This window comes from Ananas comosus, linkage group 19 (assembly GCF_001540865.1).
Source record: "Ananas comosus cultivar F153 linkage group 19, ASM154086v1, whole genome shotgun sequence".
NCBI classification, from domain to species: Eukaryota; Viridiplantae; Streptophyta; class Magnoliopsida; order Poales; family Bromeliaceae; genus Ananas; species Ananas comosus.
Window position 1 is genome coordinate 5,338,322 of NC_033639.1, and position 72,089 is coordinate 5,410,410.

At 38.9% G+C, this 72,089-nt stretch overlaps 2 protein-coding genes and 1 long non-coding RNA gene across 3 annotated transcripts; all 3 read right to left on the minus strand.

Moving 5' to 3' along the window:
- On the minus strand, nt 1,694-4,535 carry LOC109724754. Its single transcript, XM_020253687.1, has 5 exons — nt 4,000-4,535; nt 3,113-3,594; nt 2,572-2,717; nt 2,009-2,139; nt 1,694-1,850 (listed from the first exon to the last, which is right to left on the minus strand). The coding sequence occupies exons 1-5, from the start codon at nt 4,533-4,535 to the stop codon at nt 1,694-1,696; spliced, it is 1,452 nt and encodes a 483-aa protein (XP_020109276.1).
- On the minus strand, nt 29,824-31,304 carry LOC109724639. The gene is made up of 3 exons (XR_002219999.1): nt 31,156-31,304; nt 30,806-30,978; nt 29,824-29,989 (listed from the first exon to the last, which is right to left on the minus strand). It is a non-coding gene; the product is annotated as an uncharacterized LOC109724639 (long non-coding RNA).
- LOC109724755 (EH domain-containing protein 1-like) lies at nt 37,339-57,711 on the minus strand. The gene is made up of 13 exons (XM_020253688.1): nt 57,291-57,711; nt 55,339-55,418; nt 54,274-54,342; nt 54,120-54,177; nt 53,979-54,031; nt 53,845-53,887; nt 53,704-53,765; nt 45,678-45,836; nt 45,005-45,034; nt 44,639-44,718; nt 44,282-44,408; nt 44,058-44,201; nt 37,339-37,801 (listed from the first exon to the last, which is right to left on the minus strand). Exons 1-13 carry the CDS (start codon nt 57,613-57,615, stop codon nt 37,616-37,618), a joined length of 1,416 nt encoding a protein of 471 aa, XP_020109277.1. The 5' UTR covers nt 57,616-57,711; the 3' UTR covers nt 37,339-37,615.

Consider the following 72,089-nt stretch of genomic DNA (forward strand, 5'->3'; position numbering starts at 1 on the left):
TACTCTGGTACCGGTACCAAGTGCCAGTTCTGCACAGTAACAGCAGAATTGCTCCGGGAGTTCGTTTTCGCGCCTGGTTTGCGCCGAAAATATCTAAATACCTCCGGAAAACACTTCTAATCATCCCCACGCCTCGAGAATTGCTCGGGGACAACGCACAACCAGCTAAAGCTTCACTTTAATCAACTGGATCAAAGTTAGCATCGCAACCCAAAGATTCAATATGTTACAATCTCCCCCCGTTAATAAAAGTTTTATCCGTGAAACTTAAACGCATACTTGAGCTCATCTATTCAAACAGATGAGGATAGGATTCCCGCATCATCTCTTCGAGTTCTCAAGTGGCCTCACGAACAGGATGGTTATTCCATTGCACTTTTACATAAGGGATGGTGCGACTCCGCAATTCCCTCACTTCACGAGCCAAGATGCATACCGGGTACTCAACATACGTCATGTCTTCTTTGAGCTCCACTAGATCATACTCAATAACATGTGAAGAATTGTGTATGTATTTTTGGAGATTAGAGACATGGAATACATTATTCACTCCTTCAAACTTCGACGGTAAAGCTAACCTGTAAGCCACCGCACCCATTTTCTCTAAACTCTCATAAGGACCAATATATCAAGGACTAAGCTTCCTTTGAATGCCAAATCACTTTATTCCACGCATCGGTGACACCTTCAAGAAAACACGATCACCAACCGCGAACTGCAGATTCTTCTGGCCTTTATTAGCATAACTTTGTTGCCTCGATTGCGCCGTCAACAACCTTTGGCAAGCAAAGCGAACTTTTTCTTCCGCCTCCCGCAACACATCAGGACCAAGAGCAGTTTTCTCACCAATATCACTCCAATGAATAGGAAATCGACACTTCCTCCTGTAGAGAGCCTCGAATGGTGCCATCGCAATACTTTCTTGATAACTGTTATTGTATGCAAACTCGGCCATCGACAAATGATCGTGCCAACTTCCTTTATAATCCAATACACACGCTCGAAGCATAACCTCCAAAATTTGGATCGTTCTCTCGGATTGCCCATCACTTTGAGGATGAAATGTCGTACTAAAATCGAGCCGTGTGCCAAGAGTGTCTTGCAAACTCTTCCAAAAGTGAGAAGTGAACCGGGGATCTCGATTCGATACAATCAATGTCGGAACCCCATGCAATCTCACAATCTCGTCGAGATAGACTTGTGCCAACTTGTTCCCGGACCAAGTAGTGTGAATCGGCAAGAAATGTGCCGGCTTCGTCAAGTGATCCACCACAACCCATATAGCATCATGTCCGGCCTGTGATCGGGGTAAACCAACCAAAAAGTCCATCGCCACATCTTCCCACTTCCAAACGGGAATAGATAGGCTTTGCAATTTACCCGCTGGAAATCGGCGCTCCGCATTAACCTACTGGCACGTCAAACATTGTGCCACAAACTCCCCAATATCCTTCTTCATCCCCGGCCACCAGCAATGCACTTTTAGATCCTTATACATTTTAGTGCCGCCTGGATGAACACTGGACGGAGATTGATGCGCTTGTTGCAAAATAGCTTTTTGAACCTCTTCGTCTTTTGGCACACACCAATGATTCTGAAATTGAAGTGCGCCATCAGACCCAATACTAAATTCACTGGCACACCCGCTCTCAATATCACGCTGCACCTTTTGGAGATATGGATCCAATACTTGTCAATCTTTAATCTTCTCCAATAAGGTCGGTTGCGCAACTAGCGAAGCAAGCATAGCCAGAACTTCAGGAGCTACAACTTCAAGGTCAAACCGCCACATTTCCTTCCACAACGACGGTTGAAGTGTAATAACCATGGCAAGATTCTCTACCGACTTCCTATAAGTGTGTCGGCCACAACATTAGCTTTGCCTGGATGGTATAGGATAGTGACATCATAATCTTTCAGTAATTCCAACCACCGGCGTTGTCGCGTATTCAACTCCTTTTGAGTGAACAGATTCTTGAGGCTTTTATGATCTGTATAAATCTCACACCGCTCATCGTACAGGTAGTGCCTCCATAACTTTAATGCGAATATCACAGCAGCCAATTCAAGGTCATGGATAGGATAGTTCTTTTCATAACTCTTCAACTTACGAGATGTATACGCAATAACCCGCCCACACTACATAAGAACACATCCAAGACCACTATAGGAAGCATCACTATACACCACAAAACTCTCCCCTAGAGTCGACAAGGCGAGTATCGGGGTCGAAGTTAATCTGTCCTTCAGCTCTCAAAAACTTTTGTCGCATTCATCGCTCCAAATAAACATCGCTTCTTTATGAGCGAGGCACGTTAGTGGAGTAATAATTTTAGCAAACCCCTCTACAAACCGCCGATAATAACCCGCAAGACCCAGAAAACTACGGATCTCCGCAACAGTCGTCGGGCAAGGCCAATCCTTAATCGCTTCCACTTTCCTCGGGTCAACAGAAACTCTACCCTCCAAAATAACATGGCCTAAGAAAGCGACTTCACGGTGCCAAAAATCACACTTCTTAAACTTTGCATAGAGTTTCTTTTCTCGAAGAATTTGCAACATAGTTCTCACATGCTCCTTATGCTCCTCGTCACTTCGAGAATAGATCAATATATCATCAATGAACATCACAACACAATGATCCAAAAACGGCTTAAACACCCAATTCATAAGGTCCATAAATGTAGCAGGGGCATTAGTAAGCCCAAACGGCATCACTGTAAACTCATAATGACCATAACGGGTTTGAAACGCCGTTTTGTGAATATCCTCCGGCTTGATCTTCAATTGATGATAACCCGATTGGAGATCAATCTTCGAGTATACTCGAGACCCTTGTAATTGGTCGAACAAATCATCAATCCGAGGTAATGGGTACCTATTCTTTGTCGTCACTTTATTCAACTCGCGGTAATCAACGCAAAGCCGAAGTGTTCCATCCTTCTTCTTTACAAATAGCACCGGAGCGCCCCAAGGCGACACACTAGGCTTCACAAAGCCCTTATCAAGGAGATCTTGCAATTGAGTTTTTAATTCCTTTAATTCCACTGGTGCCATTCTATATGGTGCCTTCGAGATTGGTGACGTCCTGGAAACCAAGTCAATAACAAACTCGATCTCCCGGTCCGCTGGTAATCCGGCAACTCCGCGGGGAACACATCCGGAAACTCACGAACAACTGGAATATCTCCAAGCGTCGGAAGCTCTCTTTGAGTCTCCACCACCGTCGCCAAATAGGCTATACATCCACTATGAATCAACTTTCTTGCTCTTGACGCCGACACCGTCATAGCAAAATATGAACTCTTACACGCACGATAAGCCACCTCCTCTTGACCCGGCTCACGAAAAGTAATTACTTTGCTTTCACAATCAATAACAATATAATATTTCAAGAGCCAGTCAATCCAAAGGATTATGTCAAAGCTTTTCATAAGGCTCAACACAAGCAAATCTGCTGGCATAATCCAATCACCAACTTGAACTGGACAAGCCGCGCACTCTTCTTTAACACTAAAAGTATGCTCAGGTGCGTACACCCACCAAGCATCCGAACTATCCGAAATCTCGATGCCATAAGTCTTAGCAAACGACCTACTAACAAATAAGTTGGATGCACCAGTGTCGAATAATGCTCTAGCTCGAGTTCCATGAATTAAAACAATACCTGCCACGACGTCGTCGACCACAGCAGGCTCCTTTGTCTAAGCAGCAAAAACTTGACCACTCGGCGCAGCTCGAGATCCCTCTAACTGACGCGGCAAGGGTGGGCGTCCAACTGGCATAGCGGGTGGCAATCCTGCAAGCTGTCTTGGAGACTGAACTGATGCAGTTGACGGGGCAGGCGATGCTCCACTCGGGCACTCCCGACTCAGGTGTCCGGCCTGGCCACAGCTATAGCACCTCCCCTCACGCTGCGAACAACTCGTCGGTCGATGGTCTCTACCGCAGATGACACACCGAACAGATCCCCGACTCCTCGACTGTGATCGTGATTACCCAGGGGCCCGCTTAGAGCTCGACTGACCCCCGGAACCACTAGCTGCCCGCTTCTTGCCTTTGTCTCTTTCCCTCTCAAAGGACTCGCGCTCCTCTCGTGCGATAGCATTTTCCCGCTCTACCCAAAGCGCACGATCAAGAACTTCCTCAAAAATCTTCAACTTGAGGGCATGGATCACTTTAAATATCTCCGGTCTCAACCCTCTCTCAAAACACTCCGCCCGGTCTCGGTCAACATGAATCAACCCCGGGACACAATTCACCAAATGTGAGGACTCTCGTTCGTACTCCCGCACGGTACGACTACCCTGCATTAGTTTATGGAAGTCCTCATTTATTTTCCTTTTATCACTATCGAGGAAGTACTCCATGAATAGCAACCCCCAAAACTCCTCCCAAGTTATTGAAGGAAGATCCAAAGACCGGTTCTCCTTAACTCGCCGCCACCATACTTGAGCAGACTTTTCAAAGAAATGTGCAACCAAGTGAACCTTGTCTTTCTCCAAGGTATAGATGTCCTCAAACAACGCTTCCATGGAGGTAAGCCAAGCTTCCATCAATCAAGAGTTCGCCACTTCTCCGTCAAAAGTATGAGGGTTGAACCGCTTAAAGGCCGTCAACATCGTCAATGACCGCTCCTGCTCAGCCTCTAGCGCGGCCGGATCAAGACCCGAAGAGCCAAAAGCCATCGGAGCAGTCGCCGGAACATTAGGCGTCATCGCCGACGCTGCCGCTACAGTAGGAGCCAGTGCCACAGGTGCAAGCAGATCCTAACTCGCAGGTGCAGCCGCCGCCGCTTGTCGAGACACTAACTCCTGGAGTCTCCCGATCTGCTCCTCCTGATGCTGCATAGCTCCAACCAATGCAGCCACCTGAGCACAGAGCTCCTAAACATCATCAGATCCAGATTGCTCGGGCACCTCAGTAGGCGATGCTGGAGTGGACCTCGTCGTCGGACGTCGAATTGGTGCCATATCTTCTTAAACGTAGCATGCACATCAGTACTCGACTCGACACTCGTTGCCATCACATGCCCCAACGGAAACCAAATCAGGCGAAAGCAATCGAGTGTACATGTTCTCATCTTTCGGTGTTATGTTGCCAGTCGCCAACATAATCTCTTAAGGTGAAAACAAATAACAACTTGGATTAGTCCCTAATTACCATTAAAGACACACTACCAACTAACCCAATCTACTTCGCTTTCGCTATAACAAGTTCATTTTACTCGTGTCCTAAGTCCTTAAGGTCTCCAATCCTAAGGTCCCTAGGTCCATCCTAGACTTTCACTTTTGCTGCTCTGATACCATTTTATCTGTCACGCCTCGTGACCGCCAATTTGATCGGTTCGGGCACGTCAAACAGACGCCGAACGGACAGAACCTTCTCTGTCCGCCCAAGGCTCAACAACCACTACAACATGTATAATAAATTCGCCCAGGATAAATTTTATTATACATAGCTTGCACGAGGGCAAGCAATACAACAACAAAAGTGAAAGTAATACTATCTAAGTATTCATCATACTTTGCAAGATTGAAACAAATACAAGTTTCACTTATATTACCTCCATTAACCAAAATTTACATCACATTTTTCCAAATACATACACCATTCTCTTACATAGTTCTTTTCATCATGATACAAATGGATGAAAATATGAAGGGTATATGCTAAACTCAATGGAGGCCCGCTATCGAGGGCCCGATACCCTCGCCCCGATCCTGGATCGCCCCGCTCGCGCTAGGATCTGCAGGGTTAATGGTGTGAGAACTAATGAAAGTTCCAAGTGGGTTCGGCTACCGACCTAGCCGACTCACCCACTAGGTCTACTCAAGCATATGTAGGCAAGAAGAAATAGATAGTAACCAATCTATAACTGCTATAATGCATGTACAAAGTTGAAAGGAAACATTATATATACTCATGAAGTTTATGCATGCATGCCATTATTACCATTACCCAATTAACTTGGTTAACCATTTGGTTAACATCAACTCACCAACCAAATCCCTTTTGTTGGGGAGGATACCGCTACAATCCGACGAGACCGTCTACTAAGGAGAATTCCACTACCAACTCAGTTGATGACACTCTGGAGCTCACCGCCCAAGGTGGAGCGACTTGCCTCGAGCATTAGACTACTTATGAGTACGATCTAATCCTCATTTAGATGATACAATGCCATAATTCTATGTTTAGCATAACCAATATAGATGCTAATCAATCCAGCTCATGATAATGTCACAAATTCGTTTTCCTTGTTTATCATTTACACTACTTAGTGTTTCCTAAGTTGTCTAGTCACAATGCCACTTGTTCACTAGTGTCATAATTCCAAGTTTCATACATCTATAGGGTTCAAAGTTTGTCATGTATTATCCACATGTACTAAGCATACAAGTATGCTATTATTGATCCACATATCACACTCACCCTATAATGCATGATTTCACTATACATATACAATATACTCAAGAAAAGGAACTAGACATAGCAAGTCATTCGATGACTTCGGATAGCACCACCCACCTTCAAGTGATGCCGGAATGCGAGGAAACCACTTTCCACAATTTATGGACAATCACTCCTCTCGTCCCGCGACAAACGAAGCTGAAATGAGATTTTTCCTCAATAACTCGGCATAGACTTGTCGGAATCTCGATCCGAGTCTCCCAACGCGTCGATTTACACTCCAATTGGGGCTACAAGAGATCAAACCTAGGTTAACTCTCATAGATTACAAAATCCCAATTTTACATAGGGTTCATACAAGACACCCAAGATATCAACTTCTCTAGGTTTCATAGCAAGAAAGAAGCTCTAGAAATCCAAGAAACTCAAAACCAACTCAATTAATGAGTTTAAACCAAACCCTAACAAGAAATCACAAGAAACCTACCTTAGGTTCTTGCTCTAAGAACTCCTTCCTCAAGAGCTCCTTCTCCACCAAAATCCTCAAATTCCAAGCTTCAAATCTCCTTCCAATCCACCATGAAGAGGTTTCTAGAGAGAGAATGAGAAGGATGAGAGGTTTGGAGGAGAATACGAAGTGTTCTTGCATGGGAGATAACAAGTGGAGGGTTGGGGCATTATATAGGCGTGCACAATTGCAATTAAGCCCCCCAACAACTCACTTTCAAACCTGTTACAAAACAGTCCAATTCTGCCTGGGTACCGATACTTAGGATTTAGTACCGATACCAGCCGTACGAACCTGAGAGTTACGTTGCTTCGCTGGCTACGTAGTACCGGTATTCCAACTCAATACCGGTACCAAGCTTGTCCAGTTCCGGTACCCAACTTTAGTACTGGTACACAGCCTCGTACGATTCGGACCCCGTACGCTCTACAAACACGCATTGGCAGGGTACCGATACTGCATTGCTCTAGTACCGGTACCAAGTGCCAATTCTACACTTTAACAGCAGAATTGCTCCGGGAGTTCGTTTTTGTGCCTGGTTTGCGCCGAAAACATCTAATGTCACGCCCCAAGACCGCTACCCATTTGGTCCGATTCGGGCGTGTTGAACAGACGCTGAACGGACAGCACCTCCCATGTCCTCCCAAGGCTCAAGCACGGGATCATGTACAAGAATTCACCCAAGAATTATTCAATACATACATGATCCATACAATGATGATAGAAGCACCACCAGTGCTTAATAACAAGAGCAAGCAACACATGTATACATACAAATGCAAAAAGAGAGAGTTCTATCTATTACATCACAATTCGTCCATTTATACAATTGATTTACATTTTGCTCATCCAAAATATAGATACAAGTTCATTCACATTTCTCCAAAATGCACCTCACAACCTATACATCATTTTCTCTCATATAGGTAGGTATCTCTAATGCAGTAGGAGAGCCACTATGCTAGGGCGCTAAGCCCTTACTGCGATCCTCGCCTGGGGCGCTCGTACTCGGCCCTGCAACAAAGTGGGGTGAGAACTATCGTCCATAGTTCCCAGTGGGTTCGGCCGCCGACTCCGCCGATCTCCCCATTACCAAGTGGGCACAAGCAGATAGATAGATAGATAAATATGCGAAAGCAGTAACAACATAGTAAGAAAGCTATGCTACTGTGCCCGAATCATATACAATGTATGCATGCTCAACGTGATAGGTAATCAACTAACATGCCACTATGTCCAAGAAGTAATGTTATTTACTTGTCTATTTGTTCATCAATTTTCTTGACTTATCCAATCCTTGGCCAACCCTGAGGTTCGCCCATGACTCACATGCATCTCATGGTAAGGAAACTCAACTCGTTCACAAACCCGAGATCGTCTACGGGACCCCATAAGGCTATCCCAGGGACTCCATAAGGCTATCCCTCATGTGACAAAACTCCGGAGCGCACACTTGTGAGGAGGGACCAACACAAGTTCTGAACAGACAGCGAGTATGATCCAATCCTCTCAACTCAAGGATACCCTATCCAGTAGGGCTAACAATCACACGGGAATCCACCTATCCCAAAGTCCATATGCAAGTGTTTAACTACACTAGGTTCTTGTTCAATGACTCATCTCTAGGGAATCCGCCTATCCCTAAGTTCACATGTCAAGTGTCATTTATACACTAAGTTACATGCCACTCGTTCTGTTGTCATTGTTATTTACATGCCACTCGTTATGTCTTTTGTCAACCATCGAGTCCATCTCTTATCTCAACATTATAGGATTTAATGTCTCGACCGAATCCTTATCTATCCACTATATCAAGCATTCAACTCACACTACGATATCTTCTAGGAAAGCATAAAGAAATGGAAATGCACATTTATCCTACAATGCATATATGCAAGAGATGCAAGATTTAAAATGCACTAAGACATAAAGAGAAGCCCGGTTGCTTCGGGATGACACCACCCACCTTCTGGCGTTGTCACGACTCTAAGAACGAAGTTTGCCGATTTTATGACGTCGTTTCGGCCTCCTAGGCAGAAACGAAGCTCGGAAGGTCCTTTTTGCCTGTAACTTTGCACCCGCTCGACGAATCGTCGAACCGTCTTCGTCTACGCGTTTAAACACCTAGCAATTAGGTTTACACTTGATCAATTTAGATCAATACCCAACAAATCACAAAACGCCCATTTTGGAGCCCTAGGTTTGCAACTACGGCAAAATACTCCGATAAAACTCTAGGTTCATGCAATTAGGATACCACTAGCATCCTAGGGTTTAACTAAAACCAATTCTAGAGTATTTAAACTTAACCCTAGAAATCCACCATTAATAGGGTTTCGGAGCTGACCTCCAAAAGCTTCTCCAACAAGAGAAAGAAGATGAAGAAGACGATCCTCTTCTCCTTTGTCTTCTTCTCCTACTTCTCCTTCTTCTTCTTTCTCCTTCCTTGAGAGAGAGCAAGAGCTTGAGAGAGAGAGAGCTAGGTTTGTGTTTGGGGAAGAAAATGAGAAGAGAGAGAGAGAGAGCTTACTCTCATATAGCCCCAACTCATGCTATAATAGCATAAAAGCCCCTCACCTTTGCCTTTGCCTCTTTGCAACAGCCCAAAATGGGCAATTTTGTGGTACGGGGTCCGGACCCTGCAGCTAGGGTCCGAACCCCGAGAGTTGGAAAACTCCAAAAATTGCAATCCTCAAACCCGAATGGGTTTTCGCAGCTACGGGGTTCGGACCTTACTATTAGGGTCCGGACCCCGAGAGTCACCAAAGTGTGCAAACTGCATACTTGCAATTTCAACAGCCCAAGTGGGCTTTTCGTAACTACGGGGTCCGAACCCTGCAGCTAGTGTCCGGACCTCGAGAGTGGAAAACATGTAGAAATACAGATTTGCAAACTCCAACTCTCTAAGGTCCTCCCTCAATGCACTTTTCATATTTTTGCTGCATTCGGACCTTCCGAAGCGCGGCCAATCGACAATAAGTCGATTCTAAACGAAGTTCAACTCTCAGATTTCGAGAATTCACTTCCTTACATCTAAATACCTCCGGAAAACACTTCTAATCATCCCCACGCCTCCAGAATTGCTCGGGGACAACGCACAACCAACTCAAGCTTCACTTTGATCAATTGGATCAAAGTTAGCATCGCAACCCGGAGATTCGATATGTCACATTAGCCGTTGATTTTGAGCCATTTCGATCACTAAGAAAATGATATCAAAAAATTGTGAAATTTATTTTCTAGGTACTTCAAATACTCTATATCAAGTCTAACGGAGCTGATCGTCGATTCGAAAGTCCTAACGTCGAAAATCACTTGGAAGCGCGGAGGACTTCGTGCTTCCAGAAGCATACCAGCCTCACTCTCTCTCTCTCTCTCTCTCTCTCTCTCTCTCTCTCTCTCTCTCTCTATATATATATATATATATATATATATATAGAACTAGATTGGAATACTATCAATAGCACCAAGTTATTGGTGCCATTAGTTTTTTAGATCTTAGATTGAGAAATATGTGGTTAGGATGATGTGGGCCCCCTATGATGGAGTGAATGGTTGGTTGAATAGTATAATCTAACAGGTAAAAATAATCAAAGAGTTAAATCTAACGGTGGAAAACTCGATAGCACCAAATCCTTGGTGCTATCGATAGTATCCGAGCTGGACTCTCTCTCTCTCCCTCTCTATATATATATATATAAAGCTTTACTAGAATATTATTGATAGTAAATGATCCGGTTTACTACCAATTTGTTTTTGATGATAGAGCGTCCAAATCGACGATCGACACGTTGAACATGATTTAGACCGCCTAAACTATTCGAAAATTAAATTTTATACTTTTTCAATATTATTCTATTATCCATCAAGTGGACATAAAATGAATGACTCAAAATGAATATCCTTCAAAAAAGTGATGATACAATTTTTATACTCATAATCTAGAGTTTCGATCTTATTTTAAATAGTTTAAAGAATTTTCTAATAAAAGTATAGTTTATTTGAACTCTTCTATACTGTTAAACAAGAAAACACATCGTACAAGCAATTAAATATGCAAATTTTGTATATATATATATATATAGTCCGGCTACTATACTCTTATGAGTATGATCGCCTTCATACTCATAAGTTGTTTTCGATAATAGAATTTCCGAATCGACAATCCATACCGTTAAACATTATTTAGAGCATTTAAAACTTCTAAAAATTAATTTTTATAATTTTTTGATATTATTTACCTTACGATCAAAAGATCTTAAAGTTGACAATTTTTAACGGCCGGTGTGTGAGATAGTTGTTAGTTTAACGGTGTGAAAGTATCGGAATCGGTTGAATTTCTGATAAAAAAAAAAAATTTATACACTGAAAATTTGCAAATAGTTAGTCAGCTTCTCGGATTTACATAATTTAAAATTATATATATATATATATATATATAGAGAGAGAGAGAGAGAGAGAGAGAGAGAGAGAGAGAGAGTCCGGCTACTATACTATTGATAGTACAAAGCCCTTGGTACTATTGAGTTTTCTACCACACTACAACAAAAACGGTCTATAGCGACACTTTTAAATGTAGGTACATATCAAAAAAGTGTTGCTAGCTAAAATTACCGACACTTTTAAAAAGTGTTGCTATATGTGGGCTCGCTAGGATATATAGTGACAGTTAAGAAAGTGTCGTATAACCTAAAATAGTGGCTGCTAAATTTAAACACATTATTTAGATTAGCAAATACGCTGAAACTCATATCTCGTTGGCCTGCGGTGGAGGGAGGACGACAGTAAAGCTCTTCGTCTAGAATTTCAGTGGGATTGCAGTGAAGAGAGAAGAAAAGATTAGAGCAATTGATTTTTTTTTTCTTTCTGTTTGTAATCGGACAAATGGACAGGGTGTAGTGGGTTGGAGTAGAGTAATCTTTTATTTTTTGGTTGGATTTGGGGCTTTACTATTTAGCATTAGTAGATGGTGTTTTGTAAGTTTTATCATAAAAATGGACACATTAACTTCAAAAAGTGTCCCAAACGTATCCTATACCTAATTCTGTTGTAGGCCATTAGATACTACCCTTTGATCATTCTCACCGTAGATTATACTATTTAGAACCAACCACGCCACTCAACCCTAGGGACCCTATCATCCTAACCGCACATCTTTCATCCAACTGCGAAAACTCAACAGTACAAGGTTTGGTACTATTGATTCAAGTAGCATATTCATATATATATATATAGAGAGAGAGAGAGAGAGAGAGAGAGAGAGAGAGAGAGAGAGAGAGCGCTAGGCTGGTATGTTATCGGCCTCTGTGCTACCAAGTTGTTTTCAATGATGCGGCTTTCAAATCGACGATCGGCTCCGTTAGACTTGATCTACACTATTGAAAGTATTTGGAAGCTAAATTTCATAATTTTTCGGCATCATTTACCTATCAAACAAGTAGTCTAAAAATGAACGGCTGAAAATAAAAATCTCCTAAAAAATGATGATAAAAGACTTGAATTTAAGATCAGAGGTACTGATCTTACTCTAAATAGTGAAAAAAAAAAATTTATAAAAAATTCATCAGAGTTGGAATGTTTTATACCGTTAAATTCACAAACGCATCAAATCTACCATTAAAATTATCAATTTTGAGACCTTTTGATCACTAGATAAATGATGTCGAAAAATTATGAAATTTAGTTTCCAAATACTTTTAATAGTGGAGATCAAGTCAAACTGAGCCGATCGTCGGTTTGGAAGCTGCATCATTAAAGACAACTTGGTAGCACGGAGTCCTCTGTGCTACCGGTAGTATACCAGTCTAGCTCTCTCTTTCTTTATATATATATATATATAGAGAGAGAGAGAGAGAGAGAGAGAGAGAGAGTCCGCTACTATATACATAATTGAAAGACAAATTTATTTAACTATTAAACATTCTCTGGAACTTTAACTTTAGTTATAAATTTTATTTATAGAATAGTTATCAAAGCTATTTTTAAATTTGAATTTGAAACAAATTCTCTAACTTTAACTTTTAGTTAAGATATTTATTTATAAAATAGTTATAAAAACTATTAAGTTTAATTGAATTTTTAAATAAGGTTATTAGAATAATTTAACTCTATAAATATTGAAAGCTGCAAAATTATTAATAAAAAAGTTATTTTTTATAATCTACCTAAGATTACTTTATTATTTTTTAAAAATTTCTTTAGACTAAGATTAATTTTATAATCTGCCTAAGATTACTTTATTATTGTTTTCAATGATGCGGCTTTCAAATCGATGATCGGCTCCATTAGACTTGATCTACACTATTAAAAGTATTTGAAAACTAAATTTCATAATTTTTTGACATTATTTCGCTAGTGATCAAAAGGTCTCAAAATTGACAATTTTAATGGTAGATGTGATGCGTTTGTAAATTTAACGGTGTAAAATAATTCAAATCTAATGAAATTTTTATAGAATTTTTTTTTACTATTTAGAGTAAGATTGGTACCTCTAATCTTAAATTCAAGTCTTTTATCATCATTTTTTAGGAAATTTTTATTTTCAGCCGTTCAATTNTTAGACTTGATCTACACTATTGAAAGTATTTGGAAACTAAATTTTATAATTTTTCGACATCATTTGGCTAGTGATCAAAAGGTCTCAAACTTGATAATTTTAATGGTAGATGCGATGCATTTGTGAATTTAACAGCGTAAAACAATCTAAATTTGATAAAATTTTTATAGAAATTTTTTTTCACTATTTAGAGTAAGATTGGTACCTCTTATTTTAAATTCAAGTCTTTTATCATCATTTTTTAGGAAATTTTTATTTTCAGCCGTTCAATTTTAGACTATTCGTTTGATAGGTAAATGATGTCGAAAAATTATGAAATTTAGCTTCTAAATACTTTCAATAGTGTAGATCAAGTCTAACGGAGCCAATCGTCGATTTAAAAGCCACATAATTGAAAACAACTTGGTAGCACGGAGGCCTCCGTGCTACCGATAATATACCAGCCTAGCGCTCTCTCTCTCTCTCTCTCTCTCTCTCTCTCTCTCTATATATATATATATTACTTAGCTGAAATATTTCCTATCTGCCGTGAAGCTCGGGGCTCTGCACTAGTGTCTAATTAATTCTAAATTAGTTGAATAGTTTCTAATCATATGGTGGACATATATAATGAGGGCCGGCCCTTGATTACAAGTACCAACTCACATATAGCTGAAATATTTCCTATCTGCCGTGAAGCTCGGGGCTCTGCACTAGCGTCTAATTAATTCTGAATTAGTTGAATAGTTTCTAATCATATGGTGGACATATATAATAAGGGCCCTTGATTACAAGTACCAACTCACATGCATCATAAATGGAGGACGAAATCCAAACTGACCGCCAAATCTAAAAACATGTTGTTTTCATAACTGGCTAATCTAAACTATACATAGGATAAATTCCACTTGTAATTTGTGTAACTTTTAGCCTAGCCTTAATTATTTAGTCCTCAAGCCTCTTACGGTGCGCTTGGTAAGAATTATCCTGGCAGAATTACAAGCAATCCTACAAGAATTACTGCGTTTGGTTCATTCAATATGTAATTTGTTCGGTATTGCAGCATTACAAAAAATGTAAGATTACATTGAAAATATCACTGGGAGGAGGTGTAGCTTGGATTACTGAAGGTGGCAAATCTTGCATAATATATAAAATTTCAAGTTTACCCCTTCAACCCCCGAAACCCTTTCAATACATCATTTTAAAAATTTTAATTTAAAATTTTTAATTGTCAAATTTGAAATTTGAAATTTGAAATTTTAATTTTTCATTTTTAAATTTTGAATTTTAATTTTTTTTTGCCATCAAGTGGCGTGGTTATTAGTTCAGGATGTGGTGTTTTGTGGTTTCTGCAAATGTGTCTGCAAATCTATTTTTCCTATTTATGCCGAACTCCTTTAGATTTGGATTCGGCTCCTCAGTTTGACACTTTTGGTTTAGTTCTGGTTGTCCTGAGCCTTTAACCCTTGGACAACCAGCCGATTTTTCTCATTACTTCAAAGTGTTTTATGAGAAGGATTTCCGCCTTCACGTCATCTGATCCGCGTTTGGGGAACGCACTACCGGTCCCTCTTGAGTCCTGACTCGATTCGAGGCCATTAAAGATCAGTTAGCCTCTTCTCGAGCTAGTGAGTATGCCGACGTGTGGTTTTCTATTTTGGCCACTAGAGATTTACATGTCGGCTTAAAGATCCGTTCTATGTTGACGCCAAGCACAAAGGTGAATTCCCCTCACTATGTGGCGAGTCAATTTGGTTTGGTTCAATGACTTTCGGCTCCATCCAAGTTCTTTACAGCCAACACTGCTCGCGGCCGTCCTCCTACGAAGAGTAATGCTGAAGCTGATCGCATTTCAGCACTGAAAAATTGTCTTCACCGATTTTTCAAACTGGTGAGCTTTCGGCCCAATCATGCAGGAGTGCTAGACTTCCGTTTTACTCGGAGTTGGAGCGCTTTTTGTCAGCAACATTTTTATAACAATATGACCCCTGTTTTTGCCAAGATTTTCCATATAGAAGATACATTATCTTTTGATTAGTCTAATTCTTTTTCTTGTACATTTTCTTTTTTTTTTAAACTCTCTGCATTTAATCCTGGTATTTCAGGCAATGAACCTTTACCCATTCCTCCAGAAGATGTATCAAACAAAGACCCTATGAGTTCGCCTCGCCCATCTACGGTAAGCTTTACTTTTATTACACTTTCTTTTTCTATGTAACTATGTCATCTGATATATGTTGTTTCAGCCGATTCCTACTTCAACCTCATCGGCCCCACAATCCGACAAACGGCCAATGAACTCTGAACAATCGGCTTAGCCGCCGCCGCAAAAGCGGCGTAAAACAGTTGCCATCAGAATCCGTTCTGCTCCTCCACCTCAACCACCAACACCTGCCGAAGACTCTTTAACAAAAGTACTATGTGTTGATGTCCCAGTCGAAGGGGAGAAGTCGACTTCCTCTATTCCCATCGACCCAATTTCTACTGAGGTAACTTCTCAGCCTATTCAAATTGATTCTTCTTCTTCTCATTCCTTAGCAGGGTCATCTCCACTATCTTTTGTCAAACAGATCTCGTCGCAAAAGGCTTCTCACGCCCGTTTTACTTCATCCTTGGGGCAAGAGATGTCTGATATTGGACGGTAGGCCCGTCGTGAGGCTCGTTTGGATAAAAAGCGAGAAGCAGAGCGAAAGCTAGCAGAAGTTGCGATGGGTGAGCAGGAAAAGAAAAAAGAAAAGACGAAGAAGATGTCCGCCTCAAAGGAAGCAGAGGATGAAAGAGGAGATAGAGAGGAGAGTGAAAAAACAAAGATCCTAGGAAAAAGAGATGAGGGAGAAAAAGGAAAAGAAAAGGAAGGGCAACAAAGAGAAAAAGATGGTAGAGAAGCGGAAATAAGTATGGTTCCTCCTACAGATCCTTCAGCCGAAGCCTCAGCATCAGTTCCTTTACCGATGTCTGAAACAGAGGATCCATTGACTGTTTCTCTCCAAAGTTTACTGGCTTCGAGTCCTAACTCAAATGAAGAAGGAGACCTTTCTGCCGTTATACTCAACAAAAATTGGATGAGTATTTAAAGTTATACAGTTATGGTCTCCCTTCTTTGGCTCAAAACACAGAGCAATTCGACCGGCTTGGAGCACTTATGCTCGACTTAGCAGATCAGCTGAATCTTCCTTCCGCAGGTAAATGTTTGCGGAAACTCTATTATCTCAACTCCCTTCTTTTTTGGCTCGGCAACAAACTCTTTCTGCCGAGTTCCTAACATTGGACCACCACTTCAACCGGGTTAATCATTTTAAGACGACCATTCCCGGGGTGGCTACTCCAATTTCTGACCTGGTCCAAGAAGACCTCACTCTCGGAGACCAGGAATCAGCCCTTCGGTAGCGTATCTCCAATCTTAAAGAAAAACTTGCGAATTGGTGTTATCTCAAGCATCCGAGCGTCACGCCTTTGTACAAACCGAGCTGAAAGCCAAAAAAGATGAAGGGGCGAAGCTTCGTGATCAACTCTCCCAACTCTATAAACTGCATCCCTTGATGAAGCGCCAGAAGCGAGCAGCCGATGTCGCACAAGCACATTTAGAAGCCGAATGGAATCAACTCAGAAACTTATTATCTTGAATCCATTTTCATTACTCTAATTCGGCTATCGGCTATAATATATTTTACTGCTTTTGGCTATGATTTTATTCATTCTCCTACGTTGATGGGTAATACTTTTTTAAATATTTTCCATTAATCGGTCTATCATACTCTGACCCATCTATATTTCTTAAGTAATATGCATTACCTCTTGTGACTCTGCTAACTTGGAATGGTCCTTCCCAATTTAGGGACCATTTTCCATATACTTGGTCACTTCGACCGATTGGAAATATTAATCTTAAAACCAAATCCCCAACAGAAAAGGACTTAACTTTAACTTTTTTATTATACGCACTTCGTACTCGGCTCTGATAAGATTGTAAATGATTGAGTGCTAGCAGCTGAGTCTCATTCGTTTCTTCTAATCTTTCAGTCATCAAAGTATTGCATTCACTTGTCGTCAATTCCTTTTGTTTTTCAACTCGTGAGAAAGGAATTGTTATTTCGGCTGGAACTACGGCCACATGGCCGTAAACTAACTGAAACGGTATCATTCCTGTAGTCGTTTTCACTGTAGTTTGACATACACATAATATTTCGGAAAGCTTCTCATTCCATTTCCTCGGATGTCTTCCAACATGTCGCTTCATAAGATTGATGATCACCTTATTCACCGCTTCGGCTTGCCCATTGGCTTGGGCATAATAAGGTGATGAATGAAGCAGTTTGATTTTCCTTGACTCAACGAACCGAGTGAACTGTTCTCCAGTAAACATTATTCCATGATCGGTTGTAATCATTTCGGGAATCCCAAATCGATGTATTATAAAATCTTCCACGAAATCTATAATCTCCTTCTGATTGACCAGCCTAGTAGGTTTCACTTCTACCCATTTAATGAAGTAATCAACGGCCACTATCAGAAACTTATGACCAGCCAAAGAATTTGGCTGAATTTCTCCAATTAAATCCATAGCCCAACCTCGGAAGGGTCAAGGTTTAATTATTGTATACATCTCGGAAGTAGGGACCATTTGCACAGAACCATGGAACTGACACTCTTGACATCTTTTGGCATATTTTATGCAATCGTGATGCATAGTCGGTCAATAATATCCCAAGTATCGAATTGTCCATTTTAATCTTTTTCCTTCTAAATGGCCTCCGCACAAGCCGTCATGGGTTTCACCCATAATCAACAAGACTTCTTCGGGTCCTAAATATTTTAACAATATTTCTTCGGTTGTTCTCTTATAAAGCTGTCCATTTAATAAACAATAGCCGAGTGCCCTCTTTAGAATATGATATTCAGCTCGTTTATTAGAGTCTTCCAAATATTCGATTAAAGACTTTCTCCAATCTTCCTGGACTTCAACAGAAGTAATCATCGTCAGTTCTCGTATATGAACCGATGGTAATTATCACGCCCCGAGACCCGCCTATTTGGTCGGATTCGGGCACACCGACAGATCGCCGAACGGACAGAGTCTCCCCTGTACGTCTTAGGCGTCACAATCCACAAAAACGCGAGGTTCCAACCAGAAACAATAATCAAGCAAGGATTGCATAAGGAAGTATCAAAAACATAAATGCAACTATGCTATTACAAGCATTCATCCCAGGTTTTACACATTACAATTTCATTTATATTTGACTTCCAAATACAATCAATATTATTACAACATTGTTTTCTTCTTTTCTACAACCCCTAGCTAGGCCGACTTGGGGTAATGCTATCTCTGGTCAGAATGGTAGGGCGTTATCTACGGAGCTACGTCCTTTCCTCGCGACGCCGCCGCTAGCGTGTGAACCTATAATCCCCAAAACAACGTGGGGTGAGAACTATTGTCCATAATTTCCAGTGGGTAAGGCTACCTAAGGGAAGAGCTCGACCTACCAGGTTCGAAGGAGGCAGTGCAACATGTTAGTCCAACAAATATTCACAGATATATATGCAAGTACAATACATGTTATACCTCTCAATATGCAATAATGCAAATCATGCAATAATGCAAATCATGCAATAAGCTAAGTAGATCGACCAATTCTACTTTCAATCCTGCTATTCATAGCTCATCCAATTGACTTCTAAGTTTTCCTCTATCTTAGATTCATTTCAATTATAACTTTGCTCATATGGTTTCATCTATCTTTTCCAAGCTATCCACCCGACTCAATCTTGAGTCAATCAACCGCGGAGTACCGCGTAAAGCCAGACTCGAGGTGAAAAACGTCTCACATGCACCTCAGCCTTAAATTCACTCAACTGGGATACCGAATTCTCTCTACTGGGATTCAACTATAGCTCATATGCTTGTCACTCAATCTCACTGGCTAACCCGAAGGTTCGCCCCGACTCACATCTCAAATCCCATAGGTGAGGAGCTACCCCGCATTTACCCCACCTGAGACAGCCTGCGGGATAACTACTTCTGCCCCTCATGTGACAACTCCGGAGTGCACTACTTGGGTGGAGCGACCACTACCAAGCTCAAAACAGACTATGTGAGTATGATCCAATCCTCGCCCACTGAGGATACCCTACCAACTAGGGTTTACAATCACTCGAGAACTCAACTATCCCTATGTTCAAATGCCATAGTGTTCAACTACACTAGATTCAAATGCCACTCGTTTACATCATTATGTTGTAAGTGTCTCAACCACATTGATTTACATGCCACTCGTTATGTCGCTACACTTGCATCAAGTTCATCTCTTGATCCGGCACTATAAGATTTCCGATGTCAAGACTCAATTCCTTACATATCCACTATATCATGTGTTCATTTCACAATATGATATCAACTAGAAAAGTATAAGGAATGAAAATGCTACAACTACAATCCTACAATGCATATATATATATATATAAAATTATGCTACTATACTATCAATAGTACCAAGTTCTTGGTACTATTGAGTTTTCGGCCGTTGAATGAAAAGATGTGCGGTTAGGATGATAGTGGTCCCCTAGGGTTGAGTGGATGGTTGATTTAATATTATAATCTAACGGGTGAAAATGATCAAAGGGTAGATCTAACGGTAGAAAACTCAATAGTACCAAGGACTTGGTACTATCGATAGTATAGTAGCCGGACTCTATATATATATATATATATATATATATATATAGTAGCCGGACTCTATATATATATATATATATATATATATATATAGAGTCCGGCTACTATGCTATCGGTAACACGGAGCACTCCGTGCTACCAAGTTGTTTTCAATGATGCGGCTTCCAAATCAACGATCGGCTCCGTTAGACTTGATCTACACTATTGAAAGTATTTGGAAACTAAATTTCAGATTTTTTCGACATTATTTGACTAGTGATCAAATGATCTCAAATTTGACAATTTTAATGGTCGATGTGGTGTGTTTGTGAGTTTAACGGTGTAAAACAATCCAAATGCGATGAAAATTTTATAGAAAATTCTTTTCACTATTTAGAGTAAGATCAGTATATCTGATCTTGAATTTAAATCTTTTATCATTATTTTTTATGAGATTTTTATTTTCAGCCGTTCAATTTTAGACTACTTGTTTGATAGGTAAATAATATCGAAAAATTATGAAATTTAGTTTCTAAATACTTTCCATAGTGTAGATCAAGTCTAACGGAGCCGATTGTCGATTTAGAAGCCGCATCATCGAAAACAACTCGGTAGCACGGAGCGCTCCGTGCTACCGATAGTATAGTAGCCTAGTTCTATATATATATATATATATATATATATATAGAACTAGGCTACTATATATATATATATATATATATATATATATATATATATATATATATATATATATATATATCATCAAGCATAATCCAAAATATGCCAACATGCATATTCCATCTCATGCATTCATATAGCCTCTATGTTATGCATTCATCTAGCATCTCATGGTAGGTAACAACATCAAACATAATATGATTCCTACATTCACATTATCATGTACAACCTACCAAATATACATATATGCATCAATAGTAACCATGCATCATCTATGGTAGTTCAATCATAGCATTCATCTCATGCATTTATATGTTTTACAACTAACCACCAACTAACCACCATATATGCATCAATGATAATTAACACTTCACTTCGACATGGAAGTGAGCTAGTATCTTCGGTGAGCACAACCCACCTCGCAACACTCTCTGATTGCTTATAGTCACTTGCAATCGGCCTCCCGCGGCACACGTGGTCCAGTTCGACCCAAACTTGCAATCGGCAACCGAACATCAATCCGTGACCTAGGGTCTTCAAAGGCTCCTCTCTAACCTTCAATTAGAGAGCTAAAGGGTTAAATGAGATCAAAACCCTCCAAATCCCAAAACCCTCATCTCTAACCCTAGCATGAAAATAACCTCCAAATAATCCGAAATTATATGGAGCAACATGCTAGAAATTCTTTAGAGACCATTAGAACACTAAGCATCAAGGATTAAACCAAATTCCAAACACTTATCGAAATGCGAACGTCGAGACAGCAACACGCCGCTCAACCGGGTGCACGAAAACCCGATCTAACGCTCCACACACATTCCCAAGCCCGCTCTCCACCAAGCCTCCGAATTTGGGAAAAAGAGATAAAGAGATTAGGGAGATATCTAGAGAGAGAAAGGGAGGGTTTCTCTCTCCCGCTCCATACGTGTGTGTGTGTGGAGTGTGTTGGCTGTGGGAGGAAAAAGAAAGGGTCAAAACCCCTTTTCATAGTCAACCTCCAACATTAACACAATTTCAGTTTAGAATCTCAGAATCTGTTTCTCTTCGTCGGAGCCCTTCTGAATGTCCGTTTTCTCTCAAATTTGACAGTCGGACTCGGTCTAAGCTAATAAAAAGGAAATATCTTAACTTTTCAGTTTCGACCATTTTTGGTCACCGCAAGCTCTACTGACCCAAAATCTCTAGCAAATAGCAGTCAGATTTTATTTTTTACTTTCCGGGTGTCGGAATGACATGAAACTTTAAATCTAGTCTCATAAAAATAATCCCGATATATTCCCAGATTTTCATAATTTTCTAGCACTGTGAATTTTCTGCTAAAATATCAGTCCTATTCTTTACAGAAAATTCTAAGTTTTCTATTTCCGTTTTGATTTCAGCACAAGTCGCTTTGACTTACATTTTACTTCTTTAAGTCCAATAAAAATAGTATCTTACACTATTTTATTTACATTACTTTTATATTAAGAATCCAATACATTACAGTAATAATCTTCGCTCTACTTTCACTTGATCTAGTCTCGGCTCTTTATATCCTGAACCCGATTGAGCTAGCTCATTAGTATGTTCATTCTCTTCTCTTGTTAAGTGTATGAACTCAACTTCCCCGAAACTGTAGAGTAATTCTATTGTTTTCTTCAAGTAATTCTGCAAGTTTCAATTTTCACATCAGTATTCTCCATTTACTTGCTTGATCACTAATTGTGAATCACCAATGACTTTGAGTGAGCGTACTTCTAATTCTTGTAGAATTTCAAGGCCAATTATTAGGGCCTTATACTTGTCTTGATTGTTAGAGCAGCCGAAATCTAATTCAAAAGCGAACCGATGAATATATCCTTCGGGAGATTGTATAACCACTCCAACTCCCGCGAATTCGGCTGTTTTTGAACCATCGAAATAAAGTGTCCAAGGCTAGCACCCGACTAGACTTTGCCTCGGCTCTTCGATCTCGACAAGGATGATCAGCCAAGAAATTAGCTATCGCTTGCCCCTTGACAGTTTTTGCCAGGACATAACTAAGAGAAAATTCAAACAACGCTAATATCCACCGCCCGATTCGTCCTCTTAGTACAGACTTTAATAACATATATTTTACCAAGTCAATTTTACAGATCACTGACATTTCTGTCGGTAAAATATAATATTTCAATTTTGTACAAGCATAATATAATGCCATGCACAATTTTTCAATTGCCGAATAACATTTTTCGGCATCTAACAAGCGCCGGCTGAGATAATAAATAGTTTGTTCTTCTTTTTCGTGATTTTCTGTGCCAATAAGCACCCTAAATTTTCTTCTGTAGCCGATATGTACAACTTTATTGGCTGGCCTTGGAGGGTTTGCTAAATATTTTTTTGTATTTTCAAATGTTTCTTGATGTTCTTCTGTCCAACTCTTCCTGATTCCTAATTTTTAAGCCAAAGCAATAGAGTGAAAACTCCTATTCTACCAGCTAAATTTGATATAAAACCCCTTAAATAATTAATTTTTCCTAATAAACTTTCTAACTCCTTTTTATTTTTTGGCGGCGGCAATTCCAGTATAGCTTTAGCCTTATTTTTATCAATTTCAATCCCCTTTTTGTGTACTAGAAATTTGAAAAAATTTTCCGCCGAAACTCCAAAGGCATACTTTAAAGAATTCATTTTCAAATTATATTTTCTCATTCTTTCAAAGGCGAGTTCTAAATCTGCCCAATGATCAGCTTGCGATTTTGATTTTACAACGATATCATCGATATAAACTTCCAACATTTTTGCCGATCGAATCATGAAAAATAAAATTCATTGCCCTTTGATAAGTAGCTCCAACATTCTTCAAGCCGAACGGCATTACTATCCATTCGAAGGTCCCAATAGACCCCGGGCATCTAAAAGCCGTTTTAGCTACGTCTTCTTCGGCAATAAAGATTTATTTATAATCTGCATGTCCATTCATAAAGATAGGATTTCATGCCCGGCTGCCAAATCCACTAGCATATCAGCTATTGACATTGGGTATTCATCTTTAGGTGTAGCCATATTCAAGTTCCTAAAATCAATGCAAACTTTAAGTTTGTCATTCTTTTTTCGTACTGGAATTATATTAGACACCCAATCAACATAACGAGCCACTCTAATAAAGCCGGCGTTTAACAGATTTTTAATTTTATTTTTAATTTAGAGTACAATATTCGACTCAAATCTACGAGCCAGTTGTTTGTAAGGCCTAAACCCTTTTTTAATAGGGAGCCTATGCTCTACAATTTCTCGACTCAAATCTGGCATCTCCTTATAATTTCAAGCGAAGCAGTCTTTATATTTTACCAGCAACTCCTTCAGTTTCTCCTGCTGTTGAGCCGAAAGTTTGGCACTGATGTACGTCGACCGCTTATCTTCATCGGACCCCAAATTTACTTCTATCAATGGATCTTGGGTCTCCAGTTTCTTGTCGCCGACCTTGATAGGTGACTCCTCCATAGGTTCCTCCATAATTTTATGAATTTCTGAGCCATTTTCGTCATTAAGCTCGGCTACTTTCCGAGTTCTATTATTTTTACTCAGCTCAGCTGTTATACCTACTGATTCATTGAATATTTCCTTATCGGCCCCCATAGCCGATTTTGTGAGCAAGTCATATTCGGCCAACTTGGCCGTTTTGATGCATGATATTTCATTGGCCTGGTCAGCCGATTTACTACAATAGCCGACCTTCTCGTTCGGCTTATTTTCCCGAAGCTGTTCTAAAGCTTCGGTTTCTGACTCTCGGTGTTCCATTTCAACCAGCTTGGTGGCTCTTCGGCTGCCACCATTGCTTCCTCGTCTTTCACAAGTATTAATTGAACTCCTTCCTCTGTTACCCGTACAAAGGAGATTTCATCTGGATCAGTATCGGCCCAATTGATATGGCCGATTCCCTCCGAGTTAATATCCACTATTTGGGGCCATCTCTCGGCCCTAATTTCCTCTACTTTATCTCCTATCCATTGAAATAATTTTTCGTGGAGCGTTGAAGGTACACACTCGTTCACGTGAATCCAGTCACGCCCGAGCAATAAGTTGTAGTGGCTATCTGCATCCACCACAAAAAAGGCTGTTCGTACTATTTTAGATCCTACCATGAGCTCGGTTGTAAGCACACCCTTGGCTTGTTGACCGCTACCAGTAAAATCGGTCATGATTGTGTCAGTAGGCTTCAATTCGTCTTTACTTTTGCCCAACTTCTTAAAGAAAAAGTAGGCATGACATTGACCATTGATCCTTCGTCTACCATTATTCGACCTATCGGCCGACCTTCTATCAAGCCCTTATAAACAAAGGCCTCATGAATCTTGTCTGCATAATCGATGATTTTTCAAAAACCACCGAATCGGCTGGTTTGGCATCTTCTAACTGAAGTTGAGCCACAGTGAGCTCATCTCCATCATATATTGTTTCTTCATATTCGATAGACTCCACCATGAATGATTGAGGCAGAGTATACACCATGTTCACATCGGCTGGACCTTCATCAGCCAATTTTCTCTGTATCTTTTGTTTCTTCTCTTCAGATTCCTTTGTCGTCTCGGTTGAGGAATCACTTTCCATGCGTGCCTCTCTCTCTTTAGGAGGCCATCTATCTCGTTTGATTATGGTCTCCAAAGAGGCTATTTTTTCTTCCAACTCCTTCCAAGTTGCTTTCTTTTCCGGCTCGGCTGGGAGTGGCCGTTCTATTTTGGATTTTAACCAGGAGACAGGTGCCGAACCACCTACCTCATGGTCATTCTTCATAGGCCTAAAGGGAGGTTGTTGTTCATGAGGCCACCTCCATACATTCAATTTCATCCCTTTAGCCTCCTCATAGTGTTGTCTCGCTTCGGCTTGCAACCTTTGCTGCCGACACTTCTGAGTTTTCGTTAGTATCGGCTCATGCCATTTGACCGATACTTTTGCCTTGTGCCATTGATCGACTGGCATATTTGAAAGTACTTTTATTGTCCTGAGATGCTCTCTCAGGATCTCCCTTCTCTCCCAGGGTCTCGGCCAGGGTTGAATGCCGAGTTCATTGATTAACCTCCGACCAAGGAACTCTATGTCCCATTCGATCATCTCTTCAAATTTAGGTTCAGGTCTCGGCCTGGCCTGGTGTTGCCAGTTTGGCCGATATCCTAGGAATCTTTGTTGAGATCTGAATGGTTTCTCAGGATAACTCTATCGACTGTTGCGCTCTTCCCTTCGACTGTTGTAATAATCATTTAAGTCCTTTTGCATTAATAGGTCTCTCTTGTCTTTCACAGAATCGACCTCTTGTTCGGAATCGTTAAATGCTTCTTCCGAACCTTCTTTCAAGTTGTTCTCCGCCTCGAGTATGTCTGCCCATTCCTTGGGAAACGCCATGAATTCTTTCCATTCACCGTATAACTTCTTTTCATGAATGATCGCTTCACAATCTTTTCTAGTCATTTTGACCTTGCATCTTATGCATAGCCGTAACGTCCTTTTGGTACATGCAATTCCATCATCGGTCTTCCTGTCCGTAGGAGTCTTCCCTTTGATATCAACTATATTGACCTGCAAGGGAAAAAGATCTTTGTCAACTTCCATATTTTTATTTTCTTGATTGGCAAATATGAGCCGACCTTCATTTATTTCCTTTTGAATCTGCCTTTTAAAGGCAATGCAATCGTTTGTTCTATGACTCCATGAGTGGTGCCATTTACAATATCTTCTCCTTTTCAATTCTTCTCCAGAGGGCCTGAAGTTGAATTCGTCCATCTTTTAGCAACCGATCAAAAATCAGATCGGTTTTCTACACATCGAAGAATAAGTATATGCTGCTACTCGTACTTTCACTTCGCTAGATTTGGCGAGTTTAAGTAGAGCACACTTATATGGCTGACGATTTTTTACCATTTCAGCAGCATATATTTTGTCTTCATCAGCCGAATCCTCTATTTTCTCAGACATGTCCAGCTCATCTTGAGCCGAAGATTCTTCAAGGAAAGAAATATTTTTCTCTTTTCCCTTGCTCCAATTTTTATTTTAGCTCTATCTAGGCCGATTTTCATTATTCCCTTTTCTGAATTACTCATATTGAGCAACCCGAACCCCCAAATCGAAAAGATTTGGAAAATACTTGTCTTTGAAATGGTGTTTGATTTTGAAATGAAGACCATTGAATGTCATTTTAGCAAATTCTGATTCTGGCATACTCACAAAACAACGGCTTCTTTCCGTTTTGAATCAGTTCAAATATTCTTCAACCGATTCCCTTGTTCTCTGTCTGAACTGAGTGAGATCAGCAACCGAAAGTTCCGGCTCTGATCTATAAAACTGCTCATGAAATTTTCTTTCCAATTCGTCCCAATATCAGACAGAATTGGCTGGCAGGCTCGTATACCAAGTAAATGCAGTCTTGATTAACGAGGTATTAAATAACCTAAGTTTCAGGAAAGGATCTGCAGCGGCCTCTCGACATTGAGCCGTAAATCGGGCGACGTGTTCGATCGTGTTTTCAGTCTCGTCGCCTGAAAATTTGTCGAATTTCGACATTTTTCAATTTGCCGGATAAGGATGTTCTGCATCTATATTTGCAGGGTAAGGGGATCTAAATACAAGCCGCATTGTCAGCCTCACCCCAACTCTGAAGGTATTTTGGATAGCTTCCTCGATTTGAGCGTAAATTTTATTATTGTTCCCTTGTATAGGAATAGGAGCTTGCGCTTGAACCGGGTTCGGTCCTGGGGGTAGTCCAAAATTTTGTATTGCAAGATTTACTCCCTGCATAGTAGCATTTGGGGCTTGTCCCCCAGCTCTAACCCCTACCTTTTGGGGCTGATATGTCGCCAGTGGCGGCGGAGGAGGTAACCCCCACACTATTTCTAGTTGTTTGTCGGCATTTAAAACAGTCGGTCTATAAGCCGCTTGAAAAGGTGCCCCCTGGTGCTGAGGTTGACCATTCACCGCTGCTATAGGATTTTGTAATACTGGTGTAGCCACAAGTACTTGTAGACCTACCATAGGCTGCTCGTTTTGTGTCAACAATTGCCCTATTCGGGCAATATTCTCATTAGAGGTCGTAATTGCGGCCACGACTGCATCTAAACGAGCAGTACTTCTGTGACTATTTTGTTCCAACACTTGTAGGACCCGTGTCATCTGTCCGAGCGCTTGAGCCAAACTTGGCTCTTGCTAGTCAGATTAACCACTAGCCTCTCCTTCGACTGGCAAGACTGCTTGGCGCTCTACTGCATTACCAGAATTGATGGTTTGATCATTCCCAGAATTTTGTGGAACGACCCTGTTGCGTAGGTTCATAGCATTATCATCAGCCATAGCTCCTGTAAGAAAATAAATTTACCTAAATGTGTCCCACCGGGCATGCTAAAAATTGCTATGAGCCGATCTCCCCAACCTTTGACCTGCTCAAAAATCACCCTCAGGAAGCGTGCAGGAATTAAGTGCGACTTCAAGTAGTGACCCCCAAAGTTTGCGCCCTCCGACAGATCAAACGATTCGGCTGATGAGGGACCGGATCAAACGAGTTCGAATACCTTTATTGTTGACTAGGTTCGGCTGAATGAGCCGAGTGGATGCAATACACAGTGCTTGGATCAGCTGAAGAGCCGAATGCCTTTATATATATTGAAATTGAGTCTAACGACTTGTACAAAAGAGAGTGTGCCTTTAGGGCATACAGACTCCGGGACTCTAACTTAGAACTACTCCTAGGTAAAAAAGTAAATGCGAGAAAGGAAAAGATTACATGTAGACTAATCCTAGAAATGCGAAGAAAAGTACAAAGGAAATAAAAAGTGGTCTTCTATTCTCGGGGAAAAGATCTCCTTTTAGGCGTTTTGCCTATTTATATTCTGCTGTTACTGTTCAGTTATTGCCCGCGATCGGCCACTTCCCTATTTTTGCAGGCCACTACAAGCCGATACAAGCTACTCATAACCGTTTGCAGTTATGCTTTGCAGTTGTGCTGTTATTCCTTTATTACTCCGAGTGCACCAATCCCGACTTCTGAGGGTTCTAGCTGAACTATGCACCGACATGCCACCTGGCGTTTTATTGTTGGCCCCAACAAGTAGTAATTTCGTTTAAAAATCCAAAATATCTTGATATATCGAAATACTCTGTAAAATTACATAACTCGAACCAAAATCACTCTTAAACTAATATTTGAAATCCTAAATTCTAAAACGTGTTTCACTTTAATCTCTATCCTTCTTTAATTACCTTTGGAGATAATATATATATATATATATATATATATATATATATATATATATATATATATATATATGAGCTACACCCAGTGTATCTATACATTTGTGCGCATCAATCAATGGCAAATCTCCCATAATCATATGTAAATCCTACTTCCACCCATCATTTTTAGTGCAAAAGGCAAAGATTAGATAGTTGATATATACGGTCTCAAATTTGATGTCTTGTACTTCATAATTTAAACTAAGTTTATTTCTAAAAAAAGAAACAAAGTCAGTAACACACTATCTTTCTCACTCTCTTAAACTATATATAATATATAGCCCGACTATGGTGCTTATGAAAGTATAAAAGAGTTGGTGCTTCCAAGTTTTTGACCCTTGAATCAACCTCTTTGATCATTTCTAACCTTTGAATTAATATTATTCTCCTAGAGGGACTACTAAAGCCCAAGAAGATCACTCAACCATAGGGCGGACCATTATCACCCCAACAGCACTATCCTTGATCCAAGGGCTAAAAAGTCAGAAAGCTCTCAACTACCTTGAGAGAATTGAGTTAGAATACTGTCACGCCCCGTAACCGCCAATTTGGTCGATTCGGGCACGTCAAACAAATGCCGAACGGACAAAGCCTCCTCTATCCGCCAAGGCTCAACAACCACCACAACATGTATAATAAATTCGCCTAGGGATAAATTTATTTATACATGGCTTGCACGAGGGCAAGCGATACAACAACAAAAGCGAAAGTAATACTATCTAAACATTCATTGTCCATAACCAAATTGAAACCAAATACAAGTTTCATATTACATCCATTATCCAAAAATTACACCATAGTTCTGCAAATACATACATCATGTCTATGTCATATAGCTAATTTACATGATACTTTTCATCAAGCTACCAACATAAACCGGGCGCATGCTATACTCGACAGAGGCCCGCTATCTAGGGCGCGATACCCTTGCCCTGATCCTCGATCGCCCCGCTCGCACTAGGATCTGCAAGGTTAGTGGCGTGAGAACTAATGAAAGTTCCGAGTGGGTTCGACTGCTGACCTTGCCGACTCACCCGCTAGGTCTATCCAGGCATATGTAAGCAAGAAAAGATAAACAGATAGTAACCAAACTATATCTACTACAATGCCTGTGCAAAGCTAGAAAGGACAACATATAACTCATGAAGTTTATGCATGCATGCCATTATTACCATTACCCAATTAACTTGGTTAACCATTTGGTTAACTACGACTCACCAACCAAATCCCTTTTGTCGGGGAGGATTCCGCTACAACCCGATGGGACCGTCTACTAGGAAGAATTCCACTACCAACCCAGTTAATGACACTCTGGAGTTCACTGCCTAAGGTGGAGCGACCTACCTCGAGCATTAGACTACTTGTGAGTACGATCCAATCCTCACTTAGAGGATACAATGCCACAACTCTATGCTTAGCATGTCCAATCAAGATGCTAATCAATTTATCTCATAATAATATCACAATGTCACAAGTTCGTTTTCCTTGTTTACCATTCACACCACTTGGTGCTACTCATGTCGTCTATTCACAATGTCACTTTGTTAACTATTGTCATAGTCAATACTTGTTCATACAACTATAGGGTTCTATGTTTACTATCCATTGTCCATATGTATTTTTTGCTTCCAAAGCATACAATTAGACCACATATCACATTTAGTTGCATAACAATCTCAACCCTATAATGCATGAATATCAACTATACGTATACATGTATTCTCAAAAAAGTGACAAAGACATAATAGGTCATTCGATGACTTCGGATAGCACCACCCACCTTCAAGTGATGCCGGAATGCGAGGAAACCACTTCCCATGATTTATAAACAATCACTCCACTCGCCCCGTGACAAACGAAGCCGAAACTAGGTTTTTCCTCAATAACTCGATGTAAACTTGTCGGAATCTCGATCCGAGTCTCCCAACGCGACGATTTATTCTCCAATTGGGGCTACAAGAGATCAAACCTAGGTTAACTCTCATAGATGGCAAAATCCCAATTTTTCCCTTAGGGTTCATACAAGATACCCAAAACATAGATTTTCCTAGGATTTCATAGCATGAACGAAACTCTAGAAATCCAAGAAACTCAAAACCAACTCAACTAGGGAGTTCACAAGAAACCTACCTTAGGTTCTTGCTTCAACAACTTCCTCTTGCTCTTGGACTAGCTCTTCACAAAAATCCCCAATTTCCAAGCTTCAAATCCCTTTAATCCCTCATTGGAGAAGCCTTCTAGAGAGAGAAGGATAGGGGAATGAGGAGAATGAGGTTTGGGAGAAGAATGCAAAGTGTTCTTACATGGGGAGGACAGGTGTGAGAGTGAGGTATTTATATAGGCTTGAACAATTGCAATTAAGCCCCCCAACAAATCATATTCAACCCTCACAATTTAGTCCCTCACAGACTGGGTATCGATACTCGGGACTTAGTACCGGTACCAGCCCCTCGAACCCGTGAGCCACGCATTTTATGCTGCTACACAGTACCGGTATTCCTCACCAGTACCGGTACCAGACCTGTCCAGTACCGGTACCCAACTCCAGTACCGGTGTACACCAGCCCGTATGGTCCAAACCCTGTACGCTTTACAAACGCACACTGGTGGGGTACTGATACTGCATTGCTCTGGTACCGGTACCAAGTGCCAATTCTGTACTTTAACTGCAGAATAGCTCCGGGCGTTCGTTTTCGCACCGGTTTGCGCCGAAAACATCTAAATACCTCCGGAAATCACTTCTAATCATTCCCACGCATCCAGAATTGCTCGAGGACATCACACAACCAGCTTAAGCCTCACTTTGATCAATTAGATCAAAGTTAGTATTACAACCCAGAGATTCGATATGTTACAAATACTATCAATAGCACAAACGAGTTCTATTGCTACCGATTTGTTTTCAATGATTGTAACGATCCGATCTGCCAGCAATAATAACTTATTGGATCCAAACCACCGACCCAAAATGCTTAAGTCAATTATTATTTCTAATATAATCAAGCTTATATATCCCCACATCTAGCCAAAACTATCTGATGTGGGATTATTGGGGTGTCACAATGATGAAGCCTCCAAATCGATGATCGGTACTATCAAACATGATCGATACTATTTGAAGTATTTAGAGATCCAATTTTATATGTTTTTAATATTGTTCTCTTGTGCATCAAGTGGACACAAAAAATAAACGGTTAAAAATAAATGTCCTTCAGAAAAATGATGAAAGGATTCTTGTAATCAAGATGAGAAGTATAGTTCTTGTTTTAAATAGTTTAAAAATTTTTCGAACCAAAATTCAATTGATTTAGATTTGTTTATACCATTAAACAAGCAAAATCCTTCATAGACTATTAAAATCACAGTTTTTACAACCCGTTGATCATTAGGTCAATACCGCATACTATATTTAACGGTTCCGATGGTCGATTTGGAGGCTTCGTCATTAAAGACAAATTAGTAGCAACAAATTCATTTGTCACCAATAGTATTATAGCTCAACTCTCTACGTATATATATTCTACTGTCCATGAAACTTCAGGTATCATTACTTCTGAACGCTGGAGAGCTTGAATGTTGAACTTAAAGTAGTTTAATAAAGTGCCAAAATGAGACCTAATTAAGTGTTCAGGGACTATTATATATCAGTGCGGTTACACTACCTAATAGGGAAGTAGCTTTTCCTAGCTAGATTGATCGATAATGTATGATCATTAATGGCCCAACTACTTTAAGATTGGGTTGTTTATTTGGTAACTAGATTGATGGTTAATTTATGATCATTAAATGCCAACTGTCCCAGTGTGAACACATTATTTAATTAAGCATTGTTGGATCTAGGACGAAGCAGATTACCGATTAAGAAGGGCCGAAAATATATAAAAAAACCAGTCTAGTTACTATCTTTTTAGGAGAACAAAGGCCTTCGTCCTTCGTTCTTATAAGTCGTTTTAAATGATAGGAATTCCAAATCGATGATACACTTGTTCTGCACACCACCACACCAAAAAATGGTGAACCGTTAAAGTTGATCTAGAATATTTATAAGGTTTAGAAACTAAATTTAATATACTTTAAAATTTGTTATTAAATTCATTGAAGAGTCAAAAAATGATCTGTCAAAAATAAATAACCTTATGAAAATAGATGTTAGACTTTTTCAATTCATGACAGGAGTTATCAAATATTATCTAAATAGTATAAAAAATTATATTAAAAATTCAAGCTATTCGGATTGTTCTACACCATTAAACAAGCAAACAACTATATACCGTAAAAAATTATCGATTTTGTAATCTTTTGATCACTATGTAAAATACTATTTAAAATTCATGAAATTTAGTTTATAGACATTTTAAATACTCAAGGTTAATTTTAACGGTTCCGATCATACATTCGAAATTCTTATCATCTAAAACGACTTAAGAGGACAAAGTCATCTGTCCTCTTAAAAGGATAGTAGCTAGGTTCATATAAAAACTATGTTGTATTTTATACCACTGAATTAAAACAAAAAAATAAAAATAAACTTCATATAGTTGAATGATTTTGTAGCTGACAATTATTCCAGCAAAACATATAGCAAAATATTTTGTTTGACAGTGAAAATAAAACCTAAGTAAAAACTTTTTTTATTATTTATTTTATTGAATATTTGTAATCCAACAAATAAATATATAAATAAAAAATTTGACCTTACAGAATATTTACATGATGTAGAAATTTATTTACAAAATTAAGGTTAAAACTGACACCAAACAAAGTCCGCATGCTATCCATGTAATTTGAATTTTATTTATTTTAAGTGGACTAACTTTATGAAACTGACACATTGTTATAATAATAGAATAAAAGAGAAAAAAAAAAAAAAAGAAGGAAAAAAGAAGTGTAGGATGATCCGGTCCCTCAACTATACCCATTCTACAATAGCCTCTTGACTTATTAATTTTTTTTTTCACTCAGATCCCTCAATTCTTAGTACTTTTTTGGAGTTGAAGTAAATTAGCTAAATAAATTAGATATATTACCATTGATTGCTAATATGAAATTTATAATTTAAACTACTTATAGAGAATTAAAAAAAAATTAACTACTAATAACTAGTTGAGCACACAAGTTAACAAAAAAACTTTTATCTCAATTAACCATAAAAAATATTAAACTTAAAAAATTGGAAGTTAAGGAAGTGTCAATTAAAATATTTAAAGTTTAAGTCTTTTTGGGAATATGACTTATAGTTGAGGATGTACCTGTATATTTTTTACCTTATAGAAATTAAGGAGCATTTGCTAGGCCGTGTTTGGATATCGGAACAAGAATAACTTATCCAGTATAAGAATTTTACAGTATGATTGTAAGAAAGAAGTTTGATATTTGCTTCTTTAAAGATTGTAATATTAATGATTTGATAGGATAACACATTTCATATATGAGATGATTTATCTTATTTAAGAAGAAAGATTTGAAAGCCGAATATAAAATCCAATTTTAGACTTTTATCGCACTTCTCATGTACCAAATATACAGGCGCTTCTTAAGTAAATCATGGAAACATGTCAAACAAAATATTTATGCATCCAAATATAGCCTAAAAAAGTGTTAGTAAATCCACAATCCTTGGATAAGAGGATACATAGATTACGACTATTTTTTCCTTGTACACTAATTAGCATTTCTTTGTAAAAAGAAAGAATGATTATGAAACATTTCAATATAGAATAGAATCTGAATGTGTTTTTGCTCAAAGGCCCCTTATATTATGAGACCTTTAATTTGTAGTAAAGTGAATTTGTACAGATTGTGGAGTTTTAGTGAGAGAAATAGTATTTAACACTATTTACATTATTTTGGCTGAGTTTGAGGATCATGTAAGTGTTTTTTTGGCACGTAAATTGCATGCCCTAGGTGGCTGCTTCGCTACACGGGGTCCCCTAGGGATGAAAGTGGTTAGAATGAACTCCGATCGATGCGTACGTATAGGCATGTCAAAATTATGTATCTAGTCGAATTCAGATTTGGATTGGAATGTTATATTTACAATATTTTCAAGTTCACATTCGAAAACGAATACATTAGAATATTTCAAATTAATATACGAATTCAGATTCAGATATCCGAAAATTAATACATGTTATTAATTCATATATTGTGAAAAAAAAAATTAAAAAAAGTGGGTGTTGGTGTTGAATATATACGATTCTCCACATTTCAAATTATTTTTTTTAATTTAATAATTTAATTATTTAAATTTAAATATTCTTAGCATATATTTATATTTGCATATTAGTATATATTACTATCTGAATAACATTCGAATTCGAAAAAATATCCCATCTTATTCGACTCCATTCTTAGCGAATATAGTAATGAAAATTTAGCACCCGATATATATTTTCATTTGAATTCATATTCTAAAAAAATCTTCTATTACTTTCTATTAATTCCCAATAACAAAAGCTGAGGTAGCATGATCTCTTTTTTTTAATTTTTTCCTGATTTTTTTTATTTTGACAGTTATTACTGCATTTCAAATTACACATAACCGTCTACATTTTATACTAGCCGTTTTTATTAGCAATTAATTTTCTAAATTAGAAAACGACTCCTCATAATTGCAATTGATAAATTATTATAAATTTATGATAATTAATTGTCAAATTATACCAAATATGACAATAACAAAAGCTGAGGTGGCATGATCTCCTTTTTTAGAATTTTTTTCTGATTTTTTTTTATTTTGACAGTTATTACTGCATTTCAAATTACACATAACTGTCTACATTTTATACTAGCCGTTTTTATTAGCAATTAATTTTCTAAATTAGAAAACGACTCCTCATAATTGCAATTGATAAATTATTATAAATTATGATAATTAATTGTCAAATTATACCAAAAAATATGGTCCATCTCTCTTTTTCAAAATAGCCTCCATAGTCGTTGTCATTTCTTACTAAGAAAGCCTTTTCAAGTTACCATATTTTTTCTCATTATATTTCACAAATTAATTTATTATTTGTTACTATTTAATGACCCACCATCTTTCTTTCTAAAACTACATCTTATTTAGTAACTGCCACGAAACATTAATTATATTATTTATATTTTTAAAATTTTATTCATTCTTAAAATTACTTCAAGTTATATATATATAGTAACTCCTAAATATTTTGATCCTACAATTTTGCTCTCACAGGCGACAGTGGCGGACACATAATGGGAGGTTTGGTTAAACAATTTTTGGACTTTGCTCACCATTATCTCCCCAACTCTCATCTATTCGTTATCATCCACAAAACCATATTTAGATTTTCAAGATAAGATTATTTTAAAATAAAAATTATTAAGTTTTCTTTTTTTAAATTTTTTTTTTTGAATTGGCTAAAGCGTCATTTTTTTTCTCTAGTTTGTTTTATTTTTGTAATATAATAGGAGAGAAAAATACAGATACAAAATTTAGGAGAATGATCAGCTCAATGGAGAATAATGTTCAAGATCATAACAACTTTAAATACAACATCGTCGACGCCGTTGCTGTCGCCGACGCCATCAACATCCCCCATTAGATGAAATGATATAATGAGATTTTTTTTCTCCTTTTTTAGAGGCAATAGAGAAATAAGTTAGTAAATGAACGGAGTTGTATGATTTTATTGAAACTAGGCTTTATAGAATAGAAAAGGTTGATTATTGCTTCTATATACATTTGTGAGGAGTGTGCCTTTTTAGTTTTTTTTTTTTTTCCGCTGCTTCTCTTTGCTTTTTAATTTGCTTCATTGTTGGGTAAAAGTTCATGGATTTTTGAATTTTTTTCCCCCCTTGAATTGAATAATACAGTAATCCCATTTATGAAGGAATAGACAATGTTTTTTTTTTATCTTTCTAAATGTTGGCCTTTAGTACAATTACGAGAGAGATATTGCAATCATAAAAATGCAGTAGCACCCTCAATTCAAAAAAGATAACAATCAATCTTTTTTCGACGATAAAATATACTTACTTAATATTTTATTTTATTATGTTATCATGTACATTTTAAAATTTTAATTTTTACTATTATTTTTTACCTCAAAAAATAAATTAAAATTTTATTTCTATTATCTACCTGCCACATCGCCCGGATCTCTACACTAGTATACATGAATGCGAATAGAGTTTCGTCAAATGGGCCTTTCCCTAGGGAGGCCACAACCCTAGAAATGAAGAGCACATATTTGACAAATTAATTAAAAATTCAGTTAAATTGCAATTATAAGCTACCAAGAACACATGACTAAAACTTACAAACCAGTAATCACAATTTACATTACAACATTTACAGCAGAAGCAGAAATATTAAGATCACAGTATAACTCCGTGTGTTCAGTAACTACAAATTACCTTTGAGGTATGTGTACAAAACTATCATGGCCTCAAATTTTAAACAACTTTACAACAACATAAAAAAGAATGAATATTTGATTGAGACAGAGCTTAAACTTTGTATGTTCTCATGATGCAAATACATCTCCCCATGGAACCTGTTTTCAATAATTTCTTGGTGAAAAAAGAATATAAAAAAAATACACGGTTAGGCATTTGCGATGCCTTTTCATTCATAAGGATTTCTGAATTTTCTGAGGAGTTCTGGGATGTCAAATGCGAGCATATCATCCACAGCCTGCACCATCTTTGGCTTTAGCTTCTCGAACTTGTCGATGTTGTAGCCACTTAAAACCTCTCTGAACTGCTCGACATTTGGAAAATCCCCTGGTGGTAGATGGAACTCCTTTTGAACCTGTTCAAACACGAATGTTCAATTTTAGTGGGAAGAGAATGTCAAGTCACTTGTTCCTCTTAATTTTGAGTGTGAACAAATTAATCAGATTACATTGCATTCGCTACATGGAGCAATGGATGTTGTACTGCAACATCAATTATTCGAACTAAATTAGCAACTAAAATTCTGGCGACTGTGATCTTCCGATAAATGATTGAACGGAAAATAGCCTATCAAAAGAAATACTGCCAGTTCTACAATTTGCAGCATGTATCTGATACATAAAACTCTTAAGCAACCAACAATACAAAAGGCGCCAAACTTTCTTCTTGTTGTTCCCAAGACAGACGGAAACACACCTTTTAGACGTGACGATTTAAAAGTTCTCGATGTAATTCTCGTATAGCACCAAAAAGAAATTAAAATGAGTTCGCCAGATGTTCGGTCATTTACAAAAGCACTATGATTAATTGCATTATATATGAAAATCCTCAATCTGCAAGAAATTGTTACCTAGCTACCTCGAACCAAGCAATCTTTTCCTTAATCTATACAATCCTCTAGGATGACCTTATTCACAAAGTCTTTGGATTATCACATGCATATTTCCTCATCAAAATCAAATCGGAAGACACAGTTCGGATGTCAAACTATTCAAGCATAAAATTAAAATTAGAAACCATGACAGAATCACTCTATACTACAGTCACAGACAACAGCAGGAACAAAATTTCCGTATATGGGTTCAGTGCCTTTTCAATTATGGTCAATGACCACAAGCTTTCTTTATACCTGTTCGATATATACAGTAGACTCGTGGTTGATCAGATATGTCATTTTGTACTTCATTGTATTTTTACCAATGGAAAAAAGGCTTAGTAATGTGTTTCTGATGTAATCAATCAATGTCTTCTTTATTTTTTGTGCCTCATTGCTTCATGAGAACTGTTCATCTAAACACTCAAGTTGATCTCCTCAGTCAATAAAACATAATATGAGGATGATGAATACCTTTAAAAAGGCTTTGGTTTGGAAAATATCTTTTAATACTTGTGAAAAAGCACTTTAGTTTTTTTTACAATGCAAATTGAGAATGTTGACTAAACAAATGCTCTCTTCATTGGCTGTTAAATATTTATAAGATCTTTTCTAATATAGTTATTAATCTCCTAATGAAGCAACAATATAATTCAGTTGCACCTTGTTCACGTGGTGTTTTCCCACAATAGTGATAATGACATCAAGATAAAACCAAAAGGACCTAATAGCAAGCATAATATCTCTAAATCAGGCTTTGCTTGTAGATACTTTGGTTGTGCTATTGTACAAGTGGACTTTTTAACATGCATTTGAACTCGGTGTTTTCCATCTTCAGTAAAAGTAAACCTTCATGGCATGCATTTTGTTACACTTGAAAATTACAAAAACACATCTGCTTCAAAGTATCTAAGGCTCTAAGCCACTCTTGTATTTGTATATATCCATTTAAAATGATGATGAAATACATCGCTTAACAACATTCAAGGTCAAGAAGAAGCTATTAATATTCATCCATCCAAATGGGTTACACGCACATTTATCTAGTGGGTGTACAAAAGAAAACAGTGTGCAGATAGTGAATTAGTAAAGCTCAAGGCACATTTGGTGGCCAAAGGCTATCCATGGGACAAAGGGAGTGGATTTCAATGAATTTTTCTCAAGGATAGTGAAACACATTTATAATACTTCTAGCTATGGTGGCATTTTTGACTTGGAGCTGCAGCAGTTTGATGTCAGAGTCACATTTCTTCTTGAGGATCTCAAAGAAGAAACTTAGAGCAGCCTCAAAGCTTTATTTAATCTGGAATATAGGAGTATCTATGACAATTGTGTTACAACAAGAAACTTGTAGATAGTTCTTTTATCCTGCTAATGCTTTATTTAGAGGGAATGCTGATTGCAACTAAGGATCCATCAAAAGCACAGAAGTTGACGGATCAGTTGAGCCGAGAATTCGACGTTTAGGACCTAGAAAATGCCAAGAAGTTACTAAGAATGGAGATCAGGAGAGACTCTGAATAAAGGAAGCTTTGACTGTCCCAAAACGCATTTATAAGGAAATTGTAAAGCAATTGAATATGTTGAGAGCCAAAAGCTGTCAGACGCATTAATCTAAAAATATTCATGTAAAATTTCTAGTAATCCTGGCAGGATAGTGCAAATCAAACACGCCCTGAAGACTAATTATGAGGGAAGAATATTTGATAAAGGTACCATATACTAGGGTAGTTCGTTGCTTAATGTAAGCACGATTTGCAATAGACCAGGCATTTCACAGACAATTAGTGTTGTTAGTCGGTATATGTTGAATCTAGAAAACAACATGGGAAAGCAGTGAAGTGGATCTTAATGTATGTGAAGAGTATGGCTGACACGAGAATCCTTTACATGAGGTAATCTGGAACTGCTGAAGTGAGAGGGTATGTGAACTCCAACTACACTGGAGATTTAGTCAAAATTTTATTATATGTTACATTTTTATGCTAGATGGCAAACCTATCAGTTGGAAGTCCATATTACAATACACTGTAGCATTGTCAACAATATAGGAGCGGAGTATATGCTGGCTATTGAAATAGCCAAGAAAGCAGTCTAGCTTGAAGGCTTGGTTAGTGACCTCGGCATGAAGCAGGATAAAGTAACGAGTTCTTCTAATAGTTGAGTGAAATTTGTCTCGCTTAAACTTAGATTGACAATGTAAAGACAAAGTATGTTGGATATAAAATACCACAAATTGAGGGAGTTCGTTTACAAGGATGATGGAAAATTTTAACTAATAAAGGTGTCTACAAAGTGTTAGATTTTATTGGGTTTTTTGTTGATTTAGAACTTCACGGGCTTGCTGGGCAGCCCAATATTCCATGGGCCTTGCCTGAGAGCCCATCTAAGGTTTCCACATGTGAGGATTAGTCTCACATTGAAAACTAAGTGTATTGTTGTTATTTATATACTCCTTCATTCTCAAGTTAGTTGCTTAGGAGAAAATGAGAGTTATGCTCTCGACTAAACACACGCACGCACGGCACGAACACGAGCCGAGACGAGGGGGCGGCGGTGCGCGCGGTCCAAGCCACCCGGTTTATTTTATTTTATCTTTATTTTGTTTGAGAGCCCTAATCCGTATCCTAACCCATATCCCGTATATTACATACTCGTAGTCTTATCCGTAAGCTTATCTTGCACTACACGGAATTGACGCGTTGAAGCAAGATATTTGCCTTGGATATATATATATTGGAGGAGGTTGCATGAGTTCAACCTCAACCTGGGCATACCTAAGAGCAAAATCCTAATCTCTACCTCGTTTTCTTCTGTTTTCTCGCTATTGATATTTTGCGCTGATTTCCACCGAACTTTCTAATATTTCGCTGGATCTAAAGCTTGTTGGATTCATCTTGCGCCACCTTGAAAGCGTGCCGACGGGGTGGAACGCGGACGTCGTATCCCTAGAAGTAATTGTCAGGAAGCCTCACACGTGGAGGGGCAATTTCGCTTCTAAGACAGTACTCCCCACGCCTCGATCCATAGGCCTTTTCTAATCCTTTTCTCTACAGTATTTTTTATTTAATTTCTTTTCGAAATTTTTCTAAAACTGAAATTAAACTTTCGAATTGCTTTTAAAGAATATTTTACTAAAAGATCAAAAAGATTTTCCAACACAAAGGACAATATAGATGGTATCATATCAAAACCTACAACAGGATAAAGAACTTTCAATTTCATTAAGCACTATTATTTATTTGTGTATTTGTTTCTTATTATTTTTGTTATTTTAATCTGTAAATAGCAGATGTAGGATGATCCTAAATCCCAATTTTGTTATTTTAATCTGTTATTTTAATTGTTAGATTGTGTTCTTTCTAATTGTTAGATTTGTGTATTTGTTTCTTCTAGAAGGAATTTTGACATGAAATTGAGAGTTCACAAGTTCATAAGCATGCTGAGAGTATGATTACAACTTAAAAAGTACCTATGTGGTCCTTCCACATTGTTGCAATCAATGGTAGAAATGGATGAGATCGGAAGTATGGGGTGAGNTAGTGACCTCGGCATGAAGCAGGATAAAGTAACGAGTTCTTCTAATAGTTGAGTGAAATTTGTCTCGCTTAAACTTAGATTGACAATGTAAAGACCAAGTATGTTGATATAAAATACAACAAATTGAGGGAGTTCGCTTACAAAGATGATGGAAAATTTTAACTAATAAAGGTGTCTACAAATTGTTAGATTTTATTGGGTTTTTTGGTGATTTAAAACTTCATGGGCTTGCTGGGCAGCCCAATATTCCATGGGCCTTGCCTGAGAGCCCATCTAAGGTTTCCACATGTAAGGATTAGTCCTACATTGAAAATTAAAAGTGTGTTGTTATTATTTATATACTCCTTCATTCTCAAGTTAGTTGTTTGGGAGAAAATGAGAGTTATGCTCTCGACTAAACACACGCACGCACACACAGCACGAGCACGAGCCGAGCCGGGGGGTAGCGGTGCGCACTGTCCAAGCACCCGGTTTATTTTATTTTATTTTATTTTTTTATTTTATCTTTATTTTGTTTGGGAGCCCTAATCCGTATCCTAACCCATATCCCGTATATTACGGACTCGTAGCCTTATCCGTAGGCTTATCTTGCACTATACAGAATTGACGCATTGAAGCAAGATCTTTGCCTTGGATATATGTATTGGAGGAGGTTGCATGAGTTCAACCTCAACCTGGGCATACCTAAGAGCAAAACCCTAATCTCTACCTCGCCTTCTTCTATTTTCTCGCTATTGATATTTTGCGCTGATTTCCACCTAACTTTCTAATATTTTGTTGGATCTAAAGCTTGTTGGGTTCATCTTGCGCCACCTTGAAAGCGTGCCGACGGAGTGGAACGTGGACGTCGTATCCTTGGAAGTAATTGTCAGGAAGCCTCGCACGTGGAGGGGCAATTTCGCTTCTAGGACAATGCTCTACACACCTCAATCCATAGGCATTTTTTAATCCTTTTCTCTACATTATTTTATTATTTAATTTTTTTTCAAAATTTTTCTAAAACTGAAATTAAACTTTCGAATTGCTTTTAAAGAATATTTTACTAAAAGATCAGAAAGATTTTCCAACACAAAGGACAATATAGATGGTATCATATCAAAACCTGCAATAGGATAAAGAACTTTCAATTTCATTAAGCACTATTATTTATTTGTGTATTTGTTTCTTATTATTTTTGTTATTTTAATCTCTAAATAGCAGATGTAGGATGATCCTAAATCCCAACAATAGCAAACTCATATTTGGTACGCAATATTACTATCCACCAACTATATGTTTCTAACAGGTGAAAAATGCAAGAGTAAGAGAAAAGAAAAGCACTAAAGAGACAAAAAGACAGATTCTTCAGCTCCGATGCACCTAAACCCCTACGTATTCCGACTAATACTAAAAAAAGAAAGAAACACAATCTAACAATTAAAACTAACAGTAAACTCAAAAATAATACGAGATTTGGATTCACCAGCGATACGAAGACTAGAAACCAGCTAACAGTACAATTTCTAATATGTTATCTTCCTGACATTGAGGAAACAAAGAATCAGTATGAATAGTTCTGTTATCACAAGCAACTTTCCCCACACAAGTGTCAGCTGAAATTGTAAGTGAGAATAATGCTAGAGATAGTTCCGATGAAATTGTATTTATTTTCATCTTTGCATGTTCACAGTAGCTTTCATATACTTCAACAAAAATCCAAATCTCTCTTTTGTTGTTACAGAATTTATGTGAAAACAATTAATATACAGTGAAGTAAATTTGGACCTTTTTTCCCTTAATACACTAAATATTTTGGAGGCCTTCGAGAAGGAATTTTGCCATGAAATTGAGAGTTCGAAAGTTCATAAGTATGCCGAGAGTATGATTACAACTTAAAAAGTACCTATGTGGTCCTTCCACATTGTTGCAATCAATGGTAGAAATGGATGAGATCGGAAGTATGGGGTGAGACCTACTTGAGCTTTGCTAATTTGTCATTTTGTTCAAGTTATATTTAACTGAAAATTTTCTGATTTTGATTGGAAACAAATGATGACTGTTAAATTGTAATATTACTAAATTAACAACCAATCTACTATAACTACATGTCGGTAATTCCAGAAACTACTAACACAAACCTGAAAGTTGGAACTTGTGAAATCAAAGAAATTGATGCAATATGAACAGCGGAATTGTTGAAAATAAAGTACTTTAGCACCTTCGCAAACTCATCCTCGAGGTTATCTATGAGTCTCTGCTGAGTCTTGGCCTTGCCCATCATTGCAGGCATTTCCTTCTTCAAGTGGCTGATTATATAAGCATGAATTTTGGCCGCTCTTGCACGCTTGACAAATTCATTGATCTGCAATTGACAACAAGCTTATGATGATAAAAGAGCAACAAAAATGAGGCTTATCCAGAAGATCGATAAATGTGAATTACACGGCGGTCGCAAGCCTTCTTAGGAATATCTTTCAGATCAGAAAGCAGGTCCTCTTGTTCTCTCTCAAACAGTTCCTTCCCAATTGGACCAATGGCAGCTTCATTTACTGGTTTGTCATTAAAGGAACTGCAGAAGTTCACTAGGATGAGTTCCATTATTGTAATGTCATATGACGGTTTACAACGAACTTAGGTAGAAATTTTTATTCGGTGAAACATATAGGGTATTTCAGATTAAGAAATTGAAAGGAACTTTCCAAAGAAACAGAAAAAGCAACAATTATGAAAGCCAAAAGTTAACACTCATATAAAATTTTACAAACCACAAAATGCAAAAGGAAAGGAAAGGCAATGTACCCAATATAAACACGCATGACTTCAGGGGTGTTAAGTACTTTTCCAAGCGACCACAACAATGCTCCATAGACTCTCATTAGCTGGGATATCATTTAAGATCTCATTTAGCTGCAGTACTACTTGCATTTACAAATTTACCAGAAATAGAATGATTCAGTGACACCAATAAATTGCCGTACGCTGAGCATTTAAAGATGGCTAAATATCTTCTCCCTGAATCTTACCCAACTTATACACTAATGTCATGAACCTAAAACTTAATAACTTTAAGTGTTAGATATAGAGAACTCTTGACTTAAGTCACATGTTTTCAACAGAAAGGGACTTTTCAATTCCATGCTGTCTGAATCTAAGCATAAAAAATACCTGTTTCCCCATCAAACTACTTTCCAATGCCTGTTTGTATGGTAAAACAATTTATTCCCCTGCGTTATCCATCAAGCCTGTCAAAAAATTGATTCCCTGTGTAAGGTACCGAACTTCTTAAATTATGAAGTTGCGGTGGGGTGTAGTATGCTGAAATTTTAATATAAAAATAAATATAAATGAAAATAGTGTGAAATACTATTTTATTGGACTTATAGACATAAAATATAAGTCTAGAATGGCCCGTGTTGAAATCGGAGCGAAAACAGAAGATTTAGAATTTTCNAAGATAAAAAGCATACAAAAAAAAAAAAAAAGAAGAAGAAGATGAAGATGAAGGTTACTCCTTTCATCACCAGCAAGTTAGTTGAAGAACAAGAAGTGATGACATATTTAACAACATGATTTCAAGAAGACCTTTCTTTGCTATTTTGATAATGCTGCTCCATTATTTTACATATGGGGAAATTTTTAAAAAAAGAACATCTTCTATTGTTACTTTCATTTATACCATATGGACAATGCTAGTAAAGCAGGTTTGTCTTATTAGTAGCCTCAAGGCGATATGCTAGTCAATGACAAGAAGTAATTCTAGCATCAGAATTCACTTGCTATTATAAAATGACATCCAAGCAAGTTGATAAAATATTTTCAGAACAGAAAAAGAAGGAAATAAAGAAAATAACTCATCAGATATAACGAAGGGTCTATTACTTACCAATAGAGGAGAAACGAAATCATTGAATTGATAGGTCACTTCCAAAGGCTTCAGTTTTTCAATGTATAATTTCTTTAACCCATCAACAATTGAAGTTACTGATTTTAGAGGTATCTAAACAGAACAAACACAAAAATATTATCAACAGAAGCATCATGTCTAAATAATAAATGCCGAAAGATTTATTTAGTATATTTTAGGAGATTTAACATAAAGTCAATATAACAAATATGAGACAGCTATACAATACTATTACAGCTTTAGAATATTAGAGGTACAAATCACATATATTCCCCAATATGGTTTGGAAAATAACCTACCAGTGGAGCTACTTCGATCCCACGTGATATTGTTTGCTCTCATTACAGGTAAAGTGAGAAATTAATTTTAAAATATTGGCTTTTCATAACCAATATTTCCACAAAAGGTGACACTGTCTACGGGGACAGGAATGCTAGACGGAAAAGTAGTTATATATGTATCTCAAGCAAAAAAAGTCAGCTAAGTTATCCAGAATAACCTAGGAAAAACAATTTAAAAGACGATAATTATGAATTATGCTTGTTACAAAAGTTTAGTTAAACTTATCATCAAAATTAGGTAAGATATACTTTAGAGCCATTTACGCTTCAGCAAATGTGAAAGCTTTCTAGTTCAAAACCCAAAACCATTTACTTGGAGCATCTAAGGCCCTAGAGCACTTCTAGAAACCAAACAAATGTGGATGATTGTTAGGGCTTGTTTGGTTCATCCATTTTGCGTATGGAATGGGAATCGGTTTGATCAAATTCGGTTAATTTTGTTTTGGTTCGCATGAATCGGTTTGGGATTCCTATTCCGGACTGGAATGGGAATGGCACATTAGCCTTCAACTTGATTCCGATCTTCTAGCCCGGATTGAGATTTCATTCCGGAAGCCCACTAAGTTCTCGAAGCCCATGTGACCATCTTTCCCTCCTTCTCTTCAGTCTTCACCCCTTTCTCATCAAAAAAAAAAACCTATTCTCTCTCAAAACCCTATCCCTAACCCACATCAATAAAAGTTTTTAAAAATAAATTTGATATTTTTTTTGGAAAACTTATTAGAGAATAGTATTATATTTTTCATAAATTTTAAATAATATAAATTTATATTTGAGAGTAAAATTAGTATTATAGTATTCTATAATTTTTTTAGTTTATACGAACCAAACAATGAAATGTGAATAACTCATTCCAATTCCCAATCCACAAATAAACCAAACGTCTTGGGGGAGTGGGCCATTCTAATTACCATTCCAATTCATTCCCATTCCATTATCCATTCCAATTCCACCCTTGAACCAAACAAGCCCTTAGAGTTATATCCAAAAATATAAGTGTTGTGGCACGAGGTCCCGTTGGGCACTTGCTAGCGACAGTAAGGAACGGTGCCTGTTGCGTCGTGTCGTGCTGATTCGTGCTATTGACAAAATACGTGTGCCAGTACACTCTAGGAAGAATTATTTATTTTCTTTGACACCAATATATTCTAATTGATCTTAGTATAGTCTTTACCATATCTTTTGTACTCTATTAATGTAATCAGTTGCTAGCATGGAAAAAAGAGAACTTTTAGTCGTACTGTTAAATTTGGTTTAGATTTGTAGTTATCTAAATTGAGGATAAATCCTAAACTACTTGGGATAAGATATAATTTAGATTTAATTTGGTCTATATGGATCATAAGTAGGAGTCTAATTCTAACCGAGTTAGAATTACGGTTAGAATTAGACTTATGTGCAGGAGTTATGCATTATATATGCATACCACGGCCAAGTTAATGCAGCCACGACTCAAATTAAGAGCCATGCAAATTAACCAAGATGTTGGTGGTCCATCCGTACGAAAGTAGCAACACCAATTAGAGGCAAGCTCTAATGATGACGCAATATTAATTAGACCCATGCCTAATTAATTAAGTCAACAAGGTGGTGGTGCCCGTATGGTTGAGAGAGCGAGCCGTTTTGGCGTCTCTTATACAACGCAACTTTCGTCGTTTCAGATCTTATTAAGGCTTTAGAGCGATCATCTTTGTACTTCGCCTTTCGACATTAATAAAGTCTTTGCTCCATCTTCGCCGGTGGACGTAGGTCGTTGGCCAAACCACGTTAATTTTTCGGTGTGCTCTTTCCTTATCTTTTCTTTTCCTGCATAAATTATTTTCTAGATCTATTTTTTGCCATTCCGATTCTAACAAACTGGCGTCAGAGCCTTTCTATTTACTTTGAGAATTAAGATGACGACAAAGTTCGAGATCCAGAAATTTGACAGGACCAACACTTTCGCATTATGGCAAGTCAAGATGCATGCTATATTGACGGAACAAGGTCAGGATGACGACAAAGTCAGGATTGCAGAAGACACTGTTGGGAAAAGAAAAGATGCACGATTCGTTGACACCGGAGCAAAAGGAGGAGATTGATGACAAAGCTCTTACGGCAATACAATTATATTTATCCGATGAGGTATTGCGCGAGGTCTTGGATGAAAAGACCGTTGTAGGGCTTTGGCTTAAATTGGAGTCTCTTTATATGACGAAATCTCTCACCAACAAGTTATATTTGAAGCAACGTCTCTTCATATTGCGCATGGCGGAGGGTACCTCTATTAAGTTGTATTTAGACGAATTTAATTCTATTATTATGAATCTCCGCTCGATAGATGTTAAAATCGAGAAAGAGGATAAAGCTTTTTTATTATTATGTTCTTTACCACCCTCTTATAAGAATCTTTGTGAGACTTTCTTGTTTTGACGAGATACTCTATGTCTCGATAATGTTAAATCCTCTTTATATTCCAAATAGAGGATTGACATGCAAATAAGCAATGAGACAGGTGGAGCTTCAGGACAAGGTTTGGTCGCTAGAGAGAGGTCTCGGAAAAAGGGTTCCGATAATAGAGGTACATCTAGATCAACATCAAAGTATAGGAATCTGATTTGTGGTTATTGTAAGAAGAAGAGTCACATAAAAGCTGATTGTTTTAAGTTGAAAAATAAAGAACAACAGAGGAATAACGATGATAAGAATCAAGATCAGAAAAACACTAATATTAAGGCAGAAGCAAGTGTTGCAGCAGAAGAATCAGATGGAAATGATATTGTCTTCACAGTTACGAATAAAACACGCAGATAGAATAAGTGGCTTATGGACTCCGCGTGTTCCTTCCATATCTGTACGCATAAAGAATAGTTCTCGATGTACAAGCCTATTCAAGGTGAAGATGTATTGATGGGAAATCACTCTAAGTGTACAGTTATTGGAATTGGCACTGTTTGGCTACGGATGTTCGATGGAGTAGTGAGGACTATATCTGAGGTTCGACATGTTCCGAATAAGGAAAAATCTGATCTTATTGGGTACACTTGATGCTAAAGGCTTTAAGTATTCTTCAGCTGATGGATTAATGAAGGACATCTTATAGTGATGAAGGCCAAGTTGTCCGGCATGTTATATGTTCTACAGGGTTCCACTGTGACAGGTTTAGCAGCGGTGACTTCTTCCTCTATATCAGATTCGGATAGCACTAGATTATGGCATATGCGACTGCGCCGTATGAGTGAATATGGTATGATGAAGTTGAGTGAGAGAGGTTTACTTAATAGTCAGAGTTTAGAAAAGTTGGATTTCCACGAGCATTGTGTTCTTAGCAAACAAAAGAGAGTCAGTTTTAAGGCCGTAGTTCACCAGACAAAAAGTACTCTGGACTACATTCATTCTGATCTTTGGGAACCCTCTCGTACTCCTCATAGAAATGCTAGATATATGTTGACTTTTATTGATGACTATTCTCGTAAAGTGTGGGTATTCTTTCTTAAAAATAAGGATGAGGTGTTCAATTATTTCAAGCAGTGAAAGGTCATGATTAAGAAGCAAACTGAAAAGAAGATAAAGAGATTAAGGACTAACAACGGTTTGAAATTCTGTTCAGCAGAGTTTGAAGAATTCTGCAAGAAGGAAGGGATCGTCAGATATAAAACCGTAAGGCATACTCCACAGCAAAACGGGGTGGCCGAACGAATGAACAGAACTCTTTTGGAAAGAGCTCGTTGTATGCTCTCTAATGCTGGCTTAGCTAAGAGTTTCTGGGCAGAGGCGATCTCTACGACATGCTATTTGGTAAATCGATCTCCACATTCAACACTTGATTGCAAAACTCAGGATGAGGTATGGTCTGGCAGCCCTTTCTTATTATTGTTATTTGCGAATATTTGGTTGTCCTGCGTATGTTCATGTCAATGAAGGCAAGTTAGAACCTAGGGCTAAAAAGTGCATTTTTATTGATTATGCAACGAGGGTTAAGGAATATAGATTGTAGTGTCCTGAATCGTTTAAATTAATTATTAGTAGAAATGTCACATTTGATGAGTCTGTTATGTTATATCCTAACTATAATTCTTCTGATGAGACCCCGAGTGCTAGCAAACAGGTGGAGGCAGAGACGGATGGTATAATTCAGTCTCAAGATTCTTCTCAATCAGAGCAAGTTCAGTCACCGTACACCTCAGTAACAGAAACCCCACAAGTTGAGAGGTAGAGCATTGCAACAGGCAGAGCAAGGAGATAGATCAAACCACCGCAGAGATACGGTTATGAGGATATGGTTGCTTATGCTTTTACAGCGGCACAAGAAACAGAAGAAAAAGGCGAACCTTCCACATATAATCAAGCTATTTCTAGCGCCAGTTCTGCAGAGTGGTTGGTAGCAATGAATGAGGAGATGGAGTCTCTTCATAAGAATTGCACATGGGAGTTGGTAAAACCGCCTACAGCCAAGAAAATTATTGGCTGCAAGTGGGTCTTCAAGAAAAAGTTTGGAATCCCCAGTGTGGAAGATACAAGGTACAAAGCTCGTTTAGTTGCTAAGGACTACAACCAGGTAGAAGGTGTTGACTTTAATGATATTTTCTCACCCGTTGTGAAGTATGCTTCTATTCGCGTTTTTTTATCGTTACTAGCCATGAAGGACCTGCATCTTGAGTAGCTTGATGTTAAGACAACTTTTCTACGTGGAGAACTTGAGGAGCAAATTTATATGAAACAGCCGGAGGAATTCATTGTTGAAGAGAAGGAGAACCATGTTTGCCTGTTAAATAAATCGCTTTCTAGCTTAAAGCAGTCTTCTCGACAATGGTATAAGCGGTTCGACTCTTTCATGACAGGTCACAGATATTCCAGTTGTGTGTATTTCAGAAAGCTTGATAAGGAATCTTTCATATATTTATTGCTCTATGTCGATAATATGTTAATTGCTTCCAGCAATATAGTTGAGATAAATAAATTGAGGCTTTACTTAAGAGTAAGTTTGAGATGAAAAATCTAGGTGCTACTAAGAAAATTCTTGGTATGAAAATTAAGAGGGACAACAAATCAGGACTACAGTATTTGACATAGGAGAAATATATAGAGAAGATTTTAAAGCGTTTCATCATGACAGATGCAAAACCGGTGAGCACTCCTTTTGCGACGCATTTCAAACTTTTTGCCGAGGCATCACCGCAGTCCGATGATAAGCAGGAGTACATATTTCATGTTCCCTATTTTAGTGCTGTCGGGAGCATCATGTACGCCATGGTTTGCACACGACCGGACATCTCCTACGTAGTAAGCATGGTTAGCAGATATACGACCAATCCTGGTAAGGCTCATTGGCAAGATGTTAAGTGGATTCTGAGATACTTACGAGGTACCACTAACACTTGTTTGGAGTTTGGGAGGTGTAATGATCGTGTGGTTAGATATGTTGATTCAGATTTTGCAGGTGATTTGGACAGAAGGAGATCACTTTCAGGTTATGTATTCTCTATTGGTGAATGTGTAGTTGGAAAGCTTCATTATAACCTATTGTCACCTTGTCTACGACTAAGACGGAATATATTGCTATAACAGAGGGTGTGAAGGAAGCTATGTGGCTAAGAAGCTTATTTGGGGAGCTTACTTCTTGTTGGGATCCGATGATTGTTTATTCAGATAGTCCGAATGCTATTTATTTGTCTAAAGACCAAATGTTTCATGAGAGGACAAAGCACATCAATACAAAGTTTCACTTTGTTCGGGATGTAATTGGGAAACGCACGGTGACTATTAAGAAGATTGGTACTGAGGACAATCTGGCAGACATGCTTACTAATTCTCTTACCATTGCCAAATTCAAGCATTGTTTGGATTTGGTAGCAGTTGGCAGCACTTCAGGCCCTGTAGGGCATTTGGAGATGACGGAGCACGAAGCATTAAGGAGCATTAAGAAGTATTGAGGAGAATTTAAACCAAAGTGGAGTTTTGTGGCGATCTCGAGATAGCGGCTAAACTACAAATTAAACCAAGGTGGAGATTGTTAAATTTGGTTTAGATTTGTAGTTATCTAAATTGAGGATAAATCCTAATCTAATTGGGATAAGATATAATTTACATTTAATTTGGCCTATATAGATCATAAATAGGAGTCTAATTCTAACTGAGTTAGAATTAGACTTGTGTTTAGGAGTTATGCATTATATATGCATACCATGGCCAAGTTAATGTGGCCGCGACTCAAATTAAGAGCCATGCAAATTAATCAAGATGTTGGTGGTCCATCCGTACGGAAGTAGAAACGCTAATTAGAGCCAAGCTCAAATTAGAGGCAAGCTCTAATGACGCCGCAATATTAATTAAACCCATGTCTAATTAATTAAGTCAACAAGGTGGTGGTGTCCGTATGGTTGAGAGAGCGAACCGTTTTGGCGTCTTTTATACGACGCAACTTTCGTCGTTCTGGATCTTGTTAAAGCTTTAGAGAGATCATCTTTGTACTCCGCCTTTCAACATTAATAAAGTCTTTGCTCCATCTTCTCCCGTGAACGTAGGCCGTTGGCCGAACCACGTTTATTTTTCGGTGCGCTCTTTCCTTATCTTTTCTTTTCCTGCATAAATTATTTTCTGGATCTATTTTTCGCCGTTCCAATTCTAACACGTACTATCAGGCTCAGCACAAGCCTTATATCGTACTTGTACCTTGCAACACGTCGAGCACGATTTGTGCCGATGAACACAAAAATCCTTGGTTATATGTATAATCTAAAAGCAAAAGCAATAGTTTGTTCTGGGTAATTATTAGAGTTATTCCTATAAACTGGGGATCAAAAATTCATTCCTGATCCCACCCCACCCCACCCCACCCCACCCCATCTAGCAAGGTGCTATATACCAACAAGTTCATGTCCATAAATATATTTGATGAAAACTGTAACTACTGTAATGATATACCATTAGCTGGAAGTACAAAAAGCAATGTTTCTAGAACTTGCAAAATGATATGGTATATGGGAGCATGACTATGTGAAAATCCATATTATATTTCTAATTACAAGCAGTTCCGGCGTGAAGACCAAATAATACAACGCGAGCAAAAGTTCCTAGATTCATGGAGATATAGAACAGCATATAAGTTATCATGCTTAATGATGATATCTATACTACCCAATATCGTCATGATATCAGCCAATTTCATTCTTTTAACTAGCTGAGGAAGAATTTGCAAATTGATAAAACCGGGCGGACGAATTTTCCATCTCCAGGGGAAACCGCTATTATCTCCTATCAAATAAATTCCCAATTTTTCCTCAAAAAAAAAAAAAAAAATTTCCCAATTCTCCTTTTTCCTAAAGCGAGTTTCCTACCAACTGTAGCCGCACCATGGGCGTATATACAAAATCACAATTATAACCAAATAGGTTTCGGAAGAGCTCCTAGGGATAAGAGACATAGGGCTGAAGAGAGAGCCAAAGTGGGTTTCAGAAGACCTACGGATAAGAGACATAGGGCATATATACGAAATCACAATTACAAGCACATCGATACTTAAGTGCGCCACATACAAAAACAAGCAAAACTTTCTAACTAGGCTTCAGAAAGGGAGACATGATGCAGTTAGCACACATACTATATGTGCCAACAAAATATCAGCATAGCACAAATAGTACCTTTTTTGATGATTTTGAACTAAACCAACGAGCTGAAGGTGGTGCCTCGGGCTGACGAGGTGCTGCACATCAACAGCTACAGTAAGAACCTTTCTTTTAACTAACAGTTCACATATTGCTTGAAATTAGAAGCCTCCATACCATCGAGATTCGGATCTGACTTCTTTTCTGACCGCTTCTTTTTCTAGAAAATGGTGAATTCAAAATAAATTTAAAAAATCATCCATTCAACAAGTTTTCTCATAGAAGAAAAAGAAATTGAATAAAAGACATACAGCTAGTAATATATCCAAACCTTCCATAGCTGGAGGTTTCAAGCTCTCCAAATCTGCTAAAACAAAGTTGAATACCAATAGTACATTAGAGCTAATTTATCTCTTACAAATCCACATAATCCTACTGGCTTCCGCTTTTACCTGCATTACTAAGAATATCTTGATTAATTTCGTGCCCTTCTTGTGCTAGGGAAACAAGCTGCATATTCCACAGTGTAATCAGTGAGTCAGCAAAAATATTTGCTTAGAACAGAGAAAATTGCAGGAACAAAATTTTCGGTAATGCAATAAAAACCTGCATTGCACCAATAAACTCTTGGAAACCCAGAAATCCTTGTCTTTTAGAATCAGCAATAGCCCACACCTTTAATGCAAAATTTTGAGCAATATCAGTATAGCTTTATATGATACATAACAACAGGCCAAAATAATTAGAAGGATATCAAACAGAAAGGAATACAATTTGCCAGACAAAAGAAAGCAGTATAATTTAAAAGCATAATAATAGCCATATTAGAATATACAATCGACAAATGGGAAAGAACCTCAATTAAATGGTTATATACAATAGGTGCTTCTTTTTCTGTACGAGAAGTGCTTTTTTTTTGTACGAGAAATTACCTGGTTACACAAGGTTATCACCATATAAAGGCAAATTGCCAATTTCATCTCTTCTGTTGTTGAATATGTTTAAAGCACGCTTATGAAATAATGTGCTTAATAAGAATTCTCTTTGTCACTTCCTCGACATCTATCAAGAATAGTCTCTTCATCTGCCGAGTAAATAATTATCTCATGTACTTATCATTTAAAAATCAAAGAAACAACTCCACTTTATATTAGTTGAAACAAAATCAACTCATTACAAGACAAAATTAGAGCAATATAAATTGAAGAAAATTGACTCTTGCTGCTGGAGCTTGACTAAGGTGCAGAATTTTGTTAAGCGTGTTCGTGCGTTTTTGACTGTTATTACTCTGCTTAGACAGTAGATTAGTGTTATGTGACGAGCAAGTTGCTCTAGGCGTACTTGTTTCATTTATTTTCATTTCTTTGTTAGATTTGGTTGCTTTGCCGTTCACTAATTGAGTTGTGGTTGTTTTTGGCTGCGAATCAATATTTATGTACATTATTTTTTTCCATTTAATGAATTACGCTGGAAATCACACAGTGTCCTTTTTTCTGAAAGGTAAGTAACATTGTACCTTGCAGCGAAAAAAAAAATGAAGAAAATGTGAAGAAAATGAAGAAAATAAGCTAAAACAGAGAAGAATAAAACAAGCTACGTGAAGTAATAAAATTACAATTGCGCTGGATGTGTAATTTGTAATACAAAGGATTTCTAATTATAAAGCCACACCTGTTTGAGTTCGGGCCGGGAAAGCTTGGACATGGCAAAGAACTTGAGTGCATCCTTCCCCGTGATGCGTCCATCTCCATCTTTAATCACCAGAAAAAGAAACCGACAATGGGTTTTATTCAAAGTCAAGATGCGATGCACAAAAAACTGAACCATAAATGTCTCAAAATGAAAATCTAGTAAACTAGATGTGTTTTATGATTTAGCATTTGTCTCTTATAGGTCGAACAACAACTCTTCAAACACAAAGAGCCTTGGAATTACTATATAACAAGGATTTAAGTGCTGTGGCACGGGGTCGTGTCCGAAACTTGCCGGCACAGTGCGTGCAGAGCCGTGTCGATAAGTGCCGGTTACAAAAAATATCTGTGGCGACACGTAATGGCATGACATATTTATTTTTTTTAGCAACAAAATATGTCAATTATTTATTATGCATTTTTATCAAATCTTTTGAACTTTATTGAGAAAATTACTTACTAATTTCAAGAATAAAGGGTTTTGAGTTGTGCCATCAGCACGCGGGCTGTATCGTGTCGATATCTTGCTAGCACGATACGACACGGTAGATACAGCCTGTACCGATAGACACTTTAATCCTTGCTATATAATGTAATAGTAGATTTTCAAAACTATAGAACCGGTCTAGATGTTAGAACAGGTTATCTAGTGATAGCTTATATCCTATGTAGATTTTGCTTTTATGATTGCAACCTAAGAATTCACTTTTCATCCACAGCAATGTCCTAAGAACCAGGAGTCTTAAGAATAATGTGTTCTACGTCCAAAGTAATTTACCTTGTTCCAAGAAAATGATTTATTGGATACATATAATACGCCGTCGTAGACTCAAATTATACTCAGCATCTACTGATAGTTGTGAGCCTTTTGAATAAATAAAAAAGATGTAGAAAACAGGATATTCAGGAATCCAAACATGCCCATAATTTGTTGTACACATAGTTTTAGACATTGTCGATAACACATCTATGTGATTTTTTTTTTTGTAATTTGAGACACCTATAATTGAATATAGGCAGTGGTGTACAAGTAATCTGGTGCGCCAGTTTCAGGCAATAGTTTTCTCACAAAGAATAGGGAAAGATCAAGGAAAACATATATGTGAGAAACTCCACTGCTTGCTTTGCTTTAAAATTCACACACATCACTTGATTAATGATAGATTAACAAGAAGGAAACAACCCCATTATGTTTTGGCTTAAGTATAATAATCACCCCTCGCACGTTTGGCTGTGTCTCGTTTACCCCCTTGCATTAAAAGTGCATCAATTACTTTTCTATTCTTTATCATTGTTTCAAATTGTTGGAATTAAAGCAAGGTTTAAAGTGCCCATCGGCACGAGCTGTATCCACCATGCCATATCGTGCCAGCAAGATATCGGCACGATACAGCTCCCGTGTCGATGGCACAACTCAAAACTCTTTATTCTTGAAATTAGTAAGTAATTTTCTCAATAAAGTTCAAAAGATTTGATAAAACTAAATAATAAATAATTGACATATTTTATTGCTAAAGAAAATAAATATTTCACGTCATTATGTGTCGGCACACACATATTTTTTATGACCGACATGCATTGGCACATCCCGACACGCACCATGCCGGTAAGTTTCCGACACGATCCCGTGCCACGGTACTTAAATTCTTAAATTAAAGACTGAAAATTTACAAACTAGATAGCCAACGTATCCAAAAACCGAAATCTGCTCGGTTGCTTGTTTTAAATCCTAATCCATATCTTATGTGAATTCGATTGAATTAGAACCGATCAACGTGGACGCACCATACGGCAACACTAAAATAGACAGGGACTAAAATTGCAAGGGGTTTATCAAATTCGCTGTTCACTATTGCTCTGAGATTCGTGTTGATTGGAAACTGTGCGAGAAAAGATCGAGAAAATGGGGGTGGAAGAGGATTAATTAAATACCAGAATCGGCAACGGAGAACCACTGCTGGTAGGTCTGTTGAAGCTCCCTCGAGCAGGAGGATTTGGGAGAGGAGACCAAATCCATTCGCGGGAGGAGTTTCAGCACGTTGTTGTGAATTATGATGGAGGAGAAGAGAGACAAAAAGTAAAATTTAAAAAAAAAAAAAAAAAAAAAAAAAAAAAAAAAAAAAAAAAGAAGGGTCGGGGTGGAGGGAAAGAAGGGTAAATTAAGAGAGTTTTGGGGAGCATGCATTTGGTGGCTTGTGTTCGCAGAATTAAATTGGATGGTTTCCTTGAGCTCGGAGAAGCTTGCAGGACGCCACATGCGGCGGGGCGGGGAAATGGGAAGTGCTTAATTTGGCAGGAATGCTAACTATAAATAGAGGAGGATTAGGCAAATATGAGGAGGAATAAGACAGCGAAAAAAAGAAAAAAAATATGCACAATGACCTCCCTAAATCTTAGCACTTCTGCTCACCAGATGGACTTTTACTTTTGACCTGCGACACCTCTTAGTATTTTTGATAGTACTATATATAAGGGTCGCAATCCAGCTCTTGTTTACAGGAAAATTCATGTTGGGCTCGAAATGAGCTCGAAATTGAATCGATCGTCTAGTAAACAAGCCGAACATGAGTTAGAATTAGCTTACTCGTGTTCAACTCGATAACAGTCATATATATATATAGAGAATTGAGCTCCTATGCTTTTAAAAGTACTAAGTTATTGGTGCTTACAGATTTTTTGCTATTGGATTAAGAGATGTGCGGTTAGGATGATGTGGGCCCCCTAGAGTATAGTGGGTGGTTGGTTGAATAGTATAAACTAACGGTTGAAAATGATCAGAGGAGTAGATCTAACAGTAAAAAATTTACAAGTATCAAGTGTTTGGTGCTTTTACAAGCACCATAGCCGGACTCTATATATATATATATATATATATAAAATACATTTTTTTATTATTTGAATTTTAATCCAATCTAAATATAAAGCTCAACTCAATTATAGAAAGGCTCATTTATATATAAAGTTTCAATTAAAATAGTGCAAAAATTTTTATTTAAAATAGTGCAAAATTTTTTAAAAAATAGTGCAACTTTATTTTAACAGTGCAATTTTATCATCTTCTTACTTCTTCTATGATTTTTGATCTTTTCTGTAGAAAAAAATATTTTTTATTTTTATTTTTTATTATTCCTATTTTTTTTCTCTTTACTATAGTTTTTCTTTTGTCACGACCTCTCTCTTGCCCTCTATCGCAGTCAATTCCATGATTATAAGTTCATAGCCCATTTTGGGCGAAAGGAGGGCCACCGCAACGTTGTCGGAGACGAGCTTGCCGCCTCCGATGACGTTGCGGCGCAGCCTCAGCAGGGCCGGAGGCGAGGAGGGTGGGGGGTGCGCGTGCGAGAGCGAGGGCGTGAGAGCAGAGGTGAGGCGGGCAGTTTCTGCCTCTGTCTCCGCCGCCTTCTTCGGAGAGGGAAAAAAAAGAATGAGAAAAAAAAAAGAGAGAGAAAAAAGAATAAGGATATTTTGGTCAGTTTGGTGAAAATTCGGACCAAATCTGCAAAATCGAAAAAGACGGACCTTTTTTGCAAAAGTTCAAATATTGTGGATTTTTTTATGCAAATTGGCCTAATTTTTTATCTCAAACATTTCAAATTATTGCATTCAAGTTTTGCAATCCAATTTAATTCACTAAATATTGACGCGTCGCTAATACAAAGTAATATGACAGTATTATAATTGATTAAGCAGCAATTTTTAAGATGGCCACAACTTCACATCTGATTTGTATTGATAAATATTTGATTTCATTGATCTATCTCATGTTCAATCGTTTGAAAGAAGAGAGTTCAGGATAATTCTTTTATTTATTGTTATCTTTAGCATTTTATAATAAAAGTTAACCTAAAAAATATATTGTAAGATATTAGAATATATATATATATATATAGAGAGAGAGAGAGAGAGAGAAAGAGATAGAGAGAGAGAGAGAGTCCAGCTATGGTGCTTGTAAAAGTACCAAGCACTTGGTGCTTGTAAGTTTTTTACCGTTAGATCTACTCCTCGGATTATTTTCAACCATTAGATTATACTATTCAACCAACCACCCACTAAACCCTAGGGGGCCCACATCATCTTAACCGCATATCTTTTAATCCAATGGCTAAAAATCTACAACACCAATAACTTGGTACTTTTAAAAGCATAGGAGCTCAATTCTCTCTCTCTCTCTCTATATATATATATAGCACTAGGCTACTATGCTATTAATAGCACCAAGTCATTGGTGCTACCAAGTTTTTGGCTATTGGATTAAGAGATGTGTGGTTAGGATGATATGGGCGTCGAGGGTTGAGTGGGTGGTTGGTTGAATAGTATGATCTAACGGGTGAAAATGATCCAAAGGGTAGATCTAACGGCAGAAAACTTGGTAGCACCAAGTACTTCGTGCTATTAATAGCATAGTAGCTGGACTCTATAGATATATATATAGAATTGAGCTAGAATACTTTTAGAAGCACCAACCCCTTGGTGCTTCTAAGTTTCTAGCCCTTGGATCTCCTTAATTACTAATGCCCCTTGGATCAAACACTATTCCACCTACCACCACCTACCACCATCATCTCAACCCTACATCTCTCTATCCAATGGTTAAAAATTCAAAAGCACCACCCCCTTGGTACTTTTGAGAATATTCTAGCTCAACTCTCTCTCTCTCTCTCTCTCTCTCTATATGTAACATACCGAAACCTCGGTAATTAAATTCGAACTGTGGTCAAATTGACCAAAGTGCGAGGTTGGTACACTTCCGAGAGGCCGAAGGCGTCAAATAATGCAAAAATGCATTACTGGGGATCTTCGAGAGCTTTTGAAAATTAAAATCTGCAAACTGCAGGTTTTGTGCTCTCGGGGGCCGGTCCCTGGTGGGAGAGACCGGTCCCCGAACGCGTAGGCAGCGGGAGGGGCTGAGAAATCGACGAAGTCCTGGAAAACCAACTCTTGGGAACCAGTCCCTGCGAAGAGAGACTGGTCCCCAGAGACCGGTTCCATTGAGGGAGACCGGTTGCATCGCGCGCAGCCTGCGCAGTCCGCGGGAGAAGCTCTCGGGGACCAGTCCCATGTCGGGGAGACCGGTCCCTAACTGCGAAAAATGCCCAGTCTGGGCAGTGCACTGGAAATAAAGTGGAAGGGCCTTGTTGTAATTGTTACAACACATTATACACCCAACCTCTGCTCCCTTTACAGCCATTCACACTTCTCTCTCTCACTTTCTCTCTTTTTTCTCTCTAGAGAGCTAACCCTAGAGCTTGGAGAAGAAGAAGGAGCTTGAGGAGGGACTTTTGGTGGATTTGGTGGGTCTAGAAGCTCTCCAACAAGAAGGAGCTTACTAGGACTTGGACTAGAGGTAAGTTCTTATAAGATTTCCTCTAGGGTTTGGGTTTTGACCTAAGATTTGGAGCTTTGTGCTCCTTAGAGGTCTTAGAAGCTCTTTTGAGCCATGAACACCATGGAACCCATGAGAACTCAAGGTGCTCTCATGGTGAACCCTTGGGGGTTGAGTTAGATGCCCTAGGGTTGGTTCCAAAAGCTTAGAAACCTTATTAGAGAGCTTCCCAGGTGATTCTAAGCTATTCTTTGCTTAGCAACAAGATCAATCTAGGTGGAAACCCTAAGGCTGCGTTTGATTCGGGTATAAGTAAGAACTGTTAGTTCTAGGGATAGGTACAAGTTCAGGTATAAGCAGGAATTAGACCAATTTTGCGTTTGGATGAAAATTGGGTTGTTCCTAGGAATAAGGTAAATAGTGTTTGGATGATTAGATTGGAACAAGAGGAATAAACGTTATAATTTGAAATTAAAATTATATTATGTAATTAATTAACATAAAAATATTACTTAAAAATAAATAAAAAATTAATTATTAATAATTAATTATAAATAATAATTAATAATAATAATTAATTATAAATAATAAATTATTAATAACGATTATCTAATTAATAATAATTATTATTATTATTAATTATTAATAAATAATAATAATTATTAATTATTCTTATTAATTAATTATAAATAATAAATTATTAATAATATTGATTATCTAATTATTAATAATAATTAATATTAATATTTATTAATAAATAATAATAATAATTATTAATAATTAATTATAAATAATAAATTAATAATAACATCGATTATCTAATTATTAAGAATAATAATTATTAATTAATTATTAATAAATAATAATATTAATTATTAATTATTAATTATAAATAATATATTAATAATAATATCGATTATCATTAAGAATAATAATTATTAATAATTATTAATAAAAAATTAATAAATATTATTAATTATTAATAATTAATTATAAATAATAAATTAATAATAATTATTATCTAATTATTCATAATTAATTATAAATAATAAATTATTTAATTATTTAATTATTAAAATAATAAATAATAATTTAAATATATTAATTAGATTAATTAATAATTTACAGCCATTAAAATTAAATTTAGATTTTAATTAATCTTGTTCTCATCAAGGAACAGGCTTGTTCCAGGAAATGGATGGAATAGCAGTTCCAACCTTATACCAGCTAGTTCCAGATTTTCAAGAACTACTGTTCCCGGGAGCCAAACATGGCGTTTGGGAACAAAGGGGGGAACAAGGGCTTATTCCCCCCTTTGTTCCCCAACCAAACGCTACCTAAAATGACATTGTTAGGGTTCGAAAATTGGGGCTTTTGCCCTAGGATTTTTCGGGAGCGAATTGACCCCGTAGAAATCTAATTGGGGGTGTCCTCGACGCGTGGGACAACTCCATTTAACGTTACGAAAAGGTTTAGATGGAGTTATTGATAAAAAGCCTGATTCGGCTTCGTTTTGCCGCATGCGAAAAAGTAAAGCTTCAAAAAATTCTAAGAAATTCACCGTAGCAACCTCTCAACTTTCTAAGGTGGGTGGTGCATTCCAAGGACCTCGAAAATCCCTTTATATCTAAAGTGTCATGTTTGAACATATATGTATATATTGAGCATGTTGCATAGTAGGGTTAATTGTGAGCTTTTATGGCATGATTGTGAATTTAATTTCGTATAAAATACTTGTAAGAATGTGAGAATTGTAAACCCTATTTATGCATGACAAGTGACAAGAACTTAGAAGGGCTAGTGAACAAAAGTGACACATGGACATAGATTTAGTGAGTGACATTGATGAGTCTCGAAAACTTAGAAAACAAGTGTGGCATGAGTCAAGAACATAACACTTAAAAAACAAGTGTGGCATGAGTCCAAGAATATAGTAGTGTATATGACACTAGTGATAGTAAAGAATGCAAAGAAAAGAATGATTGAAACATTATGACATTTCAATCTTAGAGTTAAGGGTCGTTTGAGTATGGTCTTCCTTAAAGTTAAGGAATGGATTGAACTTGGAATCCTCAATGTAGGATTGATCGTACTCATCTTTAGTCCTTGCTCGAGGGTGGTAGCTCCCCTTTGGGCGATGTGCTCCGGAGTTGACATCACTGGGTTGTAGCGGGTATCTCCCCAGAGGACGATCTTATCGGGTTGTAGCGGGTATCTCCCCGTTTATTAGGATTTTGGGTTGGTGGGTTTGTTGAGGGCGAAACCTACGGGTTAGCCAAGAGATTAGGTAAAGAAATTGTGATCCTGCATTCATCATGAGCATTATATCGAGCATCGCATTTTATATTGTTCAGGCATATCAGTTGTATTTGTTAGTTGGTTACTTTCTTTCCTCTATTCTATTATACCTGATTAGACCTAGTGGGATAGTCGGCGTGGTTGGTTGCCGAACCTACTGAAAACTTTGTTGTAGTTCTCACACCCCTATTTTTACAGAGCCGGGACCGAGCGAGCCGGCTGACAATCGCGGTAAGGACATCGCGCCCTAGATAGAGACCATCCGAGTTGGTTTCACCTTTTGGATAAGTTGCATACCCTTTAGTTATCATCTTTTGTATTTTGATGGTTTTAGCATTATGAACATGTTAAATGAATGATGTAAAAAGAAATTATGTTTCAATGCAAAGTTTATATTTTGAAATATCATGTGATGTAAAAGAGAAGAAATGATGCAAAAATTGTAATTGATTTCTCAAGTGTAGTTTATTACTTTCACTATTGGCTATTGCTTGCCCTCGTGTGTATGCTTCCGCTTATGCAAACTTTATACTCTATCTGTACCTGTTGTGGAGCCTTGGGCGGACAGGGGAGGCTCTGTCCGTTCGGCGTCTGTTTGACGCTCTCGAACTGGCCAAAAGGATCGAGCTCAGGGCGTGACAGATAAGATGGTATCAGAACGTAAAGAGCTAAAAAGTGAAAGCATAGGATGAACCTAGAGACCTTTAGGAATGGAAAACCTTGAGGATCTAGGAAACGTGAGTGACGTTGAACAAGATATAGCGAAGACATGGATTGGGTTGATGTAATTATGTCTCTAATGTGGTTAGGGACTAAACTTAAGTTGTTATTTGTTTTCTATTCTTTGTGTTGTGATCGGCGGCCGACGACATGACGCTTTGGAATGAAAATGAATACACTTATATGCTTTCGCCGGATTGGGTATAATCGAGTATATTGTCACGTAACTGACGTGAATTGCTTCGTTTCAGGAAGCAATGCTGCCTCGTGGACGACCTAAGTTGCCTCGTGGTCGACCGCGGATGAGGTCTATGGCCGAGGAGCCAAGTGCGGCTCCCGTGCAACCCGGAGCAGGTGGCGACTAGGAGCTTCGAGAGCAGATGGCCGCGCTTATTGGCGTAGTGCGGCAGCAGGCGGAATCCGTTCAACGCCAAGCGGAATCCGTTCAGCGTCAAGGGGAGCAAATCCAGAGGCTCTAGGAGGCCTTGGAGCGGTAGCAGGCGGTGGCGGCGGCGGCGCCCGTGGAGGCTGTGCACCATGCGCCTCCTGCAGTAGTGCCGCGTGCAGCCGAGGGTGTGGCCAATTACGATGGTGCCGGCTGGATCGGGGACCTCAAATCCCGATAGTGCGGCGGAGGAGGCGGAGCGGGAGCGCGCGTTGGCAGCTCTCATTCAGTTCTAGAAGTTCAACCCACCTACCTTCGAAGGGGGGGTGGTGGAACCGGCGGTGGTGGAGTCCTGGATCGACTCCATGGAAACACTTTTCGAGGATCTTAACACCTTGGAGAAGGACAAGGTGTACCTCGCCACACATTGCCTTGAGAAGGCGGCAAAAGTGTGGTGGAAGCGTGTTAGGCGGGATCGATCGCCCGATCTTCCGCCTATGTTGTGGGAGGAGTTCCGGAGGGTGGTGTTCGCCAACTACTTCCCCGATATGGTGAAGCGGAAGTTGCCAGAGAAATTCCGCAAGTTGAGGCAAGGAGATCGCTCGGTGGCAGACTACGAGCAGGAATTCTCCCGCCTCATTGACTGTATCTCGGATGTTGTTAGGAATGACCGGGACCGAGCAGTGTCACGCCCCGGGACCGAGCGGAAGCCCGCCCGGCGCGTGCCCAGACCCGCCATATGTTTAAAACATACAAGGCGTCTATAACAAAGTGATAAATGAAGCAGTAAAAAAAAAAAACATCTAAGAGTATCAGAGCAAGTATATCTAGCTGCTACGATAGAGGAAAAGAACATAAGAGTAAGCCCACTAAGTAAAAACATAAGGTGAATACAATAGGAATCCCAATACAAAAGCTAAACAAGTATATAGGTGGTCTCTCTATACATGGTACTCAAAACTCTCTCTCTCACAAAAACCAAAAAGAAGAGAGTGACCACCTAGGAGCAACAGCAAGCTCCGCTATCTAGCTATGCGACTCCCTTACCGCGATCCCGTGCCTCCGCCGGTGCCGAAGGCTCTGAAATAAAACCATAAAATAGGGGGCGTGAGAACTATTGAATAATAGTTCCCAATGGGCAATTACTCGCCTCAGTGAAATGCACTATTAGGCCGAAACAAAAAGGGGCTCAGTAAGCAGATATAAACGAAAACGATATGTACGACAAGTAAATAAGTATGAATATTTGCTACCACATGATATCTCTACTTAGCATGATTTAGCATAAGTAAGAAAGCTATTCACGTATGAATGTACCCAAGCATCGCTAGTATGATGTCCATAAGTCAAATAGTAAAGATGTCATTATTTACTATTCTAATCAATGTCCACATGGCATGATGAATGCTCAAAATCAAATCCGAAGAGACCCGCCCGAAGGCTGTCTGGCCCTGAGACCCACCCGTAGGCTGTTTGGTCGGTGCCGAGCCTAATGGCTCCGTGGTAGTCAACATCTCCACTCTAGGAATGAGCCTTTCCCACGGCAATCCACTGGCGCCCAATCCCGCACGGCGAATATGTATCGCGATGGCCATCTCCGGAGTGCCGGCTTGTACGGAGCGACTCTCACAAGCATGTGCGAATGAGCACAATGGTAAGTAACCAAAAGATCGTCTCAAGTATCAAGTCCTCATGTTTAGCAACATGGAATACGTCACACACTCTTATAGGCCTATCTCTATGTCATTATGTCTAAAACATGGAAGGTAGAAGATGTCCAAGGCCTATCACTAAGTCTCAATACAATAGTCTCATAGTGTGCTAGTCTAAGTGCCCCTTTATGACACTTTCATTTACTAAGTCCAAGCTTAAACCAAATGTTCATAAATGCATAATTGAGTCACCTTAAACATATGATGCATGTTTCCAAACGACTAGTGCGAACACTACTCATATGCATGTAACAATACCCAGAATGCTCTACTATATAGAATGAAAATTATCTTACACATAACACATGCATTTTAAGTGTTCTAAAATTTACATAAATTCCATTTAGCATAGATTTGTATTTAAAATGACGTTATGACCAGTATAGAAAGCATGGGGGCTATTTCGCTCCGTTTTCATGAAGGCAAACCCACCACCACTCTTGCGCTCCTTCGTTTGCTCTGACGAAGATGTCCGCTAGTCTCCTAGCACCCTAAAGATGTAGGAACAAGGGTTAAACGAACCTTACGATCAACCCTAAGCTCAATCAATAAGCAACATAGACAAAGATGGAAAAACTCACCTCAAGTGAAGAAATCCTCTCTCAAGCTCCAAATAAGAGTTAGAGTTCTTCAAATCCTACCTAAATAAAGGTTCTAAGCCAATCAATTGAGTCTCCAAGCCCTCATGATCAAATCAAAAATCTCCAAAATAAACCCTAAATCTCATTTCTAGGGTTTCATATGGTAAAACCTACCAAAACATAGATCAAAGGCTAGAATCAAGGTACTAACCTCTCTAGATGCCCAAAAATAAGCTCCAAATCTTCTAGGGTTGAAGATTGATCCTCCACAAAGCCCCAATAGCAAGCCCGAAGCCTCCAATGGTGAGAAAAAGGAGAGGAAAATGCTCCAAAGCCTCAAGATCTTGCTCTCATCCAACTCCTTCTTCTTCTCCTTCTTCTTCTCTTTCTAGAGGGTGTAGAGAGAATGTGAGGGAGAGAAATGAGGGTGAGAGGTAGAGGAAATGGCCTTAAGGCCCTTTGAAGCAATAAAATCCATATAAGTCCCTCAAAAATCCAACCAGTGCACTCCCCGGGTCTGGGCAGTTTTCGGACTGAGGGACCAGTCTCCCCGACCTGGGTCCGGTCTCTCAGCCTGCCCCGAAAATCCAATGTTCGGGAACCGGTCTCTCCCCACATGGGACCGGTCTCTCCCCGCGAAAACGTACTCGGGGACCGGTCTCACCCGCCAGGGACCGGTTGCCTCAAGCCCTACCGCAGCACTGTTCTGAGGGGACTGGTCTCTACCATCAGGGACAGGTCCCCGAGAGTGAAAACTCTCAGGATATGCCAAAACTCTAGAAATCGAACTTTTAGGTCGGAATACCATCTACGACCTTCCACCAAGTGTGAAAAAGTTTGGAATCTATATCAAACACTTGAACCTCGCAATTTGCACAGATTCAGTGTGTTACATTCACCCCTCCTAAAAAGGAGTTTCGTCCATGAAACTCAAAAGCAAACACATAAAAGATGGGGATAGCGCTCCCGCAGCGCGCTCTCTAGCTCCCACGTAGCCTCCCACTCCCTGTGGTTGCTCCAAAGCACCTTCACATACGGAATATCCCGATTCCGCAGTTTCTTCACCTCACGAGCCAAGATCTTCACAGGTTGCTCCTCGAAGCTCAAATCATCCCGTAGCTCCATAGGTGTAGCATCCAACACATGAGTCGGGTCGAAAACATACCTCCGAAGGACCGATACATGAAAGACGTTGTGCACACCCGATAGGCTCGGTGGTAGAGCAAGTCGATACGCTACCGGATCTACACGTTCCAAGATCTCATACGGTCCAATGAAACGGGGGCTCAACTTACCCTGAATCCCGAATCTCTTGATCCCTCTAGTCGGCGAAACCTTCAAGAAAATATGGTCTCCTACTTGGAACTCCAAGTCTCGCCGTCGTCGATCGGCGTAGCTGCTCTGTCTACTCTGTGCAGTCAAAAGTCGCTCCCGAGCAATTCGAACCGTGTCCTCAGCTTCCTGGAGCACATCAGGACCTAAAGCCAATCTCTCGCCAACTTTACTCCAATGAAGTGGCGATCTACACTTCCGTCCATAGAGTGCTTCAAACGGAGCCATCTTGATGCTTGCTTGATAACTGTTGTTATAAGCAAACTCTGCCATAGATAGATGCTATGACCATCCTCCCTGGAAGTCTATCACACACGCTCGGAGCATATCCTCTAAAGTCTGAATGGTGCGCTCCGACTGCCATCACTCTGAGGGTGAAAAGCAGTGCTGAAGTCCAGTCGGGTGCCCAAGGCGTCCTGTAGACTCTTCCAAAAGTGAGACACAAACCGAGTGTCTCGATCCGATACTATCGAAGTAGGCACTCCGTGAAGTCGCACAATCTCATCAAGATACACTTGTGCGAGCTTCTCTCCGGTCCAACTAGTATGAATAGGTATGAAGTGTGCCGACTTCGTCAACCTATCCACGATCACCCATATAGCATCATGCCCGGCCTGAGAGCGGGGCAGCCCAGTCACGAAGTCCATGGTGATCTTCTCTCACTTCCACACGGGAATAGACAAACTCTGAAATTTTTCCGCTGGTAATCGGTGCTCCGCCTTTACTTGTTGGCAAGTTAGACAACGAGTTACAAACTCGCCAACATCCTTTTTCATCCCGGGCCATCAATAGAGCAACTTTAAATCCTTATACATCTTGGTGCCTCCTGAATGTATAGTATACGGCACTCGGTGCGCTTCTTGAATAATATCCTCTTTAATTTCCGAATCCGCCGGTACACAAATCCGTCAACGGAAACATATCAATTCTTGGTCATCCACAAGGTAGTCGCCGGTGCAACCATCAACCATTTTATTTTGAATTTTTTGCAACTCCACATCGAAGAGTGTAGGTTGCACTACCAAGATCATCAACCTCAAAGGCGTGTCAGGAGTCACTACCTCCAACTCCAACTGCTTTATCTGCTCGATCAGCTGCGGTTGAGTAACAACATGCATTGCTAAGTTTTCCGTTGACTTCCTACTTAGCGCATCCGCCACCACGTTAGCCTTACCCGGGTGGTATAGGATTGTCAGATCGTAATCCTTAATAAACTCCAGCCATCTGCGTTGCCTCAAGTTTAACTCCTTCTGAGTGAACAGATATTTCAAGCTCTTGTGATCCGTATATATTTCACACCGCTCACTATATAAATAATAGCGCCATAACTTCAATGCGAATACTACAACTGCCAACTCCAAATCGTGCGTAGGGTAACTCTTTTTATATTCCTTCAGTTGGCGAGAAGCATATGCGATCACTTTGCCGTCCTGCATCAAAACACAGCCCAATTCATTAATCATCCATTTGCATGATATGCGACTTCTTTTGAATAAGATTGAATAGTTTTATTGAAACGATTAAATTCTTTTTCATTATAGTTTTAATTTTTTTTTAATTGTTTGTCTATAATGTAGACTGTATTTACTATTTTCTTATACTAAATTGATATTTTATTTTTTAATAAATTTTTATTTTAACAGTATCTATCCGCGGTAACGGCAGGTCGCTACACTAGTTAAGCATGAAATTTCTTTAAATTTCTTCCTCTTATGAAGTCGGGATGATAAGCTGCTCAACCATCGAATCCAACGCAAATTCTTTTCATGAAGTCGGCTGTTTTTTATGTTTCGCCGCCGAAATCAGCGTGAGAGTTTTACGAACTCAGCTGCTTCGATATATCGTCACCGGCTTCAACATAAATCCGACGTAATAGGTTAGCTTCGGATGGAGCGTATCGGTGAGAGGCGAGCTTGTTCCGTTTCTCTTCTTCCATGGTGAAAATGGCGGGCCTCGTGGGATCGCCGTGGCTCCGAATTAGGGTTTCTCCCGATTTCGCTCCTCCTCTTCTCCGNTTTTTTATGCTTCAACAGTGACGTTGAACAAGATATAGCGAAGGCATGGATTGGGTTGATGTTATTATGTCTCTAATGTGGTTAGGGACTAAACTTAAGTTGTTATTTGTTTTCTATTTTTTGTGTTGTGATCGGCGGCCGACGACATGACGCTTTGGAATGAAAATGAATACACTTATATGCTTTCGCCGGATTGGGTATAATCAAGTATATTGTCTACGTAACTGATGTGAATTGCTTCGTTTCAGGAAGCAATGCCGCCTCGTGGACGACCTAAATTGCCTCGTGGTCGACCGCGGACGAGGTTTATGGCCTAGGAGCCAAGTGCGGCTCCCGTGCAACCCGGAGCAGGTGGTGACGGGGAGCTTCGGGAGCAGATGGCTGCGCTTATTGGCGTAGTGCGGCAGCAGGCGAAATCCGTTCAGCGCCAGGCGGAATCCGTTCAGCGCCAAGGGGAGCAAATCTAGAGGCTCCAGGAGGCCTTGGAGCGGCAGCAGGCGGTGGCGGCAGCGGCGCCCGTGGGGGCTGTGCACCCTGCGTCTCCTGCAGTGGTGCCGAGTGCGGCCGAGGGTGTGGCTGCGGCGGCCGTGCCAGTTACGATGGTGCCGGCTGGATCGGGGACCTCAAATCCCGATAGTGCGGCGTTAGAGGCGGAGCAGGAGCGCGCGTTGGCAGCTCTCATTCAGTTCCAGAAGTTCAACCCACCTACTTTCGAAGGGGGGGGTGGAACCGGCGGTGGTGGAGTCCTGGATCGACTCCATGGAAACAGTTTTCGAAGATCTTAATACCTTGGAGAAGGACAAGGTGTACCTCGCCACACATTGCCTTGAGAAGGCGGCGAAAGTGTGGTTGAAGTGTGTTAGGCGGGATCGATCTCCCGATCTTCCGCCTACGTTGTGGGAGGAGTTTCGGAGGGCGGTGTTCGCCAACTACTTTCCCGATATGGTGAAGCGGAAATTGCAAGAGAAATTCCGCAAGTTGAGGCAAGGAGATCGCTCGGTGGCAGACTACGAGCAGGAGTTCTCCCACCTCATTGACTGCGTCCCGGATGTTGTTAGGGATGACCGGGACCGAGCAGTGTCACAACCCGGGACCTAGCGGAAGCCCCCCCCGGCGTGTGCCCAGACCCGCCATATGTCTAAAACATACAAGGCGTCTATAACAAAGCGATAAATGAAGCAGTAAAGAAAAAAAAGAACATCTAGGAGTATCAGAGCAAGTATATCTAGATGCTACGATAGAGGAAAAGAACATAAGAGTAAGTCCACTAAGTAAAAACATAAGGTGAATACAATAGGAATCCCAATACAAAAGCTAAACAAGTACATAGGTGGTCTCTCTATACATGGTACTCAAAACTCTCTCTCTCACAAAAACCAAAAAGAAGAAAGTGACCACCTAGGAGCAACAGCAAGCTCCGCTATCTAGCTATGCGACTCCCTTGCCGCGATCCCGTGCCTCCGCCGGTGCCGAAGGTTTTGAAATAAAACCATAAAACAGGGGGCGTGAGAACTATGGAATAATAGTTCCCAGTGGGCAATTACTGGCTTCAGTGAAATGCACCACTAGGCCCAAACAAAAAGGGGGTCAGTAAGCAGATATAAACGAAAACGATATGTACGACAAGTAAATAAGCATGAATATTTGCTACCACATAATATCTCTACTTAGCATGATTTAACATAAGTAAGAAAGCTATTCACGTATGAATGTACCCAAGCATCGCTAGTATGATGTCTATAAGTCAAATAGTAAAGATATCGTTATTTACTATTCTAATCAATGTCCACATGGCATGATGAATGCTCAAAATCGAATCTAAAGAGACCCGCCCGAAGGCTGTCTGGCCCTGAGACCCACCCGTAGGTTGTCTGGCCGGTGCCAAGCCTAATGGCTCCGTGGTAGTCAATATCCCCCCTCTAGGAATGAGCCTTTCCCACGGCAATCCACTTCGGCGCCCAATCCCGCACGGCGAATATGTATCGCGATGGCCATCTCCGGAATGCCGGCTTGTAGGGAGCGACCCTCACAAGTATGTGCGAATGAGCACAATGGCAAGTAACCAAAAGATCGTCTCAAGTATGAAGTCCTCATGTCTAGCAACATAGAATACGTCACACACTCTCATAGGCCTATCTCTATGTCATCATGTCTAAAATATGGAAGGTAGAAGATGTCCAAGTCCTATCACTAAGTCTCAATAGAATAGTCTCATAGTGTGCTAGTCTAAGTGCCCCTTTATGACACTTTCATTTACTAAGTCCAAGCTTAAACCAAATGTTCATAAAATTGAGCCACTTTAAACATATGATGCACGTTTCCAAACGACTAGTGCGAACACTACTCATATGCATGTAACAATACC

Bases quoted from the DNA above. Each gene is read 5' to 3' on its own strand.
- LOC109724754 (XM_020253687.1), bottom strand. From the start codon at position 4,535: ATGGAAGCGTTGTTTGAGGACATCTATACCTTGGAGAAAGACAAGGTT. The intron at 3,595-3,999 runs GTAATCACGATC...ATTTGTTAGTAG, and splicing joins AGCTCTAAGCGGGCCCCTGG to GTCGTTTGCTAAGACTTATG. The intron at 1,851-2,008 runs GTGTGAGATTTA...ACACACTTATAG, and splicing joins CACTACCTGTACGATGAGCG to GAAGTCGGTAGAGAATCTTG.
- LOC109724755 (XM_020253688.1), bottom strand. From the start codon at position 57,615: ATGTGGCGTCCTGCAAGCTTCTCCGAGCTCAAGGAAACCATCCAATTT. The intron at 55,419-57,290 runs GTATTTAATTAA...TGGTGATTAAAG, and splicing joins GTTCTCCGTTGCCGATTCTG to ATGGAGATGGACGCATCACG. The intron at 54,032-54,119 runs GTAAAAGCGGAA...TTGTTTTAGCAG, and splicing joins AGATATTCTTAGTAATGCAG to ATTTGGAGAGCTTGAAACCT.